This window comes from Sander vitreus, chromosome 6 (assembly GCF_031162955.1).
Source record: "Sander vitreus isolate 19-12246 chromosome 6, sanVit1, whole genome shotgun sequence".
NCBI lineage: Eukaryota > Metazoa > Chordata > Actinopteri > Perciformes > Percidae > Sander > Sander vitreus.
Window position 1 is genome coordinate 33752337 of NC_135860.1, and position 71603 is coordinate 33823939.

The window sequence follows — 71603 nt, forward strand, 5'->3', positions numbered from 1 at the left end:
GTCTCTGCTGAGTTCAATGATACCTCACACAAGGGTCTACCTTAAACGTTTCAAATGTTATGATAGGGGGCGTGGCTTAAGCATAGGGGCGGGCCAAACCATCATCAATGAAGAAGGAACTCTCTGCTGAGTTCAATGACACCTCACACAAGGGTCTACCTTAAACGGTTCAAATGTTATGAAAGGGGGCATGGTCTGAGTAAGGTGTTGAGATGGTACAGACCAAATTTCAAGTCCATCGGATGAAAGCTCTAGGAGGAGTTCACCAAGGAGAGCACCTTGACTTTTAGGCCTACTTCCTGTTGCCACTAGGGGGCGCTATGACTTTGAGTCAATTTTGTCGGGTAAATGTTCTCAGAGTTACAGTCTCATGAATCATGAAAAGTTTCGAGCCAGTTGGACGATGTACAGTGAAGTTACACCCACTTCCTGTTTCGGTCCCAAAACGCACAAAATGGCCGCCCTGCCACGGCCACGCCCTATGATGAAAAGTTTTTCTTTTAATAACTTTTCATCTTTAACATCTTAAGATGACACAGACTGAATTTGAAGTTGATCGGATGAAATCTCTCGGAGGAGTTCGTTAAAGTACGCCAAAAATCACACTAATTTCGAACTTTCAATTCAAAATGGCGGACTTCCTGTTGGGTTTAGGGTATGACTCTAGTGAGCTTTTTTATACGTCTTGACATGCTACATATGTGTACCAAGTTTCGTGAGTCCAAGATAAACGCACTGCAGGGGCTCAATTTTTTAAGTTTTGTAGGGGGCGGTAGCGAGCCATTTTTGTGCGCCTATTCCCGAAACGCTTAAAATACGTAAATTGTCATCAGACTTGATGCGACCGCCAATTTTGGTGAGTTTTTGAATATGTTAAGCCCCTCAAAAAGCCAATTCACTTGCAGAAAATAATAATAATAATAATAATAATAATAATAATTCCTTCAGTTTCAATAGGGCCTTTGCCACTGTCGGCTCTCGGGCCCTAATAATTCCTTCAGTTTCAATAGGGCCTTCGCCGATGTCGGCACTCGGGCCATAATAATAATAATAATAATTCCTTCAGTTTCGACAGGGCCTTCGCCGCTGTTGGCGCTCGGGCCCTAATAATTCCTTCAGTTTCAATAGGGCCTTCGCCGCTGTCGGCGCTCGGGCCCTAATTAAAGCTGCAAGCAGCGATGGACGGACCCTCGCTCCTCTGCGCGCGTCAGGGTTACCGGCGGTCGCCGCTCCTTGCGACCATGCATTTGCGCGGAACTCAGACACCGCAAATCGTTACCAATGAAAAGGGAACTCCCTGCTGAGTTCAACAACACCTCACACAAGACTCTACATCATACAGTTCATTAGCTGTGAAAAGGGGCGTGGTAAATTATAGGGGGCGGGTAAAACCATCACCAATGAAGAAGGAACTCTCTTCTGAGTTCAATGATACCTCACACAAGATTCTACCTTAAACGGTTCAAATGTTATGAAAGGGGGCGTGGCCTAAAGTATAGGGGCGGCTCACTATCACATGTAGACCACACATTCTAAGTTTCATTTAAATCGGATGTTTGTCATATAAGGCAGATTTCCTGTTGCCAGTGGGGGGCGCTATGACCAAAAGTCAATATTGGCCTGTATATGTCCTCAGGCCTGGACTGTTGTTGATTGTGTGAAATTTCAAGCAGATATGACAATGTACACTGTAGTTACAGCCACTTTCTCGTTCATCACTAAACACTCAAAATGGCCGCCATGCCACACCCACACCGTTTGACGAAAAGTTTTTCTTTTAAAAACTTTTCATCTTTAAGGTGTTGGGATGGTACAGACCAAGTTTGAAGTCCGCCGGATGAAATCTCTAGGAGGAGTTTGTTAAAGTATAGCACCTTGACTTTTAGGCCTACTTCCTGTTGCCACTAGGGGGCGCTATGACTTTAAGTAAATATCTGCCGTTATTTGTCCTCAGGGTTGGACTCTTATGAATCCTGAAAAGTTTCGAGCCAATTGGACAATGTACACTCAAGTTACACCCACTTCCTGTTTTGATGGCGAAACGCACAAAATGGCTGCCCCGCCACGGCCACGCCCTATGACGAAAATGTTTTCTTTTTGAGACCTCTGTCTCGAAAGGCTCTGTCCCGTAGCTCTGTTGTTTGTAAATTAGGAGTACTGTCAGTAGTGAGAAAAACAAAAACAATCGGTGCTGCCTACACCGAGTTATTCTCCTGCTAGATTTTGCACCCAACAGGCTTAAACAGGGCTTAAACAGGCAAAGTTTTAAATGTGTTTTTAGCCTCTAAACATGTTCGAAATGCCATTACAAGTGCTTAGCCATGTGCAGTTATTCCTTCCAAGGGAACACAGCGAATTTGACTGCAGTAGATGTGACAGAAAGGCATAAAAGTTGTGTTAATCCATACCTCTGTTGATTTCATGCTGTCTGGTGAAGTCCACACTAGTCGATTGCCGATCTCATACAATCCAATATTCCAAAAAGCATTTTTTCCACACAAAAAATGATTTGCCGAGGTTCTCTCCATAGCAATGACTATGTATCAACAGGCTGTAACCTGACACCACAGTGGAGCGAGCAGAGCTGCAGTTCAAGAGTTTGTAATAAAATAAACAAAGCAATTGCACAGTTCTATTAGGAAAAAGTAAGAATATGTATATTGTACAAGTAAAGTAAATTGTAAGAATAAATAAATTGTAAGAATAAGTACATTGTACAGTTCTATAATATATTGCTGCACCTGTCTGTTATCAGTGGTTTTATAATATAACAGTACACATTACATTTGTGCTTTTGTGTCTTTACTTCAACAACAAAAAGGAAATTACAATATCACAATCTAGACACAATCAATGTAAAGTATGTACAGTGCAGTGTCCTAGGCCTAGAACATGCTCATATAATGTGACCTGGCTTGAGCAACCATTTCACTCTTATCCGGCCGTGGAACTGGGGCTATGTTACAAAGCAATCGTCTTCTTCTCTGTCCATGACAGGGTAAAGACTCGGAGAAGACTATGGTCCTTTCTTCTCCGCCAGACACGCTCCATCAGGTCATCGCGGAAGGCCTGAGTTGTACGTTCATACATGGGCTTTTCCACCCATTGCTGAGACTGCCGCGAGTAAACAACTTTGTGCTTTGGTGGTCCTGACAAAAAAACGCCACTGTTCAGTCCAGCATCACAATGAAATATAAAAACTGACTATGTAGTATGTCTTTACATAAGAAATAATGGCATACTGCAAATAACTGCTAGCCTATAAAACTCATTTGTCATAGTCCCAAACATTACCATATTCTAGTCCTGAAATACATTCTAATCATCAACATTCCCATCCGGAACATTGTCTTATATCAAAGAAAATACATTCCACTCACTTGTGACACATCTTCACTGGCTGTGCAGGGGACAGTCAAAGATGGACTAGATGCAGAAGCACTTAGGTCCTACAATTCACAAAAAAAGGATGAAACTCCAACGATGTCCGAGATGTCCGTTTGTAGTTACAACATGATTATGACATTTACAAGGATTATCTTGACAAAGCTAACTGTAATATAAAGAACAAAAAGAAAAGGTATTAAACTCACTTGAGACAGATGTCCACTGGCTGTGCATTGAAAGATGGGTTAGATGAAGTGGAAGCCTGGTCCTTCAATTCACAACATAAAGTAATATAAATAACCTTGTAATAACAATATAGGAAAATGATTGTAATAGCAAATTAACATTCAAAATGGTTAAATAATTAAAACAACCTACTGTTTGTTGCTGTAAAAGAGGGAGTGCAATATAGGCTATGCCAGATGATGAAGGCTTTGAACGTTGTTGTGGGGTTTTTGTCTGTGGACTTGAAAGAACTATTTTGAAACTGACTGGACGACCAGATTTGCTTGACACCTTCTTTAGGGTGACCAGACGTCCCCGGTTTCCGGGGACAGTCCCCGGTTTCGGTGATCTGTCCCCGGCTGGAGCTGTCCCCGGAAATGTCCCCGGTTTTCACTGTGACTGACAGACCCGAAATTGGAATGAAATAGTCGTGCACCCTACACGCACAGGCTCAAGACAGCCAGAGCAAGCATCAGAGTTCAGAGATGTTCTAGAATGCCCATTTTACGATGCTAAAATTACTGTTTATTTACATGGAGTCTGGTGGGTTTAGCGAACGCAATTTCGCGGACTTTTTATGTTTTAAAAAAGGATCTTACTCTTTAACAGAAAGGTCGACCTCCTTAGAAATACTCCATAATGTTGTCAGACACTTAGAATATTAATCTGAGTCTGTCAGTGGCAAAACAGGCACTTTTATGAACGTAAAAACAAGCTGCACAATTGACGTCCTATTAACTTACATTGTAGCTTGTTTCGCCGTTGCCGACTGCAGTGATCTCGTTTAATACTGGACCTATGTCAAAGGAAAATATTTCCTCAATAGTTTTAATTGTATCCGATACTCAATGAGCTGTTGCAGAAACAAGCCCAGCGTGAAGCAATAAAGCAAAAGCTGTCAGATAAATGTAGTGCAGTAAACATTACAACATTTCCCTCTGAGGTGTAGTGGAGTAAAAGTATGAAGTAGCAGCAGGGGCGATTCTAGGATCAGACCTTTAGGGGGGCTCAGCCCCTAATGAGAATGTGACATGGATATGGCGCATGCAAAAGTGTTAACCCCATTGTTGTGACAAATTGCAAGAAAATTAACATTGAACTTACATGAAATGTTATCATATTTGCATTCTGCATAAATCTCTGCACACCCATTACTCTATGTGAAATATCTCACAAACTCTTCACTCAACACGTGCATCGGTACAACAAGCGGTCCCTGAGTAATCCGGTTTTGAAATTGCAACGTAATTTCTACATGATCTACAAAATTATAATGTATTCTCATGTAAACTATTTATGTCAGCACAGATATTTTTTGTAAATTGCTTAGCCAGTGTATTCCACCATAATGGTTATTATATTGCCAGATTCCAGACAATCTCACTTACTTATATATATCCCACTTACAAATATGAATATATATTTCTACTGGTATGCTTCCTAGTGACATTAATGCAAAAATATGAAGAAAAAAACTATTCCACCTGTGTGTGCATGGTTAAATTTCTGAACTGCAAAATAGCTCAGGCTACAGCACAAATATTCCCATCCATAGATATATGAATAATCAAGTCTAACCACTGAATTTCTTTTCAAAGTGCACCAGATTGATGCATTTAAACGTTAAAATACACAACATTTTCTTACAGGGGAGCATACCCATGGACCCCCCCTAGGGGAGCTTGTGCTCCAGTGCAGCTCTAGGTCTGGTGACGCCCCTGGGGCAGTGTCCCCGTTTTAAGTTTACAAAGATTAAAAATTACCTGTTTTGGAGGTATTTACGCTTCTGAGCTGAAAATGTCCCCGGATTTTGTCTCAGAAATCTGGTCACCTTAGCCTTCTTGGGAGTTGACTGTGGCACTGCAGCTAATTCTGTCTCTAGGTCACTGGATGTTGTCCCCTAAATAAGTAAGAAGGAGAAATAACATTGTAGTCAGACTCAATGGGCCAAAACAGTAACATTTAGGATGCACCTATCATAATCAGTGTTGGCAATTACAGTAATATATAAATTTTTGCTGTAACGCAGTAATATAACTCATTACTAATTACATGTCGTAATATCATATTTTTCAAGAATTCACCAACACCGCAAAACATTTCTTCACAGGAAAAAAAGTGAGAATTACTTTAGCCTTAGAAAGTATAAATCATAAAGACGTTACCTCCAATTTGTGTGCAGCTGGTCTTTTCGCTTTTGGAATGGCATTTGCCTTCAGATACCGGGACTTGACGCTCTTTTCGGTGAAGTCGTCCTCATCAAAATGTTCGCTGCAAACACGGTAATCTCTCTCACGTAATGTTCGCAAGGGAGTTTGCACATGAAGTGCAACCAGCCAAAACTGTAAAATCTCCCGGTTGCGGAGGGATAGACGGTGAAAGCTCAAGCTCAAATATCCCTTCATTTGGTTGCCGCAATTTGGAAAGGCACAAACTCGAACCATTTTCTCATATTAGTCCTGATCTAACTCCAAGCTCCGTCTGTTAGCTCTGTGAGCTCCTCCCTGCTTTTGCCGACAAGCTCCGCCGTTGCTAGGTTACCTAGCTGTTGAACTCTTGAACTGCAGCTCTGCTCGCTCCACTGTGGTGTCAGGTTACAGCCTGTTGATACATAGTCATTGCTATGGAGAGAACCTCGGCAAATCATTTTTTGTGTGGAAAAAATGCTTTTTGGAATATTGGATTGTATGAGATCGGCAATCGACTAGTGTGGACTTCACCGGACAGCATGAAATCAACAGAGGTATGGATTAACACAACTTTTATGCCTTTCTGTCACATCTACTGCAGTCAAATTCGCTGTGTTCCCTTGGAAGGAATAACTGCACATGGCTAAGCACTTGTAATGGCATTTCGAACATGTTTAGAGGCTAAAAACACTTTAAAACTTGCCCTGTTTAAGCCTGTTGGGTGCAAAATCTAGCAGGAGGATAACTCGGTGTAGGCAGCACCGATTGTTTTCGTTTTTCTCGCGGAGAATGGAGACAAACAGCAAAAAAGACGAGGATGAGTGGCCTCAGAGCCGGTTCCGACTTCCTCGAGCTGTCCTGTTGGATCTCTGTGCTGTTTTGGGCCCAGCATTATAAAGAGGAGCATTCGGAGAAACCACACCGTGCCAGTCCCATTCAAGGGGGTCAGCTACGGTGTCCTGTGGAAAAAACACTTTCTCTGTGTAGTGCTAGGCGTTTTTATTTGCATCAACTTTACTATCGGACCATTTCTGACGCAAATTCGCCGCACAGTTTTATAAATTAGGGCACTTATTGAAATCCAGTTTGTAACCAGAGACGAGACCAAATGATGCAAGAACAGAAAGCACAGTGGGTATAGATATATCTAGTCTAGAAACATAAAGGAGCAAATAATCCGCATAGAGGGAAACCCTTTGCCCGATGCCGTCCCTTTTCCCACCAGTGATGTGAGGATGAGATCGGAGCGCAATGGCGAGGGGCTCAATAGCGACTGCTAAGAGTAACGGACATCCCTGTCTCGTACCCCTAAAGAGAGGGAAAAAGTCAGAGTGGTTTTTATTAGTACTGACAGAGGCAAGTGGGTGGGTTTACAGTAATTTCACCCAGGCTATGAACTTCTCGCCGAAGCTCTAAGGTACAGAAAAGATAGCCCCACTCCACTCTATCAAAAGCCTTCTCGGCATCTAAGGACATTTCTAGGTTTTTTGAGCTGGAGGGGTTGTATATAATATTAAATACATTTCTACCATTAGAAAAAGCATATCTATTTTAAATTAAGCCTGTCTGGTCTTGTGAGATTACAGATGGCATGACCGTTTCCAAACGCATAGCCAGTAGCTTAGCTAACATTTTTTAGCCTTTTTTGGTTTTCCGTTATGAAAAAAAGTCCCTGGTACAGGTACTTTTTTTAGTATCACCTCAGAGCTGCCAACTCTCACGGTTTTGCCTGTTTTCACACGCACTCACGCCACACATCAAATTTCTCATGCAAAAAAAATCCAATCTTGGGCCGAGACTCATTTGTTCCTTTTCAAACTCCCCGACGGTAGATGGCGCTGATGAGCGCCACTGAACCCTATGCGCTGCACCCATATATATGTTAGCAACAGAAAAAGAGATACCGAGAAAGACAATGGGAGAAACTACCTTGAGAAGTCTGATGAGAATCTGAGCTGAGACTAGGTATGTAACAATGAAATGTCGTCCAATTGAGTACTCACTCTCTTAAACTTTAAATCTTGAAAGAAATTATTTGTCTGTGTTTGTGCGTGTGAACATGATTTAGTTCACACGCACAAGACAAAGATGTCCCATAAGAGACCTTTGCCAGGACAAAAGCGAAACCTTTTATTTTATTTAAAGAACCAGCCAAGTGAGAAAAGACAGACAAACACACTGACAGAAAAGCCAGAACGACTGATAGAAACGACAGGACAACAGACAGAGGAGCAACAGACAGGACAAATAGAAGGACATGCAGAGGAGCAACAGACAGGACAGATAGAAGGACATGCAGAGGAGCAACAAACAGGACAAATAGAACGACCAACAGGGCAGATGGAAGAAGATACAGAGGGACAGACAGATGAGACCCCGCCCAATCCAACAGCAGGGCCAGAAGAGTCATGCTCTGGCTGCAGCAGCAACATATAGATCCATTTTCAAAAATGAGTGGACCTCTTCATGGCCATTTATTACCAGAGGGAGCCTCAACACGCACTACTGGTGTGCAGTCTGCCGTATTGAAAACTCATGTTGCCACCAGGGTGTGGCAGATGTAGTACGCCCCATAAAAAGCAAAGGCCACCAAGAAAAGCAACGGGCTCTCCAGTCCACAGCCACAATATCCCAATATGCAATGCCCATTCCCTCTGTTGGTGGGATGTCTGCACAAGATGTTAAGGTTAAGATGTTAAATGATATATGTAATGATCCTGTCAAGGTTCAGTCAAGAGTTTTGTGTTACAGTTGAATAGTAAAGTCATGGTTGGTAATTTTGACTAATTTGTGGTTTGTATTTCAGTGTAGTACAGTCCAGTTTTCTTAATTTGAGATCTAAGTCGCTGAATGTGTTTTTAACCTGTGCCCTATTATCACAGGTGTCTATTTGATATAAACTATGGTCTTTTGGGAGGATTAATCATTTTTTATTTCTTACAGACAAGAAGGGCCGAGGTCAAAATGACAGCTGGGTTGGTAGTTCACAACGTTCCCCTAGCCTTTGCGGACCAACTGGGGCCTCTCCTAAATGAATGTTTCGGAGATCTATAAGATGTTACACTTTTCCTGTTTCGGGCTCCAAGACCGTCCAAGATCTCTTTTTACCCTCACAGCCACACACACTTCTCAGTCGGACACAGCTACCGCTTGCTCTCCTTGCTTGACAACACACTCACTCACTAACGCTGCATTCTCGCTCTTATTTTCACTAGCGCATGATTCGCGGGCTCCCTACTACATGTTCACATTTGGAAAATGCAGAGAGATGCGCCTGGATTTTACATCCAATGCTGGAAAGAGCAGCGCTAAATGTGTGTGTAATCGCACAATTGAGGAAAAGACTGGGACAACTTAAAACTTTAACAGACATCTGTCACGGATGCACCCAGAAAAGTAAGTAAAATGCTTTCCATTGGCTAACGTTAGTTTTAGCTAGAAAATAACGTAGCCGCTGAAGTGACTAAACCATCGCAGATTCCACTTCGCTGTTTTATAAGCCAAGCGTTGTCTGTGTGGGGTTTTGACATGTTTAACCACAGTTGCGTACTCCATATTGGCATTGCTATCCTTGTAAACTGCACCCCGTTCACATAATCCGCGCCGCGGTAAAACCACTCTGCGCTGGTTGTGTTTTCTGACCCTACAGTCACATTAGCTACAAGAGACAGAGACAAAGCGACAGGCTACCATTCATGTTCAATGGGGGTAGCTGTTTGCCAGTGACAAGCCACGAGCAAGGCGAGGCCAAAATGATCAAAGGAGTCACGCCAGCTACCCTCCTGAGGAAACCCATTTTGGCTGCTTGTATGCCTGGATCTCGTTCTTTCGGGCATGACCCAGCCTTCATGACCATAGGTGAAGGTAGGAACGAAAACTGACCAGTAGATCGAGAACTTTGCCTTCTGGCTCAGCTCTCTTTTCGTCACAACTGTGCGATAAATTGTATGTAATACCGATTCTCCGACCAATCTCCCGCTCCATTGTCCCCTCACTCGCGAACAAGACCCCAAGGTATTTAAACTCCTTCACTTGGGGTAAGGACTCATTCCCTACCTGGAGAAGGCACTCCATCGGTTTCCTGCTAAGAACCATGGCCTCAGATTTAGAGGTGCTGATCCTTATCCCAGCCGCTTCACACTTGGTTGCGAACCGATCCAGTGAGTGCTGAAGGTCACAGGCCGATGATGCCATCAGGACCACATCATCTGCAAAAAGCAGTGATCCCCAGCCCACCGAACTGCAACCCCTCCCCACCCCGACTATGCCTCGATATCCTGTCCATAAATACTACAAACAGGATTGGTGACAAACCCTGGCAGAAGCCAACCCTCACCTGAAACGAGTCTGACTTACTGCCGAGAACCTGGACACAGCTCCCGCTTTGGTCGTACAGAGATTGGATGGCTCTGAGAAGGGACCCCCTCACCCCATACTCCCGCAGCACCTCCCACAGTATTTCCCGGGGGACCCGGTCATACGCCTTCTCCAGATCCACAAAGTACATGTAGACTGGTTGGGCATACTCCCAGGCTCCCTCCAGGATCCTTGCGAGAGTGAAGATCTGATCCGTTGTTCCACGACCAGGATGGAATCTGCATTGTTCCTCTTCAACCCGAGGTTCGACTAGCGGCCGAACCCTCCTTTCCAGCACCTTGGTGTAGACTTTACCAGGGAGGCTGAGAAGTGTGATACCCCTGTAATTGGCACACACCCTCTGGTCCCCCTTTTTGAACAGGGGAACCACCACCCCGGTCTGCCACTCCTTAGGCACCGTCCCAGACTTCCACGCAATGTTGAAGAGGCGTGTCAACCAAGACAACCCCTCCACACCCAGAGCTTTAAGCATTTCTGGACGGATCTCATCAATCCCTGGGGCTTTGCCACTGTGGAGTTGTTTAACTACCTCAGCGACTTCCACCAGGGAAATTGACGACAATCCCCCATCATCCTCCAGCTCTGCCTCTACCATAGAGGGCATATTAGCTGGATTTAGGAGTTCCTCAAAGTGCTCCTTCCACCGCCCTATTACCTCCTCAGTTGAGGTCAACAGCGTCCCATCCTTACTGTACACAGCTTGGATGGTTCTCCACTTCCCCCTCCTGAGGTGGCGAACGGTTTTCCAGAAGCACTAGCATTGACCTTCGGCCTAGGGTGCTCTGGTATCAGGTACACTTATGAGCATCCCTATGTTCGAACATGCACTGAAAAAAGTCTAACATTGCTGTTGTTCGTTTAATGTGTATTTTCTCCTTGAAATAGCTTAAAATTATTAGTTTTTTCATTTAAAGTAAACGTTCTAGTTCATGTTTATGGTTGAATCCGTTTTTTTATATAGATACAATATAAATTGGCAGCGGGACATTAAACTGAATTTATTCATTTGATCAGAGCATTTTTATTATATTAAGCATGATTTGCACATGCACATTGTTGAGTTTGAGATCCCGCTCTCTGACCTGTTTACATCTAAATAAAGCATTTAAAAAAAAAGTCCGTCATGCAGAATAATCTGTTGGGCGGTGGCCGTGACGGTACACTCCAACAGACCCCTCCAGCCTGGCTGCCACACAGAAGAACAACGAGCAACATTGATACTGGTAAGGTAAAATCAATAAACTTTGTCTACCGTTAACGTTTATTTTCCAAGTATACCTGACTGGCCTTTACTCTGGCCGTAATTTCAGCACTCACGCTTGATAGCATGTAAATTAGCTATACGATAGCACTAACGTTAGCATTCTTCATTCAAACTATAACATTAACGTTAGCTGCTCTCTGGTCCTGGGTGAGTAGCTAATGTTATCACAGTTCGCTAGCTAGCTAACTAATAAATGCAAACTATCATTTCTAAATGTATTTTGTGGGGGCATTGATGTTAGCTAAAGTTACCACGTGTAAGTTAGTTAGCTAACATTACAGCTAATGTTATGTTCGTGAATTAAAATGCATTTCCTCTACTGAGTGTTTTTAATAGTTAATAGTGGCGCGAAGTCTAGAAAACGTTTATTTGCCGAAATTACTGTCTTTAAGAGCTCTGTGGACTCTGTTTTAAAGCTAGTTAAGATATCAGTATCATATGAAAATACACAATATTTTATATATATACGTTTTTGTTGTAGGCGATAATTTGGTTAGGCTGTGCTGGTGATTTTGTTCCGTGTTCACCATCTTAAAAACTTCTAAACTTCTTTCTGTATGCTCTACTTTTTAGCTAGATCAGTGCCAAGTTCATGCGAATCACAACAGTTCCCTTGGAGACAAAGTTCTTGGCGCAGTTAAACAAGCACTCCACCAAACTGCTGGAGGTCATCAGGAGCAACGGAGGAGTTGTGAAAGAGAAGACCACCAGGACCTTGCAGGTTTTAGATGAGGTATCTATGAATAAGTTGTGTATCAGTGGGATCCATGGCTGAATAGTGTTGTTGTTTTTTTTTTGTTTTTTTGTAAATGTTTAATTTTAATTAATAGTAACTGCTCTTATTTAGACTGTGGACATCACCATCAGAAGAGAATGCATCCTCAAATATCTGATGATCTACCTGGTGGAACCTGTTGAGCACCTTAACAAAGAATACCAGGTAAGGGCATCTCTCTCACTTGCTCACACAGTTAACACCTACAGACTAACAGGGTCATAGTCTAGGTTTTCCTAGCCATATGTAATAAATAGGGGTGTGACGAGAAACTCAGCTCACAAGACGAGATTTTAACACTATTTATAAGAAATCTTTGATGCTGAATTATGACTGAATTTTGAGCAGTACACATTTAATCTCCTGCATTCTGGTGATTTTTTTCTTCACCAACTTATGGTGGAAATGTCTATGGTGGGTATTTATGTAAGGGGGAAACACAATTCATGTGGCATATGACAATTCAAAACCTAACACTATATAACAGAATATAATGCGATAAGGCTCTCAGGCATTCTGTGTTGCTTTCAGATATGTTTCTCCTGTAGATCAACTTTTGTCAATCAACTCCTCAATCAGCACACACGCAGGCATGATTTAGTCTTGCCTCCTCTTTCTGTCTTTAAAGCGGTTACTTCTCTTTAAATGTGATTGCGGCACCTTTTCACCTCAATGATAAATTAATAAATTTTAATTCAGTTATGAACTCCTGGACTTTAATAGCTCCTCCATTTCAGCAGGTTTTCTGCTCATGTTCAAACATTTCTGCACATTCAGAATCTCTACCACATATCTGTGTTCTTTGACATGTCCAGAAAAAAGTCACACGCTGGTCATGTCACTTTTAATCTAGTCACACCCCTTGCAATAAACATCTGTTTGATTTGCGCCTATTCAAGTTTTGAAAGTTTGGAGTGTATAAGAGCTTGGCACATTATGATCTAACATGACATCTGGAGATTTCTGAAACTATGACGCATTTCTTTTCTTTTTTGTGCAGGAAAATGAGGCTGAAGAACTGGAGCAGACAACCATGGCGAAGCTGGCAAAGAGGATCCTCTCCATCCACCCAAAGACATTAAAATTGTCATAGAAGGAACAGAGGTCCTGAACGAGTTGCCCTCGGTTGCAACAGCTTTTACCATGGTCTTTGGGCTTATATACACACTCAACATAAAATATCCGAAAAGACTGCAGTTCACCTTTGAATTTGTGCAAAAGGTCCTGATGGAGCTTGATGGAAAAAAAGATGACCCCAAAAGTCAATAGACTGAGCACCCAGCTGTACAGCACAGAGTAGGCAGAGCTGAATTGCACAGACTTGCTTGATTTTATTTTCCATTTGTGGTTAAATGTGATTGTGTTTCTACAGCAAAGACTTTGGATCCTTTTTTATAAGAGGTTGCACTTACAAGGCTGCATTTTCACTGCAGCATTTACAAATGTGGCTGCCCATGTTCGGAGACTACCAGACTCAAAGGCCAAAGTAGGCCAAGTGTTGTGGACAACTGGAGAGACTGATTGCATCGTATGTACAGATTTGTACGAAAGAGTTTAGATTTTCAGACCAATGCAGAGGGCCAGGAGCTTTCTATCTTGAGAACTGGAGAGATTCACACAAGTCATCTTAAAACCCTTGAAGACAATCATTTGGATAGAGTTTCCTTTCAGAAAATTTTTCCTATTTCAATGTTTCTAACTGGTGATTCCATCAAGTGACTGATACTTAAAGTAACCAACTTTGTGGGCTCAGAGTAATGTTTGAGCTATTACATATAAATTAGTTGGATTTAAATGTAGAGCTTATAGCTCTGAATCAGAAACTCTGTCAGTTTCTTAGGAGTTCCACTGTTGTCTGAGGAGCAGTTTCAGAATTTGTCTCTGGTGTTCAGCTGAAAGAGACTGTTCATCAAAATATACATTTGAAACAGGTGTACAATACTGTCATAATAACATTTAATTGTTTTTTAGGATGTTTTAAGGTTAAATGTGTTCTGTCAGGAAAACCCTTCCTAATTCAATATTACTACAAATGTGATGTCATCAAGTGACAGTTTGAATTAGGTAACAAATGTGTGGGTTCAACGTATTTTTGTGTAAGCCATTACATCAAATGATAAAGATCAACTAAACACATGGTCCAAATGCTGCACTAGTGGTTGATATTTTCACCCTGTAGCACACACTGTCCCACTACACACTTTGATGTCAGAGTACCTTTTTTGCCATAGAAAGACGTTGTAATTACCTCCAAAAGGGCCATTCACATTGTACATGCAAACGGCAGCGCTGCACTATGAAAACCATTATTATCAATGGCTTGCGCGCGCAAGAACTGGTCTGCCGCTGCCCTGAGCAAAGCGCAGCGCAAGCAACATTTTGCGGCTGGCCGCTCTTGCGCGTGCCGTGGTCAAAGTTCAACATGGTTCAACTTTGACCGCGGCATGCGCAAGAGCGGCCGCGGGGCGCTGTGACGTGCATTCAAGTGTCTGAAAAAAACAACAACAAAAACACAGACTACACGTGGATGTTATGGGCAGCTCTGTCTCGGCCCTGTTTTGGGTGTTTTTGTTCTGTTTGTCTGTGTGTCTAATGACAATAATGACAACTGTTATTTTTTTATTTGGGACAACCTAAAATAATTAATTTACTCGGATGTATAAATAATTAGTTTGACCCGATCTTTAAAAAGTGGTTGCTTGGAGTTAAACTTTTCAGGTTAAACTAAATTAAATTTTTTACTTTGAGTACTATTTCGTGTGATTGATTACTTCAATTTTCTTAAGTTGATCCAAGGTTGTTTTTTTTCAGTGTGGTGTTTGTTATAGACAATCCATGATTAGCACAGAAGTCCAACAACAGACAACCACTCTGGTTTAGAGCAGGGAGGCCGTTCCTCCCAATCACGCCTCTCCATGTATCTCCATCATTGCCCATGTGCGTGTTGAAGTCCCCCAGCAGAACTATGGAGTCCCCCACTGGAGCCCCATACAGGACTCCATTCAAGGTCTCCAAGAAGGCCGAATACTCCGAACTCTTGTTTGGTGTATATGAAAACAGTCAGATTTTTCCCCCCAACAAGGGGACGAGTGGGGGGGGGAAATGGACGAGAGGCGACCCTCTCATCCACCCTGACCTTCACCGCCACCCATGTGGCAGCGCACACGACCCCAGCGGTTCCTCCCACAGGTGGTGGGCCCTTGGGATGGAGAGAGAGGTGCCACGTAGGGCCTGGCTCCAGACGGGGGCCCCAGGCTTCCTCAGGGCAGGGTCATACTATCTCTTCCTCGTTCACTCATAGGGTTTTTGAACCATTCTTTGTCTGGCCCCTTGGATGGATTGTTTGGAACAATAACTTCTGAGGTAAGTTGATTAAATAGCTGCCTCTGATAAAAGACAGTTGACAATTGTCAACTGTCTTTTATCAGAGGCCTTTTATGATGCATATAATGATCTTTATTTGTATGTGCACAGCACAATTATATATATTTTTGTCTTGGTAGCTGACCGATTTCCTGCTAGTTTGTTAGCTCGTTTGCTAGTTTGTTAGCTTGACTTCGCCAGCTGTGAAGGTATCTCCAGGGGTAAGTTGATTAAATAGCTACCTCTTTTGAATTGTCAACTCTCTATATTATATCAGAGGCCCTTTATGAGCAGGAGAGTCAAAGAAAGGTCATAGTCTCAGTGTGACCCTCCACAAAGGTCATAATCACTGGGGAGGTACAGTGAGTAATTCTCCAGAGTAACTGACCGTCCAGAGCCAATGCTTCCAACAGTTTGGAAAGTAGAACAGAGTCCAGGTGTAGTCTTCTGGCGAAGTTGACGTCCATGAGACTGGTGTCCACGCCAGAGTCCATTAACACCGCCTGCGTCAGAGAAACAGAACCATTCAGCAAGGTAACTTCAACCTTGGGACTAGAGGGACAACTAGGAATACATGTACGGCTCACCAGCGCCCTCTGGATTACTGATGAGCCCCTTCTTTTACCGGACAGGAGGCGATCTCTCTCTCATACAACGTTGTCGTTCCTCTGGAGAAAGGCGAGCTCTACCCAACTGCATCGGCTCCTCGGCTGCCATCATCCCAGACGTCCATGACGTCATTGGACGGTGAAACTCTGATGAAGCAGTTTGAGTGCGATGAGCAGTTCTGGATGACAAAGGCTCCCTCTGCTGGACACTCAAAGTAATACTCCCATGAGACTCCTCTCTCTCTCTCTCTTTCCAGCAGTCATTTGTCAATCTTGATGGCAAGTGCTATCAGTGCATCCAGATCTGCCGGTAAGTCCAATGGTGCCAAGTGATCCTTCACTTTAGCTGACAATCCACACAGGAACGCGTCAGATAGAGCAAAAGAGTTCCAACCGCTCTCGGCAGCCAGGGTGCGAAACTCAATGGCGTAGTCAGAAACTCTTCGTCTAGCTTGCCGTAACCCCACCAAAGCACGAGCAGTCTCTCTTCCTGGAGTAACATGTTGGAAAATCCGTGTAAAAGTCTTAGTGAAACATAAATAGGAATCACATACCGCAGACTTCTGGCTCCACTCAGCTGCTGCCCATGACTCGGCTCCCAGTAAGATGCGAGATGATGAACGCCACCTTGGCACGATCGGAAGGGTAAGCAGCCGCTTGAAGCTCGAAATGAAGCTCACACTGGGTCAGGAATGCTCTATAATCACCAGAGTCTCCAGAAAACCTCTCCGGTCGAGCGAGATGCGGATACGGCGAAGAAGAAGCCCTCGACCTAGTAGAGGCAGCCGCGGATCCGCTCCCAGTCCCAGAACCAGCAGATGACTCCTTTGTAGAAAGGCGTTGAAACTGAGTGGCAAACTGAGCAATCTGGTCACTCACTCCAATCACCTGGTTCTCCTGGCGAAGAATGGAGAGTTGTTCTTCCTGCTTTAACAGCCTTAGAGTCGGCTGAGTCCATACTGGCCAGATTGTACTATCGCGGTACAATGGCGGACTCAAATGCACGACTGAAGACAGGCAATCACAGGTAAGTCTATTTATTGTTCGAAGAACAATGCAGGCAAAGGTACAAAACGTGGCAGGCAAAAATCATAGTAAATCAAAAGTCAAAAGAACACTGGGATGAGATAGACGGTTATATCAAAATAAAACAGGAAGAGCAAACAAATAAACAAAACACAAAATAAAAGCAGGAGCTGAACATGACAATGTCAGGCTAGCAGATACTGTTGACTTACGCTAGCCTAGCACCAGCGAACTCTGGAACTGGAAGGACTGGATGAAAAGTGTTGAAAACTGTCTCCACTGATAAATAACACACTGGCTAACTTGGAAATGAGGTCCTATATCCAAAATTCTGAACCACCCCTTTAACCATATTTATGACATATGTTCTTTAATAAAGTGCATTATGTTAGAACAAACAGACATTACTGCCTTTCTGAACACTGTACTTTGAAATCATTAACCATATTTATAACATATGTTCTTTAATAAAGTGCATTCTGTTAGAACAAGCAGACATTACAGCTAGACATTACTGACCACACAATTGACAATGCATCCATATAGAAACATACAGTAATTACAATTCTCTTTCAATTATTTAAACTATGAATTCAGGTATAGATCCTGTACTTCACTGCTGTTCAAAACTATCAGGAACAACTACCAAAAACAAAAACACTTCCACTTCCACACAATGACAGCATTTCCCTACCACTTATACCCATATCGGCTCTCTAAATCCAGCCCAAGCCGTGACATGAGAAATTCTACTACTTCTGAGGCGGTGGGTCGGGATTGCAGCTCATAGCTAGTTAGTTATAGTTGCACACAAAAAGTGGTACTTCTCGTTGAGACTTGGGAGAGCATGTGGTGGGGTCTTCAATGCCATGAGAGAAGCCAGCTCTTGTTTTCTGATGACCCATGTGAACAGATCCAGGTAGGTGGCCCCCCAGGGACCACATGTCTGTTCCAGGAGGCATCATGAAAGTGCAGGATGCACTCAGGTGCCATGTACAGGAAAGTCCCACCCATGGGCCCTACAGCCTGTCCTACCATCTGCATGGCAAAGGGTGAATTCACTTTGATCACACTCATCAGGCCAGAACATTTGTTTTCCCATTTTTAGCAGAACGTCGTAAGTCTCATCTCCCTGCAGGACAACACAGGGAGGGATCTCTTCCAAAATTATTTTGTGATATTTCCCTGACCTCTTTGCAGTCCGTGGCCTCCACTCCATGGGAGCCATTTCTAAGTTTAAGAAAAAGAAAGAATACATTCTATCTGACTAATACATTTCACTGAGACACATTTTGTTTCTTGGCCTAATATTGTGTTTATTTAGGTTCAGAAAAAAAAAAAAACTTTGAAGGTTTATCTATCAGTGGATATTGCTTCTTCTTCACAACTTGCGGCTGTACAAGATTTTTGGCTTTGGCAAAAGCCTCAGCTGCAGCTGAAATAAACACAGACATTTATTTGAGCAACTGTGCCAAATCCAAGCAACCCAACATCTTTCTCATCTCATTGTGAATATGCATAATATGGAGCTTTCTTACTCAAATAATCCTTGCTAAAACTGGAGTTACCAGAGTTACTCCCTTCACTCTGCCCTACAATAGTGGGCAGTGTAAGGCCCGAATAAGTACTCAGTGAAATCAAAGAATTACTCATATCCAATTTAATATGCAATCATCAAATGTTGGCTATTGTGCATGACATTAACATGTGTTAAGATGCTTGCTCTGCTAATGGTTAAACCTCATACCTAACTGAAAATATGATCCCCTAAAACTTACTTATTTTCAAGTTGTTGCTTCAAGCTCTCATACTCTTTAGCTCTGTCCATTGTCTGGGGGTTACAGAAAAATAGAGGTGAATTAAAGATAAGCCTAAATGAATTTAGGTTTGTTATTCATTCTTCCTTCCTTTGTTATTCATGTTGCTCAAGCTAACGTTAGCAGTTTTATCACTAGCTCACGCACTGACATTGAAACATAAATAACAATGTCGTAAAGACAACACAAGTAGACATTTGCACTTGCTAAATAACATTTTTATTTAGGGGTTCTAAATCCAATCAAGCACATATATAATGTGACAACAACAAGAAAAATAAATGACTTGCAAACTCACCGTATCAGAAGGATGCACACTCAGTAGAAAGTAGGCTCTATGTGTCGCAGTCATGATGACGTAGCCTACATTCGTCTCATCCGACACACACTGAATTTTTACAGGAACTTTTTGATGGTTCGATATATCAGCATGTACTGTACATGATTGTTGTGTTGTATCTGTATTTCTACAATTAAAAACACCTGAGGCCGTTTAGTTTGATTTAGGATAGTTTCAGCTGAGGGAGATTTTACTGAGGCATGACTCCCTCTTCTGGGGTCTCATTTGTAAACATGGCGTACGCACAAAACGGGGCTAAAAATGTGCGTACGCCACTTCCCACTGAAAGGTTGTGATTTATAAAAAAAGAAACTTGACGGGAGAATGTGCGGTCCTCCACGCAAACTCTGACCCATGTGTAGGGTTCACCCCCCAGATGGTGAGGTGGTGAACTGACGTCAGACTGTAGAAAGTACACGTGGGAATAAAGATTACTCTTAATATTTTCAAGTATTAATGCCTCATGCACATTTCTTCACTCCATATCATCCACGTTACCATGAAGATTAAATCCAGCAGTGTTATTTGCGCTTGTACTGAGTGATAATTGTTCCATAAACACCTTGTAAAATACAAATCAAATCTTAAATCAAAACTCGTTAATATTTAACCGTCACATTGTCCGCTACGGAGCGCAGGAGGATGAGACGGCCCGACTCCATGGAATACAAGATAGCATTTAAATACCCTAGCATTAGATAACGGCAGAACACAGTGTAAATAACTAAATATCTGTCTTTAATACTGTGCACATATCATCAAATGTCAAAGTCTGGAAATACAGCCGTTAAGCTCTCTCGCAATCGTTACACTTAATGTCCTCGTTATCGGTCCGCACTTTAATACTGTTCGTGACAAAACCTGCATGAAGAAAAGTGTGTTTGCCTATTAGACTTTCGTCTTCAAATTTTATCTTGGGGTGGGGGGGTAATACCACTAGTTGATGCTCTGATTTTGGCAAGGTGTCTTAAATCACTCTAATTGTTGTAAACATATTAATACTGCGGTGACCCCCGTGCGTAATGCTGCATGATGGCACTGCTGGCCCTGCAGGAGGACTAACCCCCAATGGAAGAATCAGGAGAGAAAAAGGCTTCAGGGACCATGACGATGACCTGCTAATATGCCGATTTAAATTCCATAAAGCTGCACTCTTGGATCTATGTACTGAATTGGGTCCAGTAGAGAGGGCAATGCGCCAGAACCGCGCCATCCCGGTCTAAATACAGGTACTCGCCACTCTGGGGGAAACCGGCTGTTTCCAGAGGGAAATGGCCAGCAAAGTGTTTTTTTAAAATAAATATTATATATAATCTTCACCTTTATCACTAAGGCTTGTTTGGATATAATATACAGTATAGTTCTGTTAAATCTTATCATATAGGTCTGGTATATCAACGCTGTCCCAGAGTGCCGTAATGCCTGCCGTTTTGGAAGATATCATTAATAAAGGTAGTCTATAGATTAGGTTTCCCTACACTGTGCGACAACAGGGCGAAATTATAATTCAACTGGCAGCAATTCACCAGCGTCTGAGAGTTTTTTTGCTTTTTCTCCGCCAGTCGTCATGATTCGGTGACTGCCAGTGTCATTAACATACTTATCAGCATTCACGAGGTGCTTTGTATTGACTATTTATGGTTAAAAATGGGCGTGTACAGGGCGGGATAAGAGGCTGATTCACGTACACACGCTTGTAGGTAATCTGTGATTTATAAAGGGAACATTGCTTACAGATGTACGTACGCACGGTTTTATAAATCTGAATTGTTTTTGGCGTATGCCATTTTTGGCTTTTGGCCGTACGTACACTTTTAGTAAGGATCCTACGCACAGTTTTATAAATGAGACCCCTGGTCTGACAACTTTTTTTTGACAAAGTTTCATCTGAGGCCGTTTGGTTTAAAGCAGTTTCAGCTGATGGAGATTTTTCTGAGACGTGACACTTTTTGGTCTGACACTTGACAGAGATTTTTCTGAGACTGAGTGACTTTTAGGCTAGTCCGATGCTGATTCACCTGTGACTTGATGCCTTTTCACCCGAGACCTGATGCCTTGTCATTTGAGTCTGACACTTGAGTCTGAGATCTGAAGATGTCCTAAAATGAACACCGTACTGCAGGCTGTGTGTAACCATCAGGGCCGCTTCATTGACACATAACGTTGGCTGGCCTGAGTCAGTCCACGACGCCAGAGTGCTCTGCCACAGCCCACTCTAACGGCGGTCACTCTACCCTCCTCCAGGTAGGGTTGGATACCGAAACCCGGTGTTAATGTGGCACCGGTGCATAAATGACCAGTATATACCTGACCAATAGCGACGCAGATTTCAGTGCCTGATTTCGGTGCCACTGAAATGCCTGCGCTTCTCTCTGGTGCTTCCGAAACAGACTTTACCGGCAACAGAAGCATTGCTCCGAAAATGTTATGAAAGGGGGCGTGGCTTACGCATATTGTGCGGGGCAAATCATCACCAATGAAAAGGGAACTCTATGCTGAGTTCAATGATACCTCACACAAGACTCTACCTTAAACAAGTCACCAGTTGTGAAAGGGGGCGTGGTTTAAGCATAGGGGGGCCAAACCATGACCAATGAATAAGGAAGTCTCTGCTGAGTTCATTGATACCTTACATAAGACTCTACCTTAAACGGGTCACCAGTTATGAAAGGGGCGTGGCTTAAGCATAGAGGGGCGGGCCAAACCATCACCAATGAATAAGGAACTCTCTGCTGAGTTCAATGCTCACACAAGGGTCTACCTTAAACGGTTGAAATGTTATGAAAGGGGGCGTGGCCTGAGTAAGTTGGCGTGGTTAAAGTATAGGGGGCGGCTCAGTATCACATGTAAACCACACATTACGTTTCATGTAAATCGGATGATGTTTGTCATATAGGCTTATTTCCTGTTGCCAGAATCAACACTCAACAAAGTCTCTTGTTGATTGATTGTTGATTGTGGGAAATTTCAAGCAGATATGACAACGTACACTCAAGTTACAACAACTTCTTTGTTCATCGCTAAACACTCAAAATGGCCGCCACACCACGCCCACACCATTTGACAAAAAGTTTTTCTTTTAATAACTTTTCATCTTTAAGGTGTTGAGATGGTACAGACCAAATTTGAAGTCCATCGGATGAAATCTCTACGAGGTAAAAGTATAGCACCTTGACTTTTAGGCCTACTTCCTGTTGCCACTAGGGGGCGCTATGACTTTGAGTCAATTTTGTCCAGTAAATGTCCTCAGACTTAGACTCTTATGAATCATGAAAAGTTTCGAGCCAATTGGACAATGTACACTCGAGTTACACCCACTTTCTGTTTCGATGGCAAAACGCACAAAATGGCCGCCCCGCCACAGCCATGCCCTGTGACGAAAAGTTTTTCTTTTAATAACTTTTCATCTTTAAGGTCTTAAGATGGCACAGACCAAATTTGAAGTTGATCGGATGAAATCTCTAAGAGGAGTTCGTTAAAGTACGACACGTGGAAATGGCCAAAACTAATATGGACTAATTTGGAACTTTGAATTCAAAATGGCGGACTTCCTGTTGGGTTTACGGTATGGCTCCAATGACGTTTTTTGTACGTCTTGACATGCTACATATGTGTACCAAGTTTTGTGAGTCTACGTTAAACGTACTGCAGGGGCTCAATTATTTTAAGTTTGTAGGGGGCGCTAGCAAGCCATTTTTGTGCACCTATTCCCGAAACCCTTAAAATACATACATTTTCACCAGACTTGACCCCGCCAATTTTGGTGAGTTTTTGAATATGTTAAGCCCCTCAAAAAGGCAATTCATTTGCCGTAATAATAATTCCTTCAGTTTCAATAGCGCCTTCGCCGCTGTCGGCGCTCAGGCCCTAATAATTCCTTCAGTTTCAATAGGGCCTTCGCTGCTGTCGGCGCTCAGGCCCTAATTAAATAGAATAAACATGTAACAATCAATTTTAATTCAACGTATTTATTATTTTATTTATCAATACATTTTTCTAGTAATGAAAACAATCTGTCCATCCTCTCTGTGCTCTCCCTTTATCTTCTCTCCTCGGCCTTCCACTGAAATTTCATGTCCTCCATCAATCTGATAAGCTCATCTTCTTTCTCTCTCTTTCTCTTTTTCTTTCCTGAACATGGCTGGCTTTCTGGCTATTCCTGATCCTCCTCCTCCTCCTCCTGGTCACCCACTGCTGCACCTGGCCCTGGTTTGTTAATTGAGGGCTTCTGTCCCAACACCTCATCCATGAGGACAAACCATGGCCAGGTTGCAGCAGAGGGTTTCCCGCTCACGCCCTCTCCTGTCCCTGGATACTTGCAATCCTAAGACAGAAGAAAATCAATCATGGCAGTAAACAAATATAAAAAAAAATTTGGCTTGCAGGAGGGGTCACCTTTCCCTGTAGGCCTGTTTTCTCCAGAATTGTCCTAATCACAGAGAGAAAAAGAAGGACAAGAAAATAATTTATCACATATGAATGCAAAGGGAAAATGGTATATTGCCCCATCTACTGGTTGTCTTATTATTATTGTGGGCTTTGTATAGGGTGAGGGCTAATTTAACTGTAACCTTAAAGGTCCAATGTGAAGGAATTTCTCCCATCTAGCATTGAAATCATATATCGCAATCAACTCTCTTGCACCACGCAGTTCAAAGTACGTATTACAGCTACGGTAGCCTTCACGCTTCAAAAAGCCGGTCTCTTGCTCTTTTCAATATCCTTTTTCTTTTTCTGGGCGAAGAAGAAGACACCTGTTCCTGAAATTTGGATTTTGAATACGTATGGTCCTCCATGTTTCCTTCTTCAAACTTGCTGGGGGCGGGAAGCTAGGATACCCATTAGCAGCATTAGCAGCACCTGTGAGTTTATCATGTGACGGTGAAAACGTGAAAGGCGGAGCAGTATGTCCTGTATGTCCCTTACCAGCTAACATATTTCAAGATGGCGCATGAATATGGAGCGTCTACCCCAGTTTATGCAAATGTAAAATTTCAAGCCAAAAGGAATACTTGGACTTCATGGTGGAGCTAAATATTCATGAAAACGGACAAGTTTGTAAACGGGCAACACAGATTTTGATAATGAACAACTAAACACGTTACACACTGGACATTTAAGGGCAAGATGATCAAAATAAGATTTTACAAATGGGTTACTGTTGCCTTACCTCCAAGCAACACTTGCAGAGTGTTTGGCCTCGGTGAATAAATGGTCATTATCTGACCTCATTTTTATAAACTGAGCAGTACGCTCCTTGCTCCCTAAAACAAAACAACAAATTCAGTTTTGTTTTCGCACCACTAAAGCAAGCAGCTTAGCAAAATAATACAGTTCACGTAATCAAAGTTTATTTTTAGCCATTAACATTACTAAGATTAGATACAACCCGATAAATACATTAACATTTATAAGCTGTTGTCTCTAATAACGTTATTACTTTATGTGAAGTTTATTTATCTGCCATACAGAAACTCTAAAATATGTATTTTTGTAACGGTAAGGAAAAGCAAATAACGTTAACCGTTATACAAACAATACTTGTAAACTGGAATATAAATCTAATTCAAATACATAACATACAATAATTTCTACCCCCGCAGAGCTAGCAGGTAATTTATCCTCAACTCCAAAGCAAATTTGGGACAATTTTTTTGTTCGCCATCAATTTTCATAACACTGCCTATATTCAACATCTACACAATTATTTTCTTGCATAATACATTCTCAGATGTGAATTTAATGAGGAAATAAAACGAAAATTGTGGGGGGAAAGTTAACTTACGGTTGATAGCCGTTTGTCAGCTGCCTTTTTCCTGAATGCCACAATGAATGCTGGGAATCCTGAGGCTGCGAAGAATACACCAGTTGGATCCTCCGAATTCTGTAAAAGGAGGCCGCATTTGTGGACCGCATTTGAAGGAGCCTTCGAAATTAAATGAAATGGGACAGCCTTGGTCGCAGTGGTGTGACGCAATCGGTCTACGAATGCAGCCTCCGAAGGATGCAGCCCCTGAATTGGGACACAGCTATGATTTAGGAGGAGATGTTAAAAATGTGTTTAAAAAAATTTAAAATGGCGGACTTTAGTATAGTCAAAGAGGCTTTTTTGTAAAGCAGATTGAAGAAGAAGAAGAAGAAGACATACTTCATTAATCCCCGAGGTGAAAATTACATTTTTACACTCTGTTTATATTACACATTACACATGACCCGAAGTACACACACTTGCACAAACAGGACCTATACATGCATTATGGAGGTGAGGAGGAGATTGAGCTAGACTTGTGTGTCAAATTTCAGGTCAATCGGGCTTATGGTGTGTGGTTTTTAAGCCTTAATTACAGCATCTGACCAATTGGGCTCATATTTCTTGGACGTTGGTCGGTGCTTGGGCCCTAATAATAATAAGAAGAAGAAGAAATTGAGCAATTTCAGTAGGGTTTTTTCTGATTGTTGGTCGATGCTGGGGCCCTAAAAGTAGTAAATCTAGCAGTAAATATAGATATAGTGTCCAAATCTCCACAAAAATATAAAACAAACATAGATCCACTAAGGACTAGGAGTGTGGATAGAATTTATGTAATCTTATATCATGATATTTATATATATATATATATATATATATATATATATATATATATATATATATATATATATATATCATGATATAGCATTTTTTCTTGAAAACCAATTGTGAAACTGTTGGTTACCAGATGGTAATGTTTGGCTAATCCCTGTGTGTATGTCTGCCATTATAATGCTTGAATTAATTACCTGAAAATTAAGGGTGCTATGGACACCCATTGAGAACCGATCCTTTTTCTGTGTGCTACATATTGTGCAGCTGTTTTCCAATTATGCTCTGTTAAAGCCAGCTGAGTCTTATGAGTCACTATTTACATGAGCTTTAACAAAGTGACTTGCCACACACCTCACCCTCAGCAGATGTCAGAAAGAAGCATATACTGCACACCAAATAATAGAACTGATATAAGGCGAGTTTTTGTTCCCCCAGCATGAGATGTGTTTATCAGGAACCAGCTCCTTGTCTCGCACTAAGTGATGCTCATTGCTGCTGCTTTGCCAGTGTGGTGACTAATCCTTGTGAGAAAATGATATTTTCTCCAGACAATTATTACAGCGACAACAAGAAAAGCATTTCCTGCACAATGGGGGCGCCATCTATAAAGTGCTGTTTTTGTGCCACACAGTGTGACACGACTGTGCAGCATCTGGACCTATCTGTTTCCATAGGATGTAGCAAAGCAGCTCAAAGGGAGGCTCTTTCTGATTGAGGCTCTATCTGCGCTGTGAAATCATAGCTACAGTACAGCAAATCATAGCTACAGCCAATATAATAAATGCATATTGCCACGGTGACCTAATTTTTCAACAGACATCAGGACTGTTAACTAAGTAGCTTGGAGGATGATGTATTGAGATAAAATGTCTGGCAGTTGTTTTTAAACACACATGCAGCACAGCTTTGAGTCCATTATAGACAAAAGCTATTAAAATAAATGTATACCTCATTGGTTACGAGTTTAAGACATGGAAAATACAGGTTCACTGCAAACTCTGTATTTAATACCAGAGACTAACATGAATTTTCCATTCAAATATCATAGTGAAAAAAATAATAATCAAGTATGATGCCACTATGAAATCCCACACTTGAAGCCTAGCCAGCTATTCTAAAAAAACAAACATTTTTGACTAAAATGAATGTTAAAAATGGAAAGAGGTGGTAAAATCTATTATGACTCATGAGAGAATGACTCACCTCTTGCAGGATCAGTGGACCAGTGGATTCACGCATGAGAGTGGAGATGCTGAGCTGTGAGAGAGAGAGAGAGAGAGAGAGAGAGAGAGAGAGAGAGAGAGAGAGGAGAGAGGGAGGGAACGAGAGGAACTCCCCCTTTAGATCTGACGGTGTGAACACAACATGCAGCTACTGCCAGCAGTTTTTAGCCATCTACCTCACAGTGGGTTGAACGAAGCAGCAGCCAAAAGAGCAGAGCTTCCTCCATGTTGAAAACATTTAATCTGTAAGGAGCTGCGTCCTAAAAGAATTAAGCTCTTTGTGCAGAATTCCAACCTGCAGTACAGTAAAAAATAGAATGTGCAGCAAGGGAAAGAACAGATATTTTAAAGTGACTTCAGTGGATATTTTGTGTTTGTTTGTTTAAACTCCAAAACTCAACCAACAATTTCATACTAATACATTTGTTGAAGTGGAATGTTGTACTGATAGACTGTTGCTGTTATCCTGAAAATGTAACACATATCCTGCAGTAACAGACCAACACTGTAGTTACATAACTGAAGATAAAATGACCTTCCAAATTACTTTGCAGCATTATCACTGGTATCACATACTTATTTGGAAGAGAGTAAATACGCAAAAACTACTAAATGCATCTTTGTCAAATAAGGCATTTGTTGAAGGATATTTACTAAAAATGTTTTAACAATGCTGTCGTTCATTGCGTGTTTATTTTGTAACCAGCTCTAATCTCTTTACTCAGTTGGTGGTTTCTGTCAGTTGTTCAGCAAGTATTTTCTTTTTTTCCTTTGTGTTTTTTTTCTCCTCCTAATGTTTGTTTCTTTTTCTTCTTCAAGGTATAGTAGTTTTTACTGTAGAGATATGGGAGTTTGTCTCATTTTCAAAAAACAACAACAACAAAAAACAAATCAGGAGCACACATTTTTATATTTCAGTTTGCTTTTGGCATGACAAAAAAAATACACGTGCTGCCAAAGCATAAGAACAAACATATATATAAACAGCAACAAGGAGTAAATACATCAGGTATAATAATACAAGTGAACAGGTAATTATGATATAATTGCAAATAATAAACAATTATGTGCATGTCCCTCAAAGGGTACGTTGAAACAATAATATAAAAAAGAAGAAAAAAAGAAAAAAGAAAAAGAAAGAAAAAGAAAACAAAATAATAAAACAAAGAATAATAATAATCTCTTTCTCTATTTGTCACGCCTCTCCTTTCCACAGGTGAAGACTTCTGCAAAGAATACATTGATGTAGCCTCGGTTATTGCTCCTCCAGTGAGCCTCATCGCTCTTCTCTTCTTGAGATGCATTTTAGGAATTGGGACGTCCTTCGAGATACCGCGCTGAGATCGATTTTAAGGGTCACAAGAGTCAAGGGACAAGGGTCACTGGAGTATCAAGTAGTGAGGAGCGAAGGAGCGAAGGAGGTATAAAATCAGGAATTGGGATATGCCCTCTGTCTCCAGCCACTTCACAGCCCTTTGTATTACCATTTCCCATCCATCCAACAGAAGCCCTTAGACTCTCCCACCTGTCCCAGTCCCCAGAATCTCACTTACACCTTCTGACCTGTTTCCACATTCCTTGACCAGCCCTTAAGTATATAACCCATTTCCACTCATGTCCTGCCAGATGGTCAATGCTGTTTTAAATATATCCAGCCCCTTAGCTGCTAAATGCTCCATTATATTCTATAGCTAGTCGCTAACTTTCTCTGTCTGCTGTTTGATGTTGAGCTGTTAGATCAGTGAGCTTTTTAGAGCTTTTTTTTAAACCCGAAAACAATTGCTTGCGGCAGCTGGAAACAACACTAATGATGCAGGTTGTAAAAACAATAAGGCGAAAGACGCTAAAATGTTCCGTAATGTTAAAGTGCTCAATTTATGCTTTTTGGCTTTTCCCCTTTCCTTTATTGTGTTATATATCTTTTTCTCTTCCAGAGAAAACACTGTTCACAAACTGCTCCAAACAGCTCTACTTTACTTCCGTGACGAACGTGCGTCACTTTGTAACACACGTTATAATGCTCCCCTAGCTGCTATCATGGCCAGGGGCGCTGTATAGGGGGGAAAGTTAGGACAATTCCAAGGGCCCATGACTGACAGGGGCCCCAAAAGATAGATTAAAAACTAATATAAAATTAGTAAACCATCATCATTCAGTATATATATTTCAAATATTATAATAAAATTAATGATCTCTTTGTTTTTACTTGTTTTTGACAGTAAAAGTTAAATATCCCCAGTGACCAAAAAGCAAACATCCATATTGACCGACCACTATCTGCATGAAATGGTTTGGTCCTGCCTTAGAGCACTCAGTGACGTGTTTAGTTGCAGTCAGTAGATGCGCCAGAACTACAGTGACCACAATGATGCCAAGTAACGTTAAATCAAAATCTGGTTTTCAAAAAAGGAAAGAGAGAAGAGAGAGAGGAAAGACAAAGGAAAGGGTGTCAAACTGTAACCCAGTTTTTCACCAAGAAAGGTGGGTAGCCTATAGTCTGTGAGTGGTATTAACCTGTTGGCTTAATGACCATTGTGAAATAAGCTAGCTAGCTACAGACTAGTGTTAGCCTACTTTTAATCACCATTTAATCAGTGCAGGAAACGTTTAGCAAGATATTCATATTAAATCATTGTCCCTGCCCCTTTTAGTAGACTTAACAACAAATGAGTCAGCAGCACCCCAGTCTCCCCCTAACTGTGCCCCTCCCTGTCCCAGTGAAGAAGGTGAGTAACATTGTGTTCAATGACAGTTAGCATCATTGCAGGGAGTCTGTGGGGATTTCTCTCTCTTGTGCTCTTTTTACCATAAAAAAAAAGAAAATGAAATATTTATTAATGACAGAAATTCAAACACATTAATAATTACTGCCCTCACGCTGCCTCACTCTGATTGGCAGTCGCTTTGTCGCATCGCTCAGCATTTGCATAAAATAGACTTCTTGTCTATTTCGGCCCGCCTTGCTCGTGGCAGCGGCAAGCTCGTTGCTTGTCGCTGGCAAACTAAGCAAATTAAGAAAACAACTTCATTCATACACATGTGCAGCATTCAGCAAACACACTGCAAATGCACACAACCAAATACATAAATGCACTGCAAATACACACAACACAACCAAATACATAAACGTGCTGCAAATATGAAACGATGCAAAAAGAAAAGCACACAAACCCAGAAAACAAATGCAACAAAAAAACGCAGCATCCAGATTACACAACGGAAGTTCTCCAGACCTCTAGAGGGAGCAGCTAGTGGAACAGCTTGATTTTCGACCCCACGGGGAGAGAGCGCTCTGCCTTTTTATTAGAGTCATGTATGGCTGCAGTCTGGAGAACTCCATAGACTGTTTATTAAATTCATATTATTATTATTATTATTATTATTATTATTATTATTATTATTATTATTAATAACATAATATATTAATAATATACAGTCTATGCTCCCGTCTCATGCCCTCCGGATGGTGCCGTCCCCGAGCTTCGGCTTTTCAAAATAAAAGCTTGTGTCTGGTCCGCTATGTCTTTGTACTTTGGTGTGTTGGATGTTTGTGAACTAAACAGTATGGCAATCATGCTAATGAATACAATAACTTTTTCAGCAGATGTATTCAGTTTTGTGTTTATATGTACGGGATTTATTCAGTTTGATAAATCCCACGGTAAATTGGCTGGTTTACTAAACAGGGAGGGACTAGAAATCCTGTCTGTTTTTTGTATTTCAAGAGTGAATTGTTCCACAATATGAATACAGATTGATCACTTACTTTGTTGATAACCGTTGTTGTGTAATCACAATATTACACTTGAGGAGGCCTATACTTCAGTAATGCGCCTTTCGGACCTCAAAATTAAACCCTCTCATGTAATATGGCTTAAACAAATGTCAACATTAAACGCTGATGCAGTTTTAAATGTTTTATTACCACGAGTTTACAGACGGTCTCTGCTGATTGAGTATCACCTGTGACCTGAGCCGAGACACACCCACCAAACGAGAGAAAACATATCTCAAACATAGACTTAATATTTACTGTCTATGCAGTTGCTCTCTCTCTCTCTCTCCTCCGTGGGGTCGAAAATCCAGGTGTTCCACTAGCTGCTCCCTCTAGAGGTCTGTAGAACTTCTGTTGTGTAATCTGGATGCTGCGTTTTTTTGTTGCATTTATTTTCTGGGTTTGTGTGCTTTTCTTTTTGCATCGTTTCATATTTGCAGTATTTGGTTGTGTTGTGTGTATTTGCAGTGCGTTTATGTATTTGGTTGTGTTGTGTGTATTTGCAGCGCGTTTGCTGAATGCTGCACATGTGTTGTCAAATTGTTGAAGTTGTTTTCTTAATTTGCTTGTGTTTTGTCTATTTGTGTGTGTTTTCTTAAGTTGCAGGGCATTTGCCCCTGTTGGCCACCGTAAATGTGACTGTAGGGTCACTCTGTAGCTAAAACAGAGAGCTCAACACACAGGGTGAAAAGAGGAGCTGCAGCAATGTGCAAAAATATGGTGTTTTTTGAAAATTAAACCATGTAAACCTATTCTGGTACAACATATAAATACAATTATGAACCTGAAAATGAGCATAATATGAGCACTTTAAGGGGAACTACAGTTTAGTGATAATGGATGTATCACTACTGTCCATTACACCTATCAGGTAATTCATTGTTCATATAAAAAACATATTAGAACAAATATGTTGGATAAAGAGAGAAAGTTGGTTTTAGGTGTATGATGTAGTAGTGTATGTAGGAGTCACTGGTGTTTATGGAATGACTGATCCCCTGTCAGCCCACTCAGCAGACATGTGGAAATGCAACACACATCATAGAGTGCATTTACATGCTAGTATCCTGGTTATAATCAGGTTTTTGGAGTATCCTGATTATGTTTTGCACATGTATACATCATATCCTGGTTTCAGGAACATGGATCAGCCCTTATCCCGGTTTTGGGAAACCTGGTGTTGGGATATGCTACCTACAGAACTCTGAAAGAACATGGATACTGAATCATGTTTACAGGAATATGAATAATCAGGTGTATCATGTTCCATGTAAACATCATATCTTGAATAAGACCAGGATAAAGCTCAAAACCAGGATACACATGTAATGCACTCATAGATGGAATTCAGATCTGTAACACAGAATTGATCTGATTTGCCCTCAGGTTGGATTAGCCTGTCAACAGATCAACGGTGAATGTGTGCCAATTCACAGGTATGCTTGGAGCTCAATCACAGATTCATACTTATACAGTTAGTTAGTATAGTTCTGTGCACATGAACAGATTTAATGAAAATAGTTTAGCTCGAAGAATGTGAGCACCTCCCTCTGCTGATGGAATTCATGTACTGCACATGTTGGGGCGCATGGGTTGTATGTGCTAAACATGTATGAGCAAAGACACTCAAAGTCACTGGTATGAGTGTGTTATGACATGTTTTAATGGGTCAGGGTAGGTCAGTGTATCTTTTGGTCATTTGATTTTCCTTTCAGAAACTGGTATTAAAAAAAAAAAATTAGTGGTTGTTTGATTTTTGTTTTAAAATACAAAATATGAAATTGAAATACAAGCATTTTCTTTTCTCTTTTCATGAGAGAAATTAAAAATATGCTTTGGTTTTCATTTTGTATTTCATATTACAAAAATAGAATCACTAGAAAACAGAATTGAAAATATTCTGAGACCGGATGTTGTCATTTCCAAGGCAACAGCACTAGTGTACCAGTGTTGCTTTCAGCACAGGCTAAAATGGTTTTGGACAACACAGTCTCACTCCCTACTCGCCAAACGTCTGACGCATGGTCAAGGACCCCTGGCATTAAGTTTCAACTTAAGTGCAGCTAACAGGCCAAGCTAGCTACCGGCAGGATTGAAACATGAACTCCGGCAAGACCAGAGGAGGAGGACTGTGCATTTTTGTGCATAATGAATGGAGTACCAACAGCAGGATCGTTGCCCAGCACTGCTCACTGGAAGCCCTGTCGGTAATATGCAGACCATTGTATTTACCAAGAGAGCACAATGTAGTGACTGTTACTGCCGTCTACATAGCCCCTGATGCTAACGTTAGCACAAGTTTTGCTCACCTGCTAATCATAGTCAACAAACTGCAGTGTGATCACCCGGAGGGGATACATATTGTAGCAGGGAACATTAACAAGGCGTCCTTAAAGTCTGTACTTCCCAGCTTTTTCCAGCATGTAGATTGTGCTACTAGAGGAAAGAATACACTAGACCATGTATACTCTTAACATCAAGAAAGCATACAGAACTACGCCTCTCCCTCACCTGGGCCAGTCAGATCACATCCAACTACTCCTGATCCCAGCATCAGGTCATTTCATTTTTTTTATTTATTTATTTTTATTTCATTTATTTATTTATCTCAAACAATCAACAATGTTGCAAGACACACAAAAAAATTAAAACAAAATAAAACACAAACAATCAGAATCTAACAATAAAAAACAAAACAAAAACTAAATTAAAAATATAAAAGGGATTAGTTCTAGAAGGAGCAGGCGGAAGCAAATAGCTTATTTGATCCTGCCCCTTATTTCACAAAATCATATTATTACAAAGTAAATAGATATGCAAATACAGCATACAATCTTTCGGTCTTACAATAACTTACAACAATACCTTTAAATTACAAATTCCAATCCTATGTTTCAGTTTATTCTTTTCTGTATTGGTCAAGTAATCATGTCTTTAATCTATTTTTGAACTGAATGATATTATGGCTCTGTTTGATGTCATTGTTCAGTCCATTCCTAAGGTCACCCCACAAACTGACATGCTTTTAACAGTAGTTCGCACAAGAGGTTTCTTGAACATACATTGACCTCTTAGATGATATCCCCCGTCTCTTTCATTAAACATTGCACGTATCCATCCATCCATCTTCGTCCGCTTATCTGGTATCGGGTCGCGGGGGTAGCAGCTCCAGCAGGGGACCCCAAACTTCCCTTTCCCGGGCCACATTAACCAGCTCCGACTGGGGGATCCCGAGGCGTTCCCAGGCCAGGTTGGAGATATAATCCCTCCACCTAGTCCTGGGTCTTCCCCGAGGCCTCCTCCCAGCTGGACGTGCCTGGAACACCTCCCTAGGGAGGCGCCCAGGGGGCATCCTTACCAGATGCCCGAACCACCTCAAGTGGCTCCTTTCGACGCGAAGGAGCATCGACTCTACTCCGAGCTCCTCACGGATAACTGAGCTTCTCACCCTATCTCTAAGGGAGACGCCAGCTACCCTTCTGAGGAAACCCGTTTCGGTCGCTTGTACCCTGGATCTTGTTCTTTCGGTCATGACCCAGCCTTCATGACCATAGGTGAGGGTAGGAACAAAAACTGACCGGTAGATTGAGAGCTTTGCTCATTGCATGTATGTTACATGGTAAATTATTGGTAAATAATTTTCTTTAACTTTAAACATCAATTGTGCAGTTTTGAACAAAGATTGAACATATTTGTAACAATGTCCATACATTTCAGCAAATGTGAATTTAAAAACAGATGATTGGTGTGCTCATAATACCCGATGTGATTTATTATCCTAATTGCTCTTTTTTGCAATGCGCACATTTTTTGTAAGTTGCTTTTGTAGGTAGTTTCCCATACTTCCACACAATATAACATATATGGTACAATAAGTACTGTAATGTATTTTTGTTCAAGATGTATCTAGTTTTGCTCAATATACCAATACTCCTGGCCATCTTTATGCACAGATATTTAATCTGTGGCTTCCAGCAGAGTGATCATGTATGGTCATGAACAACACCCAGAAATTTATTTTCATAGACTCTTTCAGTTGTTTCATTATCAATTACTATTTTAACAACGAATATCATGAATTTAGTTTCGTTCAAGTTTAAAGATAACTTATTTGAATCAAATCAGAGTTTTAATTTATTCATTTCATTAGTGACCATTTCCAGCGTCTGCTGCAAGTTATCCCCACAACCAAAAATATTTGTCGTCTGCAAAAATAGTAAATTTTAGTACATATGATAATTTACAAATGTCATTTAAGTAAGGGATAAACAGTTTTGGGCCTAAAACTGACCCCTGTGGAACGCCACAGGAAATATTAAGACTCACTGACCGGTGATTACCCATTTGAACAAACTGACTCTTGTTTTCAATATAGTTTTTTATCCAGTTAAAGGCCACACCTCTTATGCCATACCTTTCCAATTTTTTTAACAGGATTTTGTGATCAACAGTATCAAAAGCTTTTTTCAGATCTATGAAAATCCCCACTGCATAGTTTTTTATTTTCAATAGAATTTGTTAATCTTTCAACTAACTCAATAAGTGCCATAGACGTTGATCTACCGGATCAAGTATTTTTGAGAATTGAGAAAGCAGAGCTATTGGTATACTTATTGAAAATATGTGAGTCACCAGATTTATACAATGGGATGACTTTAGCTACTGTCATCAGGAAATGCTTCTGTTTTAAATGATATATATCCGGATAAGCGGATGAAGATGGATGGATGGATGGATATATATATATATATATAGTGGATCAACTATCCCGTTTATTACTTTTTTTTACTAGAGTGATATCAATGTCATCACAATCTTTGGAAGTTTTATTATTACATTTATTTACAATCTCTATAATTTCCCTGCCTTCTCCCTGCCTTCTACCCAAAAGCAATGAATATGGGTTATTATCCACATGGTCCATCACAGAGTAATTCGTCCCTGTGTACTTTATGTCTTTGGCCAGATTAGGACCCACATTAACAAAGTAATTGTTGAATCTGTCAACCACTTCATTCATATTTGAACACGTCTTGTCATTCTCATTGAAGTTTTCCTGATAATTAAATGTATTAAGTCCTTTTGTAATAATGGTGTTTATTGTATTCCATGTTCCTTTAACATTATCTTTGTTATTTTCTAGTAATTTATTATAATAATCCTTCTTACATACCCTCATTATGGTAGTTAATTTGTTTTTATATTTCTTATATTTTAACTCAGATTCTTTCGTTCTATATTTTATGAAATTCCTATAAAGGGTATTCTTTTTTTTTTTTTACAGGCATTTTGAATTCCTTTGGACATCCGGTGTGTTTCTGAATATTTCCATATACAGTATTGCTTTATTGGACAGTTGTTATTATATAAAGTTGTAAATATGTCTAAGAATAGTTCATATGCATTGTTAAGGTCAGCTTCTTTCTTTACTTCCTTCCAATTATACTTTATTAACCCCTTTCTAAATGCAGAAATAGTTTCTTCAGTCCTTAATCTCCTGAATCTAGTCTCATTGCACTCCTTTTTCCCAATAAAATTACAGTCATGAGTCACAAAGATTTGTGGTCACTTATGTCATTAATTAATATTCCACTTAGAGTTGATTTCCATATTGTTTGTAAAAAATATTATCTATCAGAGTGGCACCATTGCATGTTATTCTGGTAGGTTTTGTGATTGTTGGAAAAAGACTCAAATTATACAGTGTTTCAATAAACTCTTCCGTCGATTTGTGTTTGTTGGGATTTAGTAGGTCAATGCTGAAATCTCCAGATATATAGTTGACTTTCTGCTTTACTTTATCAAACATTTTTTCCATTATTTCTGTGAATATTTTAACATTGGATCCTGGTTTCCTATATACATAACTTACTATGACATTCTTCATTTTTTCCATACATAATTCAATTGAGATACACTCCATTATCAACAGTCGGTGAAAAGAAACTGCGCTGCCTGCGTCTCAAACCTGCAGCTGCCTTGATCTCGTGAGCCCACGTGTGCATGACCTCAGAGGAAGTCGGGATCAAATCGGACACAAATCTAACCGGGTTTTCTTTGGTGGAGGTGTCCATCGACAAGGAAGGAAAATATTTCATTATTAATCTTTTATTTCTACTCCCTAAATATCACATCCATAAATGTAAGTTCAGGGGCTCTAAACGATTCTTTCCTGTGTTTGAGAGTGAAGTCAATATATCTTCAATATATCTGTGTTTGAGAGTAAAGTCAATATATCTATAAGATATTCAAAGATAACACTGTTGAGCATGGAAGATTACACAGCATACGGAAGGCAGATCAGGGCTTACGTCGGTTTTCACCCCGATCACTGATAACCCTGACTTTCTCCCAGGAAACTTGGACAGGGCTTTCAAATGCTGGACAGCTGAGGGAATTTCTTCCCTGGGTGATCTTTTTGTTGGTCCTACTCTCATGACTTTTAATCAGGTTATGGTAAAATATGGCATATCAAGAAATTACCTTTTTCGTTATTTTCAGGTCAGAGATTTTATTATAAAAGATACATCTCTGCTGGCTGATGTGAATGTCACACAGATAGAGAAACTAGTACTGCTTTCTTGGGGCAATGCTTCCATTAGAACCTTTTATGCCGGTCTGAGGGATTGCTCGAATCTTTGCGCTCGGTCGCTGGGAGTGATCTGAGAGAGGGAGCTGGGTGTTGTGATAGCTGGGGAGATGTGGAAGGACATCTGGGAGAATGCAAGGAAAATAACTGTCTGTAACCGGACAAGAGCGATGCAGTTTAAGATACTGCATAGAGCACATGTTGGTCCAAACCGTCTCTCCAAATACAGAAAGTTTCTCCATTTTGTCCTAAGTCTAAGACAGAAATTGCCGAGCTTACTCACTGTTTCTGGTCCTGTGTTAAAATACAAAAATATTGAAGTGATGTCCTGTTTGAAATAAAGAAGGTTCTGAAGAAGGAGCTTGAACTCGACCCGGTTTCCCTCCTTCTGGGTCTTTCCAGTGATCGTGTAACTGATATATGTCAGCAAAAACGGTATAATGTTCTTCAGCAGTGGATCTCAGATAAGGCCCCCTCAGTGGTGGGATGGCATAGGACAATAATGGAATACACACCTCTGGATTTTCTCACCTGTTTCTGCACTACAAAACTGATGCTTTTGAAAGAATATGGAAACCATTTCTTGACTACATTAATGTAAATATTTCTGCTATACTGACGAGAGCATTTGTATAAAAAGAAAAACCTTGCTGGACTTGGTAGACTCCCTGGGATATGATTTGTATTTATTTTGTAGTTGTGTGTATGTGTACTTGTACAGTATCTCACAAAAGTGAGTACACCCCTCTCATTTTAGTAAATATTTCATTATATCTTTTAATGGGACAACACTGAAGAAATTACACTTTGCTACAATGTAAAGTATTAAGTGTACAGCTTGTATAACAGTGTAAATGTGCTGTCCCCTCAAAATAACTCAAGACACAGCCATTAATGTCTAAACCGCTGGCAACAAAAGTGAGTACACCCCTATGTTAAATTCCCATAGAGGCAGGCAGATTTTTATTTTTAAAGGCCAGTTATTTCATGGATCCAGGATATTATGCATTCTGATAAAGTTCCCTTGGCCTTTGGAATTAAAATATCCCCAAATCATCACATACCCTTCACCATACCTAGAGATTGGCATGGTTTTATGTCGGTTAGCCTAATAGCTGGTTTGATTTGCATTGAGAGATGATTTTATGGAAAGTACCCCATGCCAATCTCTAGGTATGGTGAAGGGCATGTGATGATGTGGGGCTATTTTAAATCCAAAGGCCAAGGGAACTTTATCAGGATGCATAGTATCCTGGATCCATGAAATAACTGGCCTTTAAAAATAAAAATCTGCCTGCCTCTATGGGAATTTAACATAGGGGTGTACTCACTTTTGTGAGATACTGTATGTGTTGTTTATAACTGCAAATGCTCTCAATGAATTAATTGTATGAAAAAAATAAATAAAAATAAACACTAATCTAACCGCCATGCATTGGGCGGCGATCGCAGGTGATCGATTCTGTGTAGACCTTGCTCATCTCGAACGAGCCTCATATCTCAAAGCAGCTGCATACCGATTCACACCATTCCGAGGAAACATGTCATTCATCAGGGAAACTGAAGCAAAACGGTGCACACCATTTTGAGATTGAACATGTCCCAGGCCTTTTTTTATTTCTGTTATCTAGTAATTTTATTTTTTGTTATATGAAATAGAAAATGTAAATCAAAGCATATTTTAATTTTCTCCGGAAAAAATGCCTTGTATTTCAATTTCAAATTTTGTATTTTAAATCGAAAATCAAACAATCACTCGTTTTTTGTTTTTTAATACCCATTTATGAAAAGAAAATCGAATGACCAAAACACATTGACCTTTTAAATATCTCTCATTCCCTTTTGACCATGAAAAGGAAAAAACGCTTTGTATTTCAATTTAAAATTGTGTATTTTAAAAAGAAAATCAAACAACCACTCGTTTTGTTTTTTAATACCCGTTTACGACAGGAAATGACATCGGATGATGCAAAAGCTACACTGACCGGGTCAAGGTTCGAAGGTCGTTAGTGGCACAAGTTGACTTTACGCTAGGTAGCCTGGGAAATGAATTTCTTGTAGGTCTTTGATGCGAGTCGGACCAATGCGAACTACATTTCCCGTGGCTTTCTGCGCGGTTGGGGTTACGTATGCTGGTCTCTTCACGCAGTCTATGATGCGGCAGCGATAAATGTGGTCATTGAACGACAGTAGCCCAGGCACATTTGCATGGCCCTCAGGATTAAGCGGTAACGTTACGGTTTTGTCTCTTCCTTAACACTTCAAGTGTAGTCTGCTTTATATCCTCTGCTTTAGTATGTTGTACTTACATAGTGACAACTTATTTTCTTGCTTGTGTGGGTTAGCAGTGCAGCTGGCTAACTAGCTAACGTCAGGCGTCAGAAGCCAAAGTTGGCAGCAGTGTAAAGTCTGGCCTTAACAAGTCCGCCTGCCAGTCAGTGTCTAAAGCAGAATCACTGTCTGCTTTAACAAGATAAATGCTTCTTTACTTCGCCTCCCACTGGGCAGTGTCCCTAACAACCTAATGAATTAAAAGCTGCCTCCTCGTCGTCCTCCAGACAAAACTGGCCAATGTCATCTAGCGTTAACGTTAGCCTAAAATAGATTCCTGTGTAAAGCTAACATGATTTTAGTTGAATACTTCCGTCGGAACTTCTAAAATAAGCCAGGCCAAATACGCCCTCACTACGTACCGGTAGTAATAGTTAGTACTTTTATTGTGAAGATAAATGTAACGACTTCCTGTGTTATTGTGGGGATTTCGCCCACCACTTGCAGTGGTTTGGCTAACGTTAGCTGCTAGTAGTTTTACCAGAAGTTTTCTACCGTAACAATAAACCTTGCCCTGTTGTTTACGAACAGTTAGCGCAAAGTTTTGGAGACGAACATACTTGAACTTTTTGCATGAAACTCACCCACTTGTTTTTCTCCAGGTGCTGCTTGCATTAATGGTTGTGCAATCATAACACAAGGTATGTTCAGGACCTTCAATCTGTCTTATAACCTGTATAATCAGTAGCTAAATGCAAAGGAGTTAATGCAGGAAGGAATGTAGTTCATTGTTGGTTTGCTCAGGGAAAGTCCCCATCCACTCAAATGTGTTTTTCTTATGTCTGTCTTCTAAAATGTCTGACCTTGACTACATTCATTTGTATATGTGCATAGTTTGTCACAAGAGTTGTTTTCACATTCCTCTACTGAAGGGTTTAAGGTTTTTACCCTCAAAGTTTTTTCTGTTCTGATGTTTACCTTTACTGTACGGGACTGTTACTCTGTTACACCAGAGTTGATGCGTATTTAAGATAGCAATCCTAAATAAAAATTGCCTGTGGAGCTTTATGAGCGGGCTGTCCGGGCTGCGTGAGATGGCTGTCCACCCGCAGGGCTGCGTGAGGCTCATACTAGGGTCCTCAACTAACTCCAGTAATTTGATTACTAAAAATCATAGATGTAAATTCTTTGCATCAAAGCTTTGTTCAATCCAATACATTTATTTCGACAGCACATTTCAGCAACAAGGCAATTCAAAACACTTTAATAAAACATTAGAGAGCAGTTAAAAAGAGAGAGAAAATAGAATAAGATACAAATAAAAGTTACAGTGCAGTGTAATAAATGTAATAATTATTTGTTTGAAGGGACGGGTCTTTATTATTATTTTTTAAAACCGGAATAATGAGAAAGTACTGCAAAAAGGTACCGTTTGGTACCAGGAACCGATTTCTTTTATTTTTTTTTTTTTAATCAGTACCAGAAAAAAATTGAAGGGTACCCAACTCTAGCGTACAGCAGTTTTTTTGTCTTGATTGTAAAATGTATTAACTGTACATGTCAGGATTAGCAAACATAATTGTTATCTAAATAAAACTGCCAGATAAAATATCAGGCCAAACTACAAGGTGGAGAAGAAAGGACCCCTGTGCACTTGTTTTGTGTATGTGCCTTACTTTAGGCCACATGGTTACTGCCTAGATTTGAAGTTTATACTGTGTTTTTTTTGTGTGTCATTCCACAGTCTGTGGTTAAACGTCACAGCAGCACAAAGGAGGTGTGGAGGAGTAGAGGCTGATAATGCAGCGCTTCCTAACTCATGGCGCACGGCTTATGGCAGCTGCACGCCCGTTATTGGTGGGTGTCACAATCCCTGAACCACCAGTAGCATTTTGTTGCTGTGTCCTCCACCTGTCACTACCACCATCGACAGGCCGACGCTGGCTGTCAACCTCAGCCTCAAGCAAGGCAGCACATCAACCAAAACACCAGCCCCCACAGGAGGAACCACAGTCAAGCTCAAAATCTCAAGCACAGGAGATCCAGAACGGGGAAGCTGGGCCTGATGCTGTCGAGGTGGATCCCCTGCAGGACAAGTCCACCGGTCTGGTCCAGAGGTTTAAGAGGACCTTCAAACAGTATGGGAAGGTGATGATCCCTGTACATCTCATGACGTCCTCAGTCTGGTTTGGAACCTTCTATTACGCTGCTATGAAGTGAGTCCTGTTGTGTTCTGAGTGTATGGCTTTTCATTATAGAACAGATTGACATTTATTCCTAAATAGGGCTAAGTGCTATGGACGGAGTGGGCTATATGTTCAGTTGTAAGTCAAAGCCACATGTGAGATGTCACAAGAGAGAGAAACTTTCTTGATCATGAAGCCAAATGTGCAATTCTCTGGTTTATTAGTGAATGTATAAACTACACTGCAGACTAGATTCTCTACTCACAAAGTAGCATGCATTTTTATGGACTATATTAATCTGGTCATATGTCACCTTTCTCGCCCGCGTCCAGGCGCTGTCTCAGCGGCTCTTATTCATAGAACTAGAGTTGAAGTTACATCCAGTAACTACTGTTCTTCAGTCTTTTTCGCCGTAGAGGCCTCCACAAAAGAACGTTACTAGTGAAAATATTGGTACAATGACAGTTTTCCTCCTACTTAACAAAATATACAGCTGTGCAAATAACAATTAAAAATGTAGGTAAATGTCAGCAGTGGGGACCAGCACTGTTTCTCTCCATGTTGCAGGAGAGCTTGTGGGTGAGAAGAGATACAAACGCAGGCACGGCTTTATGGAAGAAATGGTTATGTAACGCAACATCAAATTATATCAATATAAACGGTATTGTCCCATCTCAGTGACCAACTGTATTTAATCTGATGTACATCTTAACTCTGGTATACTAACTGCCACCAATAATTAAATAATTTCTTTATCCTAAAAGTTGGCAAATCATGTTTTAAAATGTTATGATGATGCAACACAGTTTGTGGCAACTAATTACAATTGTTCAAATTAAAACCCTCTGTTTTCCTCCCCACAGAGGTGTGAATGTAGTGCCCTTCCTGGAGATGATTGGTCTACCTGAGTCACTAGTTGGTCTTTTGAGAGACTCTTCAAGTGGTTACGCTCTGACTGCGTATGCCATGTACAAGGTAATTTACTCAAGGATGCTCTGGGTTTTTATTGGAGTGAACATTAGCTTAAGTGCCACCAACCCAGACGGTGAAATAAGACAACCCACTAAGTTCTTTTGTAGGCTGCCTAGATTAGAAAACATGGGATTCAACAAGCTATTTAGATTTGGCTCCCCTTCCTATGTCACATGCAGGCTCATTAGAATATACCGCACTATCCGAATATCTCCACCCATGGCTTCAGAACTACCTTTTGTAGAGGTGTGCCATATTTTTTTTTTTTTTTTTTTGGGAGGGCAGCTTTAAGCTGTAGTAGGCAGTTGTTAAAAAATGCTGGAATTTGAAGTAGAGTGGGACCATTTTCAACAGCTCCCCCTCCCCCCTCTCTGTCCAGACCCTCCCACGGGCATATTCTGCGCAAGGCTAAAGGCTAACCCCAGTAGACCAGCTCTCACGACTGTTATCGCAGTAAATTTCAGCTCCCTAAAAAATAAACTGGACTACATTTTTACACAATTTTGTTCCTCTATGTACTGTGTATATATGGATGGCAATAAAGTGTCTCTTATCTAATGGTTTGACCTTGAATTAGCAGCAGCCCTAAGCCTTTGGCCTTGGTTAGCAGAACATTTACCGAGGGGATGTGCATTTGCAGAACAGCTCTCTATCTCTAAAATAACCTGGGATTAGCAGAAGTCTTCGGTCAGGGGCTAGATTTTGTAAAGTCTGAACATGGAGCCAAGAGGAGGTGCAGAAGTCTAGTTTTCCCTCAGACCACTTGAATTACATTATGCTGAAAAATTATTATGGAATTTTTGCCCAACAGCGCTAAAAACTATCTGCGTATCACAGCTTAAAAAGGGCATGCGCTAAAACTGAGTTTCAGATAGAGGGTGAACCTGACAATGAGCAAATATCTCCCTAAAATGTTTTTACTTAGCACTTTTTTTTTATTAACACTTACTTGTGTTATTAAAACATTCACACTTTCACAACATTTCCTGACCTCTTACCCAATTTAGATAAGCATGTCTCATTTCCTTAGGGCCCATTCAGACCAAAAAAGTAATCTGGCGGCGGTGGGAGTTTAACTAAGACGGCCCATTTGTGTGACGTCATGTTGTGTTCTTATACCCACCGATGTAGCACAAGTAGACTTTATATTTCACAGTTACTGTTATCCGTCTGATCGTTTATAGATATTGACATTTCTGACCGCACTTGAAGACAGCTTCAGGAGAAAGAGAAGAGCGAGACAGATCGACTGTGCTTTGTAGTTTGGCAAACCTTCAGCTGTTTCACGAACTCCTGGCTGTTTAGTGCTCGTGTTTTTTAAGATTCTTGTGACAGTAATCTTTCCCATTTACTGTATGGGATTCTCACACCACCTCAAAAATAGGGTTGGAAATATTTAAATTTGTTTCTGATACCGGTATCTTAAATTTGGTTCCGGTACCCGCTTCCCTCTGTAATAACAAAAATTAATTTCAATTGTAAAAATAATTCCAAACTATTATCCTACTTACTTAGAACATTTGTGTTATATTTAGAACATTTTACACACCACACAAAATACATCTCCCCGTCCCTACAACCTATTAAATCAAATAATTATTAATTTCTTGCACTGTAATTTGTATTTGTATCTCATTCTATTTTAGCCTGTTTTAATTTTCTATCTTTTATTTGCTCTTTAATGTTTTATGTAAAGCACTTTGAATCGCCTTGTTGCTGAAGTTCTATAGAAATAAAGTTGCCTTGCCTTACAACCTCAGCCTGTCAGTCTGTCACCAGGGCTTAGAGAACAATGCTGTGCATATAATCTTCAGAGGAAGCGTTAACTGCACCGTGACCGCTTTCGGCTCGCCCTTGTATTATATTGCAGCAAATGCTGTCTGCGTGGAGTTTTGAAAACTGTAACCACACAACCGCTAAAACCGGCATTGCCGTGACTCACTGTGACTTAAACTGCCAAGGCAACATCATTTTGCTATGTCCGCACCTCTGCGTGTGGCGAAGCTCGCTCTGTCAACATGCAGAGAGGACAGGGAACCTTAAGCTTATGCGCTCTCAGGTACCGAAAATTAGCACGTTTTGATTTAAGTAAATCGCCAATCGGTAGTACATATGTAATTCTTCTTATCGCCGGTTACATGATTGGCCACTGCAGCGTGGCGTGGGGTTGCGTTTCTCCCAAAGTGAAGTCAGTATTAGACTTTTCGCCGCAGGCCACTACATTTTTTTTTTTTTTTCTTCGCCCCCATTCGGCAAACCCTACTGAAGCTCTACCTCCAATCAAAATGAATGGAAAGACCGGCAACATCTGGCGGCCAACGCAGGCTGTGTGAATGCAGACTTAGTCAGTGTGCGTATAAAAGGCAGATGCAGTATAACCAACAAGTGATTTATGAGTGATGGATTCCTGCATTTTGCTCTGCTGACCAGCTAGTGTGTTTTTCATTATTTCCCTACAGATTGCAACCCCTGCAAGATATACGGCAACTCTGGGCGGCACATCACTGTCTGTTCAGTATCTCCGCAAGCACGGCTACTTATCAACACCACCACCGGTTAAAGAATACATCCAGGACAAAATGGAGGAGACAAAGGAGAAACTGACAGAAAAGATGGAGGAGACAAAGGAGAGATTTTCAGAGAAAATGGAGGAAACAAAAGAACGTTTCTCTGAGAAAATGGAAGAGACTAAGGACAAGTTTTCTGAAAAACTGCAGGAAACCAAAGATAGAGTTTCAGAGGGAAAAGCGTTTTTTAGAAAGAAAAGTGATTAGGGAAAACTGTTTACAGATGACGCCTCTGAATAAATGATCCTATTTTGATCCAAACAAATAATCAGTAAGCCTTGGGGAAATAACAGACTGCACTTGTGAGACTGCGTAAAGACGAGAGAGTTTGTACTATCCATGTCCTAAAGTTTCACCTCACACATCTCAGTTATCAGTTGTCTATTTGTGTCAAATTTTGTCCTTGTCCAAACTCTGCCACGATGCACTGTAAATGTAGACCAGTGGTTCCCAACCTTTTTGGTCTGAGGTACCCCTGGTACCCCTACAGCCCTGTTGGAGGGCTGTGTAATTTTATCCTACAAGTAAACTGTAAAAAATATTAAGGTTGGTTTGGTCAGCATTCATACTACTAATAGCCTACTAAGCTACTACTTTTACTACTACTTTAGTTAGCTGAAAGTAATACATTAGTATTACTTTCAGCTAACTATTTTAATCTATTCTCCATTAATTTTAGCTACCTGTTCAAACTTCTCTGCCAGCTTGCTAAGAAGTTTTCACACTTACATAATTGCAAGACAGTGTTCAGGTGTTAACTTAATGCTAATATGTTGATGTTTTCTTTGAATCAAATCATTATTTCAAATTAGTTGAGCTACTCTCCAATCTTTCCATGTACCTCCTGCAGAAGTACACCTGGTTGGGAATCATGCAGCTTAGCAGGATCCTGGTAATACTTAATTGTTATCTCCGACTGGATTTCCACAGCCTCAAGTGATCTTTGAGAAGCTGTGTTCTTATTTCTCTTTACATAAATATATGAGGGGGAAAAAGAGGTCTGGGCTACAAAGGGTTAAAAAAAAAAAAATGTCAGTGTAAAAACAGAATGTACATATATAAATTAAAACTTGACGCTCGTGGGATCCTGTGTGTACTAGTCCATCAAAGCCTTTCTGGAAGTCTGGGTATCACCTTGTGTTTTCTTTTCTAAAGTAATGCAAAAGAGAGTTTTTCGTTCTTCATTTTTATCCTATAGCTCAAGCTAATAATACATTATGTATTGACGGAAAGTTGTGCATCAACACGTGTAAACATGCAGTGGGAACAGCAACAGTAGATACAAATGTCTTGGGTACTTCTGTACTAAATACACAAATGTACTTCAGTAATTCAAATGGATGTCTGGTTAAAATCACAACTGAATAAAGTGAAATGAGAATCAAAGTTTGTACACTGCATTTCTGGATATTATTATGGGTCCAAGTGATGCTGGGAACCCTATTCTAATCGTAAAGATTATTAGGGCCCGAGCACCGATGGCGTTGGTAGGCGAAGACCCTATTGAAATTGAAATGTTTTTGTCTTTTTTCTAATGAAGCTCAGTGCAAATTCTTTCAGGAAAACTTCCAATTACTGCAATCACCACTATCTCTCCCTAAATCTATTCAGCTGTTAAGAGGCGTTCACTCTTCAGTAAACCAATTGACAATTTGACTGTTAATCCTTCCACTCCATTAAATTTGCATACACTAGCATTTGAATTGTCTTCCCATCCTAATTTTGTTTTTGTGGATCGCCTTCTCACAGGGCTTTCCCAAGGTTTTCGGGTGGGCGTGCTCACAGCTCCAAATGTTGGTTTGTGGCAAAAAATCTTCTCTCCGCAGTTTCCGAACCCGACACCGTTTCCCGGTTGCTGGCTTCGGAAGTTGAGAAGGGATATGTCATCGGGCCATTCAGCTCATCACCGTTTTCTTTGTTTCGCATCAGTCCTGTTGGTGTTGCTACTCGGAAATATTCGGGTAAAAAGCGCTTGATTTTCAATCTGTCTGCGCCGCACAACGGTCCTGTCGCAAGCATCATCCACCGGCCCCCTTTTCTCTGCACTATGCTTCTATAGATAACTATCAAAATGATTAAGTTGACAGGGGTTGGCACTTGGCTATCCAAGGCAGACATCGCCGATGCATTTATGGGTTAAGTGAGATTCCAAATTCTATTTCGGGGTGCGTTTCACCTTCGGCTGCAGGAGTAGCCTGTGCATTTTTAATCATGTCTCCGAGGCCCTTTGCTTAACAGGGTGAAGGTGCCTTCAGTGCTTCATCTGCTGGATGATTTTCTTCTCGTAGATCCCCCTCATGATAGTTCTGGCGCATCTTTGAGCAAACTGAGGTGCTGTTTTCGTTCCCTCGCCATTCCTCTGTCAGAGAGGACTATTCGTCCTGCCACACGCCTCGACTTTCTCGGGATCACGCTCGATTCTGTAGGCATAGAAGCGTCTCTCCCGCTCGACAAATTGCAGCGAATTCGCGGAATCGCTGCATGCTTTTTCAACTGCTATTAAAGTCACTAAACGCCAGTTGCTCTCCCTTCTCGGGCATCTAAATTTTGCCATGCAACTTATCCCTCAAGGGCTACTGGACATGGCTTCCTCTGTCCCTCTTTTGTATGATTTTGTATATCTCGATGATGGCTGCCGCTCTGATCTGCGGTTCTGGTCTCACCTTCTCGAGCATTGGAATGGCATTACTTTCTTTTATGACGAGCTGGTGCATTGCTCCGACTCAATGCAGTTTTTGACAGACGCTGCCCTTTCCGCGGGTTTCGTTTTTTTTTTTCAAGGCCAGTGGTTCGCAGGCCACGGGCCTCCCAATTTTTCCCAGCTCGACTCGTCAGCCCTGCACGAGATTTATCCCATTGCTGTAGCTTGTCACGTTTAGGGCAAGCATTGGAAGCGTACATGCATCACAGTGATGATAATCAGGTAGTTGTCAGCATCATTAATAGAGGATGCTCTTCGTGTGAAAAGATCATGCCTTTCATGAGACGCATCACATGGTTTGCTGTCATGCAAAACTTCATCATCACTGCCCATGATGTGGCTGACGCTCTCTCGTTTTCAATTTCAGACTTTTCGGAGTCTCTGCCTGGCAGCCAGCCCCATACCTGTAACTCTTCACGAGCTAGCACTGCACTAAATCTTTATCCCTTTCAGTCTTATCTAGATTCTGCTAGGTTGTATATGAGACAAAGTTTAGCTGCCTCCACTCTAAATACATACTATATCACTTTATTTTGTCTATCTATTGGTGTACCTCTAAAACCCGTTCTCATAAGCAGTGTTTGTGTATTTATTTGTTATTGTACAGATACTTGCCATTTTAAACTGCAGTATACGCGCGGGTTGATTGCTGGTATACAGTTTAACATCAAGTGTTACAATCCATCTTTTCCAAGCCTCTTTTCAAATCAGGCTATCAAATTGCTTTTGAAAGGCATCTCTAAAACCCATCTTTCTTCCCCGGACCTAAGGCAGCCGATTACACTCGGCATTTTGCACAGATTGGTGCTGACTCTCAGAGCAGGCGTTTTTTCATCTTACATAGATACCCTACTGGAGTCTGTGTTTTTGTTAGCTTTCTATGCTTTTCTCAGATGTGACGAATTCACTACCCTCTAAAAATCTTTTAACCCCATTAGAGATCACCTTCTCCGATCTGGCTTTTCATTTGCAGCATTACTGTTTAAAACTTAAGCATTCTAAGCGTGGGGGCGCTTGTTCTGTTATCGTTGCCTGCACTTTTTTGCCCTTTTAAATCCATGATGAAATACCTTATGCTAAGGCCTTATACTGGCTCCCTCGCTCCTTTGTTTCTCGCTCTCAAGGATTTCCCTTGTCAAAAAGTTGGTTTAGCCATCATCTGAAAATAGTTCTCATCGGGTCTAACATTTCACCTCAGCATTATTCGGGCCATTCCTTCAGGATAGGGGCTTCTACTACTGTATATCTTTACAGATCCGTGTTGCCTTTCAAGGTAAGTATATATTTTTCTTTCATATTTCAAATCACTAATTATCATGTTTTTTGGGGGAATATGTTCTGTTTCTCTACCCCTTTAAATATTTTTAATGATGGAGTCTAATCCCCAAAGACTACATTACTGTACATGGAATTCATGTTTCGCCATGAAACAGGAAGGGGCTTGTAACTAGACTTACCATTGTCCAATCTGCTCCAAACTGTATAAGGGTCCTGGCCTGAAGACATGTACATATCAATTTTGAGTTATAATGGTAGCGCCCCTTACTGGCAACAGGAAGTTACAGTCGTTACACTTTGATGTCCTCACTATGATGTACCTAATGGGTTAACCAGATCCACCTCAAAAGTGTTCCTTAAGAACTTGATGATACTTCATTTAGAACAGTGTACATTTTTTGTTGAAGGGCGCTGTGGCGGCACGGCGAACTTCGATGTTACATCATGAAACAAAAAGTTGTTGTACCTTTAACATTCTTTGTCCAATTGGCCCCAAATCTTTCACACATGATGTTATTCCAGGACTGGTTGCATTAAAAACGGATGTGACGATTTTTAGACGAGAAGGTGGAGCTGGGGAGGACCGAGGGAGGTGACTGAATCTGTGAAAGCTGTTTAGACCCACCTGCATCGGCAACCTGACCACAGCTGCTGCTTAGCTACATAAATCGAGGTAAGCTTAACAGCTGAGTGTAAAAGTAATCTTAGTAGCTCATTGCATACATGTCCACAGTTATATTACATATAAGAGGAGTAATACTGTAAAGTATATGTATCTGATGTTACCGTGTAAACTGTCTTAACATTTGCCAGAAAAACAAGGATTCCCACTGCCGTTAATTAACGTTATCTTATCTTACTATTAGAAACTGTATAATGCAGGTTAGACTTTAGTAACCATAATAACTCTAAGAGCCAGGTGTAGTTCTTTTATTTTGAAATGACATTTACGGTAATCAAAGCACCTGGTGGGGGCGGAGGAAGCGAAGTAATATTATCTGTTCACCTGTTCTGGTTTTGTGACTAAGAAAGGGGATGAAAGGGGGAAGTCACGCTTTTTCTAAATGCGGTTTATGACTTTTGGACACAACTTTGTATGCCAGTACACAACTATGGGATTTATTGGAAGCAGAACCTTGTTTGTGTTAGTGCAAATAAATCTGGAATCTGTGATCATTAAGCGCGTCTGGCAAGTTATTTCCCTACTCAGCCTCTCGGTGGCTAAAAATTCAGTCTTAGATTGGCCCCTACATTTGTGAGCAAAAAAACAACAAAACGGAAAGGAAACCACGCTCATACGAGGCGGTAGCCACACACGGAAATACTGGATCATCGGCCATTGAGATCACACACACGGATGCACAGCAATTAGCGGAGAACGGCGTTTTTGTGTTTTTTACTGTGTTATGGCTTGTTTGAAACGCAGTTTGAACGGGTTACTGCCACTTGTTGATGTTGGTGTTGCTGTTGTTGTGGCGGGTTGATTGCCACTGATCGGGTTTATGTCCGCTGTGTTTGGAGCGGACATCTGGCTTGCGTGTGTTGTGGCTTCAGCGTGTTGGTTATTATATTATGCTTGCATGGAATTGCTGTGGCTATTGATGTTGTTGGCTTTACATTGGAGTCATACAGTGATTTGCATCTGTTTGCGTGCACAAAATGAGTGGATCAAGGGCTGGTTCATCTTCACCTGAAAAGGAGAAAAGAAAAATTATTTTGACTGAAAAGGCTCTGGCAAGCAAGATTGAGTCAATTCAGAACCAGCGTAAAAAGGAAGTAAACAAATTAAAGATAAATAAGATAAGATAAAGAGGCTGAAACGGCTGCTCTGCTTGTCCATCAAAGTTTGCTAAAAGCATGCTCTTGAGGAACAGGAAGAGAAATTAACAATGAACAATTTCAGCTTGAAGCCAATATAGACAAAAATCAATGGCAAAAGCAAATATTTTAAGGACCTCTGGATCTGGGGTTTGACACACAAAACGGGGCTGAAAATGTGCGTACGCCACTTCCCACGCAAAGGTTGCGATTTATAAAAAACAAACTTGACGAATTGGCGACGCAGATGGTGAGGTGGTGAACTGAAGTCAGACTGCAGAAAGTAAAAGGGAATAATGATTACTTACTAATTATTAGTAATATTAAGTATTGATGCCTCACGCACATTTTTTCACTCCATATCATCCACGTTATCATGAAGATTAAATCCAGCAGTGGTATTTGCGCTTGTACTGAGTGATAGTTGTTATATAAACACCTCCAACTCAAATCTTAAATATAAATTTGTTCTTAATGTTTAATTGGCGCTGTCTCGCCGTCACATTTTTCGCTACGGCGTGCAGGAGGAGGAGATGGCCCGACTGCATGGAATACAGGATAGCATCAAATACCCTACCATTAGATAACTGCAGAACACAGTCTAAATAACTAAATATCTGTCTTTCAAACTGTGCATATATCATCAAATGTCAAGGTCTGAAAATACAGCCATTCAGCTCTCGCGCAATCGTTACCCTTAATGTCCTCGTTATCGGTCCTAACTTTAATACTTTGTGACAAAACCTGCATGAAGAAAAGTGTGTTTGCCTTTTAGACTTTCTTTCGTCTTCAAATTGTATCTCTGGGTGGGGGATACCACTAATTGATGCTGTAATTTTGACCCCCGTGCGTAATGCTGCATGATGGCATTGCTGGAGGACTACGCCAATGGCAGAATCGGGAGAGAAAGAGTCTTCAGGGACCATGCCGATTTATTGGCCCATGATGATGACCGGCTAATAGGCCGATTTAGATTCCCTAGAGTTGTGTTCTTGGATCTATGTACTGAATTGGGTCCAGTACTAGAGAGGGCAACGCGCCGGAACCATGCCATCCCGGTCCAAATACAGGTTCTCACCACTCTGGGGTTCCTGGCAACTGGCTGTTTCTAGCGGGAATTGGCAGACAGGCAAGTGTTATATATCATTATATATAATCTTCAATTTAATCACTAAGCCTTGTCTGGATATAATCTAATTCAGTTAAATCTCATCCTATAGGTCTGGTATATCGCAGCCCTCCCTGAGTGCTTTAATGCCTGCCGTTTTGGAAGGTATTATTAATATAGGTAGTAGATACATCAGGTTTCCCTACACAGTGCGAGAACAGGCCGAAATTAAAATGCAATTTGCAGCAATGTCCGGTTTCCCGAATGTAATCGGTGCAATTGACTGCACTCATATTGCTATAGGGGTGCATATGAAAACGAATTTGTTTATGTTAATAGAAAGAATGTCCATTCTATTAATGTGCAAGTCATGTGACTCTAAAATGACCCTCACAAACATTGTGGCACGCTGGCCTGGTTCTACACATGATTCCTTTCTTCTGACAAATAGCAGTGTAGGGAATAAACTACAGGCAGGTGCAGGACGTGATGGCTGGCTTCTTGGTGAGTTAACATTTAGAAATTGTTACAATTTGTCCTGATGTTGACTATAATCATGTTTTAATTATAACCTGTAGGTGACCCCCTCAGACGCTGGCTCCTTACCCCATTTCTGAACCCACAGAGCGCAGAGGAAACGCGCTACAACGAGGTCCACTATCGTGTGCACTCGGTTGTGGAGCGTGCCATTGGCCTGCTGAAATTCAGATGGCGTGCTCTGGACACATCAGGTGGCCGACTGCTTTACCACCCGGCAAAAGTGTGCGCTATAATCAGGGCATGTGGTGTTCTGCACAAAATGGCACTGAGGACCGGTATCCCTCTCCCTCCTGACCTACCTCCCCCCCAACATTGTGACCCTGACCTACAGCCCCCTGGCCGACAAGAGGCCTATCAGCAAGGGGCAAGAATTCATGGGGATGTCATGCGGCGACAAACAAGGTTCAAAGTTCATTTTTTAACAACATCTTTTAATAATTGGGCTATTTCTTGCATTGTTTGTCTCATCTGCTGTAGCTCATTTGAAATGAGGTTGATGGCGTTAATTATGTCTCGCTGTAGCTGCAGGACGGCGTCAGTGAGCACCCAACCTCTTCCCTGCGCACGAGGTGCACCGCTGATTGGAGCCAGACACTGTGCAGCTGCAGAGGACTCTTCACAGTTGCTCTCCTCCAACACGGTCTCCTCGCCGAGAACCTCCTGTCCACCCACCGCTCCAGACTCTGGAAGGACTGGAGAACAAACTATTTAATTACTTGTTTGACCCAACACACACTTTAGCCTACAATACAACTTTAACAATCTGTTTAACCTTGTTCCTCTGTGGTCTCAGTCGCGTCGGTGTCTCCCTCCTTTTCCGACACAATCCCATGATTTTGCCATCAATCGCTGTGAGCTCAGGTGTACTCGGGCCCCCACCAGTTGCAGCCACACTCTGGTGGTGGGAGGACAGTTTCCTCTTTGCCTCCAACTTGAATGAATGAGATTCTTTATTTCGCATATATGAGCACGTAAAGCAAGTAAAACCTCTTCAAATACACAAGCAACAAATTAAATAAATGTTGGTAAAGGAGTAAAAAGATGTAGTATACTTTACCTTAAGATCGGACCACTTTTTTTTTTAGTTCTGCCACTGTGCGCTTGTCCCACTGGCAGAGTTGACGGCAGCAGCAACATGTTGCCAGTCGCATAACTTTTTTTTAATTGGTGATCCCGCTGCTGTGGCCACCAAATAATGTTTTGTCGGGCCTCCACCTCCCCTACAAGTATTTCTATCTCAGTGTCTCCTTTTTCCACCTGTCGCCATGATTCACCGTTACGAGAAAACAATTGCATGCCATTAATATACTGATCAGCATTCACGAGGTGCTTTGCATTGACTATTTATGGTTAAAATGGGCGTGCACAGGGCGGGATAAGAGGCTGATCCACGTACGCACGCTTGTAGGTAATCTCTGGTTTATAAAGGGAACATTGCTTACAGGTGTGCGTACACACGGTTTTATAAATCTGACTTTTTTCCGGCGTACGCCATTTTGGGCTTTTGGGCGTACGTACGCTTATAGTAAGGATCCTATGCACAGTTTTATAAATGAGACCCCAGGTGTGTAGAGTGCTGCTTCTCAGCAATCTAATGGCATGGAATCATACTTTAAGAAAAAAGGAAAAAACTGTTGAAGCTTAATAACATCGATGGAGAGACGTTTATTCCACATGTAGAGACTTTTGTTCCACATAAACTTGGAAAAGATGAACAAGAAAAATCAGCAACTGGAAATTCTGTTTTACACTTTGGAATGCCAAAACAGAAAAGGGCAGACAATACCAATTATCCCAGCAGAGGCCCCTAGAGCTTATGAGACAGAGCACAGTTCTAAATACTGGTACTACAGCGCCTCCAGTGTCTCATCACAGAGAGATCCATACACGCTTTCCATGAATACTAACAGTGACCAGAACCACATGTCGTCTATAATAGAAAAACAGAATGAGATAACAGCAATGCTGGTGCATCAGCAATGTCTTGCACATCACTGCCTAAGAGAGAGATCCCAATATTTGATGGGGACCCTCTACAGTACCATGCCTTGATGCGGTCCTTTGAACAAGTGGTTGAGGAAAAGACTGACAATGCTGAAGATTCATTTTCTGGAACAGTACACCAGGGGGCAACCACAACAACTTGCCAGAAGCTGTCAACACATGACTGGCTCAGGTTATGCAAAGGCAGACTTTACTGCCGGAGAGCTATGTTTGTTGATATTGTGACTTTTATGGAGCGCAAGGTGAAAATCATAACAGATCAGTTTTTGGAAACCTACAGGATGCTCAGGGATTAAAGTTCTCCGTCGCTACGATGGATTTCCGTCAATTTGATTCTATATATATATATATATATATTAAGGCTGAGCAATTGTATCGATTCTGCGATATAAATCGATATATTTTTTCCCAAGAAAGTATTGATTTTTAAGCCGCGAGTGTCTATACATAAGTCCCATTCAAATCCCCCGTGTTTACCCCCGTTCGCGTTGCAGGGCAGTCGGGACTCACCCGGAAATGGCGAGCGGATGAGCCTCTCAAAATCTGACGAAAATCTTTTAAACTAACTTTTGTCGCTCTGAAATGAAGACAGATTCAGCAACTGCATGGCCTATTTCTCGCTTAAAATGTTTTCAGAAACACGTTTCGGTGAACTATTTTAGTACAATATGAGATCGTATTCTGAACAAGCCGCCATGACAGTCTGGCTGTGAATTTCCGGAGAAAAAAGAACCACGTGACGCGTTTGTCCAATCAGCTGCCGGTTTTCATTTTCTGGGAAACAATCAGACTGTTAATGGAAACAATACAGAGCAGCGCCGCCTGCTGCTATGGAGACGTATTACATTTTGCACACGTGCAGCGCGTATGCTCAAGTCGGCGTTTCTTCGGTGTGTTCTGAGGAGAAGCCATTGTACTATGTTTACTTACCTGGTGGCTAGACTGGCTACCTCATATGTTCAGTGTCAAGCTAAAAAAGCTGTCAAAGAAACTGTTCAGAACAGGCCACTTGCTGCACTTTTTAACTCTCCATTGTTAATTGCAATACTGCACTTTATTTACTTTTCAAAGGTTTGTAAGCTTTCAATAAATGGAACTAATTTTCTCAACACATCTTTGATTCAATTTGTCCAGCATTTGCAAGCTGTAGACTCTCTGTCCAGTCAGAGAAATATGTAATTGATGTTATTAGTTTTCAGTTCAATTAATTAAATCCAAGTAAATGGAACACTCACAAGATGTCACCAAAATCACTGTCCCCTTTAAATCTTTCAGAAAGTAATGTAAGTGTATCGAATTATATTGAATCGTATCGTTAGCTAAATATCGTGTATCGTATCGTATCGTGAGATTAGTGTATCGCTACAGACGCTGTTTCGAACACCGCACACACTGTGTACAACACTTAAACTTATTCCACCAACTCTGCTCCGGTCGCATCTACACGTCTGCTTCCTCTCTCTGCTTCCCCTCCTCTGCCCCCTTCCTACACACACACACACACACACACACACACACACACACACACACATATGCACGAAGCTCTCTTAAAGGAGCCGCAGCACCATTTTTTTTAATCCATTCCATATTGACGTTTGACCCGGAGCCGTTCTAGCCACCATTGGACTGTAAAATGAAAGAGGGAGACGAGAATGTGCTGCCTGGATCATTAATTGGAACATTTACTTGTAAAAATCTTCTTCCTGCCAACCCTGGCTACCGAAATCTGGTGCCACTGATATGTCTGCGCTTCTCTCTGATGCTCTGAAACAGACGATACCGGCAACACAAACCGTTAACACTATACTCAACAGCAGCCAACGTTGGCCTACCGTTAGCTAGTAGCTGGATTAAACACGGTTAAAATGTTGACAGCTAACACTAAACGGTGTAAAGTGTGACTGTGTTTTACTGTAGAGGATTCAACACCGGTATGTAACAATCTGCAGCTTGCAGTTCAACAGCAATTTACTAGTGAAATAAGTTATTGTTATACATTATTATTAAATCATTTAATTTTGACCATATGGCCTTAGCAATAAACAAGCCGTTCTTTAATGTCACCAACTGTTGTTTAGTACCCCTTTTTTTTTTTCTTTTCTTACTTTCTTAAAAGGTATCGGTTCAGGCACCGTTAATTATGTATGCGATTAATTTTGATTAATTAATCACAGAGTATGTAATTAATTAGATTAAATTTTTTAATCGATTGACAGCCCTACGGCAGTGTATCACATACTTGTTCTCCCCACATATATATATATATATATATACACACACACACATTCTTTTTCTTTTTGTAAGGCAACTACAAATATTAGGTCTGTTGAATGAATGTGAATTTAGTGATTTTTAATGTTTACAGACCTAATAGGGTTGTTTTGCTTTGTTCTTTTTCTTTTCCATACTACTCTACTTCACTACTCGTACCTGCTCGCTCTGCGCTCACGGCGCTCACCCGCTCCCCCCCCCTTCTATGTGTCAACATTCTATGATGGAATCTTATGACACAGGGCGCCTACTCTATCCTGTTAGTCCTCTAAAATGTTATATAATAACATTGAGGAAATGCAGAAATTATTTAGAAACGCACAACAGCAGCTACATATAGAAAATACCAAAAAAAGAATAACCTTTTTACCATCGCTTTGGCACCCCCCCATGGTGCTACGCCCCTATGCGCCGCATATAGCGCATACCCACTTTTTGCGCCACTGCTAATATTGTTCTGGTATTGGACTGATCTGTTGTTTTGGGAACATTTGGAACTCATGCGGATGTGTAGAGGGCACACCGCTGTGCAATGGACACTCAAGGTTCAGTTAGTTATTGGGGATCTCAGGTCAGGGGACTCAGGTTTGCTCGATGGTTACGCAAGGCCTTATCCTGCCTGTCTTATGTGTGTGTATGTGGTTGTGTCTGTTGTTTGTCCATGTCTTTTTTTTTTTTCTCTCTCTCGCTTCTCTTTTTTTCCCTGCCCCCTACGGCATTGTGACCCTTTTAGAGTTCTGCGTCGGGGTTGCTTTGCATTTCACCGCCATAACGCTATGGCGTGTGGCTTCGAAGTTCAGTGTCTGTGTCGCTCACCACCGAAACGGTACTCAGAATGACGTTGTACCAAAATATTAATTTTATTTGTTTGGCCTTTTCTCGCTTAGATTTTGTAAACGGTATCGAGAAATAGACACAGTAAAATCCATTGACCTAGTTACTGTAACCAGAAAATAAGTCTGAGGTTATTTGCAAGGTGTCTGCCAGCCAGTTTATGTTATGTTAGCAAGCAAACTTTAGCACAACTTCCCACAAAGTACTGCCTGCTGGCGAACTGCTAATTTCAACGACATATAGACACTTTACAAATGGATAACCCCGTCAATGTAACCAAAATATGTGTGAATATCGGTGAACTAGCATGTTGCTACTCCCCACAGTAGGCTGCTTGAAACACTGACTATCAACACACAGGACGAGTTGACCAATCACAGTCCTTGTGGTCTGTGTCGCCTCGACGCAAAGTTACAGATTTTTGGAGGTGCACGTTGAGCTACGGTGGAGGGCTCAGAGGGGGGTTCGCGGCGACGCAGAGGGGTCTGCGGGGGTATGCCGTTGATTCGACGCAGAAGCATAAATCAGCCTTAAGGTGTAAGCTACAGCTTTCCCGCCAAGCTTCCCTGGAAGATATTAATGCTGAAATTGCCAACCTCCGTCATGAAACAGGGCCTTGCACTGACAGTGCGAGGAACCAATTGTTTTTGTAAGGATTATTATTATTCCACCGCGTCACTCACATTTCTGAGGGACTTAGCATGCTGGAAAACTCACAAAAATTTTCACACGTCAGACCTGGCGAAAACTACAAAGTTCTGTAGTGATTGGGCTCGGGCGTGGGGGCTCCATAGCACCCCCTAACGCCTGGTATGGTCTAGAGAAAATTAAAAAGTTAATATACAGTGGCACTCATAAGTTTATGAACCCATGCTAAAGTTGACTAAAAAGAAAAATTAAAAAAAAAAAATCATCTTTTGGAAATTGACCTTAATGCCTTAATTAAAAAAAGAGGAAAAATCCAACCTTTAAGGACACCAATTGTCACAGGTACAATGTCGGACTCAAATGCTCGACTCAACTCGGAGTGGAAGGTAAGTTTGTTTATTTAAATATAAACAATCCAGGCAATGGTACAAATCCAACAGGCTGAAGACGTGGTCGAAAATACAAACAAAAAATCTGGGGCCTGTTGCACAAAACCATGGATGAATTTAGCTTTGACTTGGTTGCACAAAAGCAGGTTGAATTAAACCCAGCCAAGTAACCATGGTGATTTATTCTTTGCAGCTAGCCTGCTCCAGAGCAGGCTAACAGCCAGGCTAAGATTAATCCTGGAGTATATGTTAAATCAGCTGCTGCTCTGATCCGAAATAAAAGTGTTTAACAGTCTCTAAAGGAGACTTTTAGCGTCAATAACGACAGTATTTTACGAGATGGGAGTGGGAATGTGTTGGAATGCCACAAAGCTTCTTAATCTCTTTATTTTGGTGCGGTCACGCATCTGGGAGTGAGAAATAAATGCATGAATAATAGGCTGTATTGTTTTACAGATATGCTTACAATGTGTTTTGAAGTCACTTCATTTTCTAGTTTTTGTCCAGTCATGTTTGTTCTGTATGAACATTTATTGTGGAAAGATATTTAAAATTAGACATAGCTTCTGGAGATTTGTGGATATGGTTGTAAAACATATTCTCTCATTATGAATAAGGGTTTGAAATTAAGCCTAGTCCTTAGGGTAAATTTCCCGAGGAACATTAATTCCCTCTGCTCACTTTTAAGGCAAAGTAGGCTAAATAATAAAATGTTTATTTATGTAGTGCTTTACAGGCTACTCAAAGACACTTTACAGTAAAGCCATCACATTTAGCACATAAAAACAGATACAGCAATACAACCAACACATAAAACAAGCATATTAAACACAATTAAAACAGAGTGTACAACTTTGTAAAAATGTGGAGTGACTAGTAAGTGCATCTTTTTAAATCCTTACGCAGTCAGTCGGTCCGCTATCGTCTGTTGGGCTTTTTCTCTCTCTTTCTGATAACAAGAGCCGTAGCCTATTTCCCTTTTTGCATATTAAATGTTTCACCACCTCGTAATTTTCCATTAAAAGCTGCTGCTCAGCAGGTGAAACATATGCCGCACGCGTCTTTTCCATTTCTGTGATCGATACCGTGGTCTACTTAAGAAAGTCATGGACGTGCACTTATCCCAGCTATCTACACCTGGCTTGACATAGCTTCACCTTCTCATCCTGGCTCAGCAAACGTGCAACCGATTAAGCCGTGATGAGCGGACCACACTAAGTCAAGCTGTGCTTTTTCAGTTATCCTGGATTTCTTCATTCTACTTTTGTGCAACAGGCCCCGGGAAACACTGGAAAACAAACACTAGGAAACGCTGGAGAGTGAGACACACGAGGAGTAACAACAATCTGGCAGGGAACAAGTGAAACAAGGGTGGTATATATACACGGGGATGGGAAGACAACTACACAGGTGAATCACATTAGGGTGGAGACAGGTAATCAAAAACAGCAGAAACAAACAAACGCAGGAAGACAAGTGAAGTGAATGAAGACAAAACAGTAAATGTCAAAATAAAACAAGAAGTCCAAGAAACAAACAGAAAACACAATAAGAGCGGAACTGAACGTGACACCAATTTTCTGAAATTTTATATTCATATAAAATGAATAATTTTATATGAATTGAGTTTCGTAAATAAATAAATGTTCTTCCTTAAAATACAGGGGGCATAAGTAAGTACACCCCTATGTTAAATTCCCATAGAGGCAGGCAAATGTTTATTTTTAAAGGCCAGTTATTTCATGGATCTAGGATACTATGCATCCTGATAAAGTTCTCTTGGCCTTTGGAATTAAAATCCCACATCATCACATACCCTTCACTATACCTAGATATTGGCATGGGGTACTTTCCATAAAATCATCTCTCAATGCAAATCAAACCAGCTATTAGGCTAACTGAAATAAAACCAAAGGGTGGGTTATGTTTTGGTCCTGTTTTATTATTTGTACGTTATATAATATCTGATCTTAGCCTCATTAATATGATCATAAATGGACTAAGTGTGACATCTGATTTTGCCAAAGGGGAAAGCCTATTGCTATATACTAATTTATTAGCTGGAATACAAAGGGAATTTATAATGCTGTGAAGCGTAGAAGAGTCCTAACTCATCTGAAAAAGCTTAATGCGGAAATTACATTTCTACAGGAGACACACCTGACAAACCAAGACCATTTTAGGCTGTGGAGGGGGTGGGTTGGCCAATTCACCACTCGTACAGCCGAATTGATTATTTTCTTATTGACTGTAAACTTCTCCCCTCAGTTAGGCGATGTGACTATTAGGCCATAATCATTTCATACCATGCCACATACTTAATGCAGCTGACATTCTCGAATCAAAATATGCCCAGAATGTGGCGCTTTAATAATCTCTTCTTGGCAGACAAATCCTTAATGGACTTTATATTATCTCAGATCGAATTCTTTCTGACTACAAATAACACAGGCGATGTATCAAAGAGCACTTTGTGGGAAGCTCTAAATGCCTACCTTCGTGGCCAAATAATTTCCTTCAGTGCAGCTGCTAATAGACGGTGAAAAGAACGTGTCTTTAAGATTACTGATCAGATCTTAGACCTGGACCGTCAGTATTCTTATCTCCAACACCTGGCCTATATAAAGAAAGATTAGCACTTCAAGCCAAATTCAATCTTCTATCAACGGATGAAACAGCAAAGCTGTTCACTAGCGGCGCCAGGATTTTGATTGTAGGTGGGCCTCCAGAAAACTGGATGGGCCAGTTAAAAATAAGCCAAGCCCCTTCATCTCTGTTTCAGTGCTTTTCTTCGGCACTGAGGACAGTGACTCAGTAGCCTACCTGTGTGGCTCTTGTGTCGCTGTCCTCAGCTCAGTGCTGAAGCGGACAAAGACATACACTTTGGCAGTAAGCCTAACTTCATTTATCTCTTTTGAACGTTCAAAACACAAAAATACTGAAACGGAATTATTACAGCCAGACACTAACGTTAACAGCCGCTTTCCGACCGGAGGGATTTTTGCAGTTCCTAGAACATAAAATTCCTAGAAACCTTTTTTTCTCGTGTTCCGACTGGACCATTTTGGGGATTTTTAAGTCCCTCTGGCCGCAGTTCCTGTAACTCTTTCAGCTTGTAGGCTACTTCAGATCTTTTCTCTTTTCCCTTTTTAGCATATGAACCTAGGTGGGGGTAGGGTCGGGTTTCCGGTACAGACAGACCAACAACGGGACAATTTTCGCTATCTTATTCATCACTAATTTCACTTATGACAACGTTTTAGGCGAGAAATTAACTTTTAGATTTCGAAAATTGATGCCGAATTGACAATTCGCTTCAAAGTTTTCCATGTTCTCCATGAAGTGAGGCGACAGCCAGCAGGCGACAGGCGACAGCCAGCAGTCGACAGCCAGGCGCCTGCCCCGCCGCTAGCTCACTGCTCGGCCAGTTATGCTCAGAGACCCCGCTGTAAACTGGAGGTCTCTCAGACCGCTCTTGTAAATAAGAGGCTTTTATTTCGCCGTTGACGGTTCGTTTGTTTAAATATCACAACACATGTCCATCATACGATTAACGGGACCCTCTGGTTAACTGTCTTTTTGGAGTTAAACTCCACAAGCGTGTCATGCGACTGGCCGGCCGTCACACACACACACACACACACACACACACACGTCCACAGCGCAGCAGACAAAGGCGGGGGAGAGAGAGATACCCGTTTCTCTTCGGGAGACTTGTTTAAATTATGACAAATATGCTACATACATTAGATTTAGTTCATACTTTTTTGGTGTATTTGTTTTCTGATTTTAACGCTATAAAGACTGTTGCTGTGCTTGTATCACTCCCTTACCCCTCCTACCAGTCCCTGTGGCCACTTGGCCAGTGCAAATGCAATTGGGAAAAAATGGTTTTGGGGGAGAGTAGTTAGTAGATCTGTTTAGAAGTGGACTTTTCCTGTAACTACGTTCCTTTAACTACTTGGTCGGAAAGCGGCTAAACGTTAGCCTAACTGTTACCTACTTGGCTTGCTGGTGTGAGGGGGTGGCTACGGGAGGACTTGATAGGGAGAGGGCGGCCGAGCAGAGTGGTAACTTGACACTTGTAACCGTGTTACTTAAAATGGCAGGAGTTTCCTCCTCCTGCTCCTCGGAGCGTTTCTTGCTGAATTTAAATGAAAACAAGCTGCTTTGCTTTGCGTTTCATATTAGCTAATAGCTACCGTCTGTGTCTTCTCCGGGAACCATCACCTTATCGTGGTGGAGAGGTTTGTGTGTCCCTATGAACCTGAGGGCTGTGTTGTCTGGAGCTTTGTGCTCCTGGTAGGGTCTCCCAAGGCAAAGTGGTCTCAGGTGAGGGGCCAGACAAAGAATGGTTCAAAAATCCTATGAAAAATTGAGGAAGGGATGAAGTGACCCTGCCCGGAGGAAGCCCGGGGCCCCCGTCTGGAGCCAGGCCCAGATGGAGGGATCGTCAGCGAGCGTCTGGTGGCCGGGTTTGCCACGGAGCCCGGCCGGGCACAGCCCGAAAAAGCTACGTGGCGGACATCTCTCCATCCCATGGGCCCACCACCTGTGGGAGTCGGGTGCGCTGCCACATGTGTGGCAGTGAGGGTCAGGGGCCTTGACAGACCAGACCCGGGCAGCAGAGGCTGGCTCTGGGGACGTGGAATGTCACCTCTCTGTGGGGGAAGGAGCCGGAACTTGTGCGGGAGGTGGAGCGCTACCGGTTAGATCTGGTGGGGCTTACCTCTACGCACAGTCTTGGTTCTGGAACCATACTCCTGGATAGGGGTTGGACTCTTTTCTTCTCCGGAGTTGCCCAGGGTGTGAGGCGCCGGGCGGGTGTGGGGATACTCACAAGCCTCCGGCTGAGTGCCCCTAAGTTGGAGTGTAACCCGGTGGACGAGAGGGTCGCCTCCCTATGCCTGCGGGTTGTGGGGGGGAAAACTCTGACTGTTGTTTGTGCATATGCACCAAACAAGAGTTTCACCTTCTTGGAGACCTTGAGTGGAGTCCTGCATGGGGCTCCAGTCGGGGACTCCATAGTTCTGCTGGGGGACTTCAACGCGCACGTGGGTAATGATGGAGACACATGGAGAGGTGTGATTGGGAGGAACAGCCTCCCTGATCTAAACCAGAGTGGTTGTTTGTTGTTGGACTTCTGTGCTAGTCATGGATTGTCTATAACGAACACCATGTTCGAACATAGGGATGCTCATAAGTGTACTTGGTACCAGAGCACCCTAGGCCAAAGGTCAATGATCGATTTTATAATCGTTTCATCTGATCTGAGGCCATATGTTTTGGACACTCGGGTGAAGAGAGGGGCGGAGCTGTCAACCGATCACCATCTGGTGGTGAGTTGGGTCAGGGGGTGGGGGAAGACTCTGGACAGACCTGGTAAGCCCAAACGGGTAGTGCGGGTAAATTGGGAACGTCTGGAGGAGGCCCCTGTCCGACAGACTTTCAACTCACAACTCCGGCAGAGCTTTTCGTGTATCCTTGTGGAGGCTGGGGGCATTGAACCCGAGTGGACAATGTTCAAAGTTTCCATTGCTGAAGCTGCGGTGAGGAGCTGTGGTCTTAGGGTCTTAGGTGCCTCAAGGGGCGGTAACCCACGAACACCGTGGTGGACACCGGTGGTCAGGGAAGCCGTCCGACTGAAGAAGGAGTCTTTCCGGGATATGTTATCCCAGACGACTCCGGAGGCAGTTGCAAGGTACCGAAGGGCCCGAAGGGCTGCAGCCTCTGCCGTGAAAGAGGCAAAGCAGCGTGTGTGGGAGAAATTCGGAGAAGACATGGAGAAGGACTTTCGGTCGGCACCAAGGTACTTCTGGAAAACCGTTCGCCACCTCAGGAGGGGGGGAAGCAGGGAACCATCCAAGCTGTGTACAGTAAGGATGGGACGCTGTTGACCTCAACTGAGGAGGTAATAGGGCGGTGGAAGGAGCACTTTGAGGAACTCCTAAATCCGACTAATACGCCCTCTATGGTAGAGGCAGAGCTGGAGGATGAGGGGGGGGATTGGCATCAATTTCCCTGGTGGAGGTTGCTGAGGTAGTTAAACAACTCCACAGTGGCAAAGCCCCAGGAATTGATGAGATCCGTCCAGAAATGCTTAAAGCTCTGGGTGTGGAGGGGTTGTCTTGGTTGACACGCCTCTTCAACATTGCGTGGAAGTCTGGGACGGTGCCTAAGGAGTGGCAGACCGGGGTGGTGGTTCCCCTTTTAAAAAAGGGGGGACCAGAGGGTGTGTGCCAATTACAGGGGTATCACACTTCTCAGCCTCCCGGTAAAGTCTACTCCAAGGTGCTGGAAAGGAGGGTTCGGTCGATAGTCGAATCTCAGGTTGAAGAGGAACAATGCGGATTCCGTCCTGGTCCTGGAACAACGGACCAGATCTTTACTCTCGCAAGGATCCTGGAGGGAGCCTGGGAGTATGCCCAACCAGTCTACATGTGTTTTGTGGATCTGGAGAAGGCGTATGACCGGGTGCCCCGGGAGATACTGTGGGAGGTGCTGCGGGAGTACGGGGGGTGAGGGGGTCCCTTCTCAGGGCCATCCAATCTCTGTACGACCAAAGCGAGAGCTGTGTCCGGGTTCTCGGCAGTAAGTCGGACTCGTTTCAGGTGAGAGTTGGCCTCCGCCAGGGCTGCGCTTTGTCACCAATCCTGTTTGTAGTATTTATGGACAGGATATCAAGGCGTAGTCGGGGTGGAGAGGGGTTGCAGTTCGGTGGGCTGGGGATCTCATCGCTGCTTTTTGCAGATGATGTGGTCCTGATGGCATCATCGGCCTGTGACCTTCAGCACTCACTGGATCGGTTCGCAGCCGAGTGTGAAGCGGCTGGGATGAGGATCAGCACCTCTAAATCGGAGGCCATGGTTCTCAGCAGGAAACCGATGGAGTGCCTTCTCCAGGTAGGGAATGAGTCCTTACCCCAAGTGAAGGAGTTCAAGTACCTTGGGGTCTTGGTCGCGAGTGAGGGGATAATGGAGCGGGAGATTGGTCGGAGAATTGGCACAGCAGGTGCGGTATTACATTCAATTTATCGCACCGTTGTGACGAAAAGAGAGCTGAGCCAGAAAGCAAAGCTCTCAATCTACCGGTCAGTTTTTGTTCCTACCCTCACCTATGGTCATGAAGGCTGGGTCATGACCGAAAGAACAAGATCCAGGGTACAAGCGGCCGAAATGGGTTTCCTCAGGAGGGTAGCTGGCGTCTCCCTTAGAGATAGGGTGAGAAGCTCAGTTATCCGTGAGGAGCTCGGAGTAGAGCCACTGCTCCTTTGCGTCGAAAGGAGCCAGTTGAGGTGGTTCGGGCATCTGGTAAGGATGCCCCCTGGGCGCCTCCCTAGGGAGGTGTTCCAGGCACGTCCAGCTGGGAGGAGGCCTCGGGGGAGACCCAGGACTAGGTGGAGGGATTATATCTCTAACCTGGCCTGGGAAGGCCTCGGGATCCCCCAGTCTGAGCTGGTTAATGTGGCCCGGGAAAGGGAAGTTTGGAGTCCCCTGCTGGAGCTGCTACCCCCGCGACCCGACCCCGGATAAGCGGATGAAGATGGATGGATGGATGGATACCGTCTGTGTCTGTCTCATTGAGCTTGCTTGAAAAGCTTGCGCACCAACATCATTCATTTCATTGAATCACTTGCTGGTGACGATGCAGCCTGTGGGCAGGCTTAAGAGTCCACAGGTGGGGTAGAAGCCGCTGATTGGCTGAGAAGCTTTCACTCAAAGCTTTTCTCGGGCTGCTTATTGGATGAACTGCTAGAATGAAAATCACTCACTATAGCCAAAATGGTCGGGCCCGGACCTAAAATGGTAGCGCCGCGGGTGGTTCTTATGAACACAGTGAAAAAGCCAGGAAGCTTCTGGCTTTACGAATCAGACAATCTGCTGCATCAAGAATGATTACTGGGATCCGAATTTACTGTCAATCAAAAGTTCTCATGAATCCAGCATCTTGAGCCTGTTTTGCCAGTGTTTTGTTTTTGCTCTAACCTGAAATTAGTTTTTCCTGAGTTTTCCTGAACACATCCCAGCTGATTCTCCAACCACTTACACCTGCTGTAATCTGCACACCCGGTCCTGATTATCATCCTCTGCACCATATAAGCCGTGACCAAACATCCATTCCCTGCCGGATCGTTAGCATAACCAGTATGTTTAGCGCTCGTATCAAGCTTCTAGTTTTGGAAAGTCTTTTGCTGTTTTTGTCTCTTTGCCTGTCGCTAATCTGCCACCTGTTCCTCTGTCTACAGTTACTCACCTGGATTGTCAGTCACACCCTACTTATACTTACACACTACTTCACTGCAGCACATTTGGATCAGCACAAACCCCTGCTGTCCCCGAGCTTTGACTTTTCAAAATAGAAGCTTGCGTCTGGTCTGCTATGTTTTGTACTTTGGTGTTTTGGATGTTTTTAATGAAACAGTACGGCAGTTATGCTAATGAATACAATTATTTTTTCAGCAGATGTCTTAGTTACAACACAATGGAGCAAGCAAAGCAGTTTTATGTTTATATGTGCGGGTGGGATTTATTCAGTTTGGGAAAAACCACGGTCTCTACAAAGCTATAGCTCAAATTGGCTGGCTGACTAAACAGGGAGGGACTAGAAATCCTGTCTGTTTTGTTTTTATTTGAAGAGCGAATTGCTCCACACTATGAATACAGATTGATTATCACTTATTTTGTTGGTAACCGTTGTTGTATAATCACAATATTACACTTGAGAAGGCCTACACTTCAGTGATGTGTCTTTCGGACCTTAAAATTAAACCCTCTCATTCATATATATGGCTTAAAGGTCACCATGACATGGTGCTCTTTGGATGCTTTTATATAGAGTTGGGGTGTGGCCTTGACCAACTGCCACTTTGCTTGTTTGAAAGCCATGATGCCTCTCTCTCATGGGTGGGCCAAATTCTCTGGGCGGGCAAAGCAGAGAAAGGAGAGGTAACCTTACTCCTTATGAGCTCATAAGGAGCAAGATTCCAGATCGGCCCATCTGAGCTTTCATTTTCTCAAAGGCAGAGCAGCATACCCAGGGCTCGGTTTACACCTATTGCCATTTCTAGCCACTGGGGGACCATAGGCAGGCTGGGGGAACGCATTTTAATGTAAAAAAACCTCAAAGTGAAAATGTCATGCCATGGGACCTTTAAACAAACGTCAACGTTAAATGCTGATGCAGTTTTAAATGTTTTATGATTTCAGAACGAGGAGGTTAACCAATATTTTATATTAATCCTAATTTTTGTTGTCAAATTTCATATCCATAAATGCAGCTTTTGAAATTATAGAAGATTAAAAAGATTTAGCCTATAATAAAATATTGGTTAACCTCTTATCTAAATTTTAGATATCAGATCCCATTCTAATAGGAGGCATGAAAACCTTTTTATTGTAGCCTACTCTTCTGTGGTCTCATATATTATAATTGTAAAAGAGTATTCATTTTAGTATTATGTGGGTGGCTTCATTGTTGAGCTATATATTTTTTTACTGTTATGAATTTGCAAATAAAGGATTAATAAAAAAGATGTAAAGTCATCGCAGGTTTCATCAAATAAACAACAAACATTAACATCAGGGAGACAACATTAACATCCACAAATCTGCCAACTATAGGCTATGTATGGCTATCGTTAAGCCTGAGTTTAAAACGGCGTTCAATTAATTGCATTATGTTCACTAACTTAACTGTGACTTCATTTAGAAAATAATTCACGATTTTGTATTCTGAACATCTGAATTTACCGTCGTATTCTGAATATCTGAATTTATTGTTGGACACGCCCAGGCATGAGACGGAAGCAGCATGAGACATGAAGTCTCCAGGCTGCAGTCATACACTCTTGAAGTCCTGCAGCAGCTGAACAAGAAGGAAACGAGATGAATGAGGACAGAAACGTCCACATAAATAGCCGGTGTGGTGCTCCGTCAGGTCAGCGGTAGTTGGTGGTTCAGTTATGGCAAAATAAGTGACTTGGGTGTAGGGTACAGAGCCCCGTGAGCTGCCAGTCGTGGTGCTCCGTCAGTTGAGCGGTAGTTGGTGGTCTAGTTACCCCAGAATAGGTGACTGTGTGCTGGGTACAGAGCACCACGATCTGCTGGTAGTGGTGCTCCGTCAGTTGAGCGGTAGTTGGTGGTCTAGTTACCCCAGAATAGGTGACTGTGTGCTGGGTACAGAGCACCGCTGCTGCGGTTGTGGTGCACTCGGTCGTGGTGCACACAGCTCTGTTCTGAATGTGAGAGATAGCCACACCCCCTGATTTGCATATAAGAACTGGAAATAAATAAATCTGGCATTAGGAAATAAAAGTCCACGGAAATAAATAAATGTGGATTTATGAAATAAAAGTCTCTTGAAATAAATAAACGTGGACTTATGAAATAAAAGTACCATGAAATAATTAAAAGTAAAACTAATTTTTCATTTTTAAATTATTTATGTATTTATTGCCTCTATTTATTTCATGATGTATTTCAAAGGCATGTTTATTTATTTGTTGATGTATTTATGTATTTATTAATTACTTTATGTATTTATTCATTTATTTAATATTGAACAAAACGGCATTCCATATTAAAAGAGCCTCATGTAGACAGACAAAAAAAATTAAGATAGCCTTATCACTACTCCTAACTTTCAGCACCAGTGATGGCTAGCTAAAGTGTGATCTGCCTCAGGTATGTTAACATTTACGTCTGGATATTTTCATTTAGTTTTGGAAATTTTCATGAAGTATGCATTTCTAATAATTCTAGTGGTATTAGTCATAAGACATTAGAGGGTGTGCACTCTCAAAACAAAGGAAGGCGAAGCAAGGCGGCACTGGTATTTGTTATTGCCACACTAACTGAGCTAACGTTGCTAGCCATACATTGTAGAATAGTTGAGACTTACCGTAGCCAGCTCAGCCAGCTCTCGCTTTTGCAATCTGACTGGCTTCTTTGTCTGGACAGGACAGGCAGAAGCCAGTCCGATGTAATAACATCGGAAATAAGTCTTACTCTGAGTTTAAAACCCATATTGAACTGACATCTCTCCAGGGTTATAGTCTTCTGCAGTGAAATGCTCGCTGCTGTAGTAGTCACAGAGGCAGCAGTAAAATCTGCCCGCTTCGTAGCCACAAACCTCACCCAGGCACGAATCAGCCGTTTGTCCTTGGAGAACTTGTGGACCCTCTGCCCTGTTTTTGATGAATTCGTACATCCCACACAAACACAATAGTTTACCATTCTCCAATATAGCTGCAGGCTAGCTGGCGGGAAACTCTACTCTTGGAGTACCTCTTATGACGTCACTTAGTGGAAGGGAGGGGGAGTGCTTAAAACCACTGTTAAAAGTACCAACTTTTCATATTATATTCCAGCATTTTGGTATCAAAAATCATACAAAACAATGGTGGGCGGTTCTAATCTTTATGTTTAATAAGCACATTGCATTAACTTTGTGAAAATGTAACCTGCAATTTACACTTTAATGGAGAGACAGAGGGTGGAGCTTCCCTGAGGGTGAGGAGCAAGATTATGGCCACAAGCCTACCTATCATACAAGCAAATGATGATGGCATAGTACCAAGCAGATTGAGGGACCTTCATGTTGAATGGCATTTTCTACAAGCACCTCTACGTCCTGCAAAACCTTTGCCCTACACCGAGGCCTGTACACTGAAATGGGGCAAAGGGGGCAATGATAGTCGACAACACACCGTGCATCGTGTCACCCGTGGTGTGATATTTTTTATAAAAACAATCAGTACACATCAGTGTAACTTAAGGAAAATCACAGAAAGAAACCATCAAAGTCTGCAACCATAATTGTTCTAGGTAACGTTTGCTAATATTCGCTAACAAAAGTCAACGTTAGACACTGATGCAGTTTTAATTGGTAATGTCGTCTCAGTTTTCATCAAATAAACAATATACGTTAATACTAGGGACTTATATGGCTAAAATCGTTAATTTAAGAGTTTAAACAAGTTTCACAAGTATAACTTATCCGTCTCTGGAGCCAGCACTGCCGCTGGCCACCAGTCCGCTTTTTGGATAATTTTCTGTAACCAGTGTAGAATTAAAACATGTTGGAATAAGCAGGCTAGCTTGCTAACTGGCCAGCTGTCCGAATGTATTATAAGGCCGTCCCTAAAAACAACATGAATGTATTGTGCAAAACAGTATATTCATTATTGTTTCTTTGCCACCACAATGCGTGTGCAACTGCAGTGATGTAAATATGACATCCACTCCAAATTGGTCTGTGGCAGGGGATTCTCCCACACCGTGCAGTGGAGGAAATGCGCTTTTCCTCCTGCTGCTCTCCCCTGCCTCTTCCCGTGAAATGCACCCCATACAACGGGGAGAGGCAGGGGATTCTCCCACACCATGCAGCGGACGCTAAAGGAGACTTTTAACGTCAATAAGAACGACAAAGACTACCTGACCAAACATCCGTATTTTACAAGATGGGAGTGAGAATC

At 41.9% G+C, this 71603-nt stretch overlaps 1 protein-coding gene across 1 annotated transcript; it reads left to right on the forward strand.

Moving 5' to 3' along the window:
- The first annotated feature begins 39661 nt into the window (after positions 1–39661).
- Positions 39662–46713, forward strand: fam210ab (family with sequence similarity 210 member Ab). Its single transcript, XM_078253819.1, has 5 exons — positions 39662–39769; positions 40475–40513; positions 41557–42028; positions 42862–42973; positions 45430–46713. The coding sequence occupies exons 3-5, from the start codon at positions 41613–41615 to the stop codon at positions 45742–45744; spliced, it is 843 nt and encodes a 280-aa protein (XP_078109945.1). The 5' UTR covers positions 39662–39769; positions 40475–40513; positions 41557–41612; the 3' UTR covers positions 45745–46713.
- The last annotated feature ends 24890 nt before the right edge of the window (positions 46714–71603 follow it).

What these genes read in the sequence shown, in the direction of transcription:
- fam210ab (XM_078253819.1), top strand. Translation starts at nt 41,613, where the DNA reads ATGCAGCGCTTCCTAACTCATGGCGCACGGCTTATGGCAGCTGCACGC. An exon ending in TTCTATTACGCTGCTATGAA is followed by an intron (nt 42,029 to 42,861) that starts GTGAGTCCTGTT and finishes TCCTCCCCACAG; the next exon opens with AGGTGTGAATGTAGTGCCCT. An exon ending in CTGCGTATGCCATGTACAAG is followed by an intron (nt 42,974 to 45,429) that starts GTAATTTACTCA and finishes ATTTCCCTACAG; the next exon opens with ATTGCAACCCCTGCAAGATA.